Genomic DNA, 72,089 nt, shown 5'->3' on the forward strand with positions numbered 1-72,089 from the left:
GATAGCATTGTTGTTGTCCTTCTTCAAATATGTACAGATTATTTGGAGTTCTTTTGCCTTTGAGAACTGTTTTACCTGTATCAAGATCACGAACAAGACATCCATTCGATCTGAAAATAACCTCGGTTTTTTGATCACACATCTGGCTGACACTTAGTAGATTATGCTTCAATCCATCAACATACAAAACATTTCCAGCCTTGACCTTTTCTTTCAAAGGAGCAATACCTTTTCCTTTTATAGTTGCAGGAGTATCATTTCCAAAAGAAACTTTCTTTCCCTTTTCTAAAGTAGAATAAGATTCAAGTTTTTCTTTATCACCTGTCATATGTTTCGAACATCCACTGTCAATGTACCATAGATTTTCCTGTCCTTCTGCATAAAATGCTATCCCACATCTTTCTGTTTGAGGTTCCTTTATTCTCCATGTTTTGGTGCTTGTGGCTTGTTCCTTTTTCTCCTGAAACCTGCTCCTGCATTCAGAGTCTTCATGACCAAAATTATTGCAAATAGAACATTCAACTTCATTTTCAAGAACCGAAAAGTTGTTATAGGTCCTTTTTGTAATCCCTGTCATACTTCTTTGTTTTTGAGCTTCCCTAGTCATGATTGTTTTATATGCAACACATTGAGCTGCTTTGTGACCAGAGTTATGGCAAGAAAAGCATTGTCCATTGAAGAAGCTTCTGCGGTTATTGAATCTACCAGCCAACTGATTGTAATTTCTATTTTCATCTATTCTTGAGCCAAACTGAGAAGATTTTACCTGTGGTTGGTTGTAGCTTTTGTTCACCCTTAAGAAGGATTGTCCCTGATAGTTTCTGTTTGTAATTCGTCCCTGCTTTACCTGATTATCTTCATTGTTCTTCTGCTCATTTCTTCTTGCTGCATCAAGATAACTTTTTGAGGTGGATGCTTGAGAGGTTTCTCCATTATAGCCCAAACCTGTCTTGTTTAGAGGAGACCGCTGCACATTGATAATCTCATCCAAAGTCTCAGATCCTTTGACAAACTTAAGATTAATAGCTTTTGTTTTTTCAATTTCTTTTCTGAGACCAACAATTTCACCTTCTAGTTTTTCAAGATGTTTTTCCTTTTCATCAATTTGAAATTGCAAAGTATCAATGATCACATTCTTTTCTTCTATGCATCTCTTGAGTCTAGTAATTTCATCATAGAGATTATCCACATCTACAGCATCCTCATAATCATCATCTTCAAATGCCATTAACAGCTTATATTTATTACCTTGTTCATCTTCATCACTGTTTGATAAGCCATCACTATCTTCATGGGTGTGTAGCTTTTCTTATTTGCACTTTGTTTCTTGTTCCATCTAGCAGGTTCTTTTCCTTTATCCTTATAAGGACATTTTGCAGCATAATGACCTACTCTTCCACAAGCAAAGCATTTGAAAGGTAGCTTACCTCTGAACCTTCCAGAACCGCTTTGAAGATTTCTGACAAAATTTGATTCTTCTTCCTCTTCTTCTGGAACATGGCTTGCTTCATAGTAATCTTCTTTTCCTGATGCCTTAAAAGCAGCGTCCCTTCTGTCTGATGGACCTCCCTTTCTCATTTCATAAGCAGTTAGAATTCCATGTAGCTGAGACATAGTGAGAACACGGAGATTTTCTTTTTCTTCTATTGCAGATACTTTAGATTCAAACTTGGGGGATAATGATCTTAGAATCTTTTGAACTACTATAGTCTCTTTTATTTCTTCACCCAAATTTTTCATACAATTAACAATCTCATCTACCCGAAGAAAATAATTAGCCACACTTTCATCATTATACATCTTGAGAGTCTCATATTGAATCCTGAGAGTTTGAAGTTTAGCTTGTTTTACCTGTTCATCTCCTTCATAGCTAGTGATCATTTTGTCCCATATCTCTTTTGCTGATTTGAAGTGCATGACCTTCATGAATTCTGTTTGGGATATACTTCCTAATAGAGTACTGACTGCTTTTGCATTTGTTTCATACTGCTTTTTCTCAGCTGGATCTGTAGGAGTAGCTGAAGGAAAAGCATAGCCTGTTTCTACAATGTTCCAAACTTCTGTACCAAGAGATTGAAGATATGCAGTAACTCTTACCTTCCAATAATTGAAATTTGTCCCATCAAAAATCGGTGGCCTGATTGATGCTTCTTTCTCGTAGTTGCTCATGATGAATGATCTACCTTCAAGCGATCAAGCTTCTCTGAAGGACCTGCTCTGATACCAATTGTTGAAAATAATACTGAGAGGGGGGGTGAATCAGTATTATCAGATCAATCAAACTTTTTCAATGCTCAGAAACATATACGCTACTTCAGTTAAGTGAAACAGCGTGTACACGCTACTGTGACTAAATAAAACAGCGTATAAGAAGAAAACTCATAATTTTAGTTAGATTAATCTTCAGTTAAGTGCATCAGGACATTATTCACCACATTAACAGTAAAGAGGTGCAGTATAACAGAACAGATCAAAAGCCACACACATGAACACCAAGATATAAGGTGGAAACCCAATGTGGGTGAAAACCACCTGCTGCAAGTCGTCTCTATCTTTCTTTAATATAAAACTTCAGTTTACAATCTTTTTGTACTGGTGCAGCCTTATACCAGTACGCAGGCTACTACCTGCAGAAGGCTACAACCTTCTCTCGTTCTCCAAACTTCCTTGGAAGGGAGCTCCAACCCCCTTTGCTCTTGTACTAGCTAAGATACTAGTACGTAGGTGCTGGCCTACAGTCTTCTTTCCTTCAGGTACCACTTTTCATACATTTTCAGACTGGATATTCCTGAAGCACAACATTACAATCTGAAGACCACAATTCATTCACCTTTCACAACAGATCATTGAAGCATAAAACAACCAAACTTTGAATCACTAAACCACTGAACCCTGTCAATCACCAGTTACCAGAACACAGAGCAGATTACAGAACTCTGTAATAACAGTCAGACCCAACTGTAAACCCAAAATCAAGCTTCAAAAGATATACGCTACTTCAATGAGCAAAACCCGCGTATACACGCGCTTTTACCGAAGCCAACATGCGTACAGATCTAAAAATAAACTCTCTCAATTTGCAGCTGTACCAGACATCAGTTAGACCCAGAACATAACATTGCGACAGTATGCAGATCTAGAAATACGCATAATCAACCATATCATAATAGTGCATTTCAAACCATTAGATCCCGATCTATCCTTAGATCTAGTCTTCCATCAACCAATGTGATTTCTCCTTGGCTTAGATCAAGCAACCCAGAACCTGCATATCAGATCTCTTTCCTTTTCAGATATTCAAGCCTTTTCAAAAGATGATATTGCCTAATGATCTTCTTCTCCTTATATAGCCTTAGGCCTTGCTCAATACCAAGAGCCAAAACCATAGAAATCCAAAACCATCAACTGCAAAACTAGAGATCTACACGACTGTCGAGGTACTTTGGTCCAAAGACATGGGCACAAGTACCGAGGACTAACTACCATGGACCAAAAGGAAACTTCCCGACATATACGCACTTTTCTGTTCATGCATCTGCGTGTATACGCGCCTTATTATATAGCTCTCCTGCGTATACGCGACTTAGTATGCATATCACCAGCGTGTATACGCAACTTGGACTTAATTAACCTGCGTATATGAGATTTCTTCTTCATTCTGTAGACTGAACGGAGATCTGTCATCAAAGAGAGTTGCCATCAAGGACAACACCTGTATCATAGCACTATACCTGAGCCAGAATGCCAACAAACCCAATAAGTTTAAGTCCACCCTCTTTAACATAATTTTTCGTAATCATTTTCTCTAATTAACTAAGGCATCTAAAGCATTTTCAATCCACACCAAGAGCCTAGGATGTGTGGTGCACAAGATAACCTCAAACTCAAGAGAATTCATAACTATAAAAGAAAGAAACTATAAACACGCATAAAACTAGTTATATTTAGATTACATACACATTAGCATTTAAGATAGAGATATAATATCAAAGGTATTCCATCATCGAAAGACGAAAATACATGACAACACAACCAACAAGGATTGAGATAATGCAAAATCCCACACGCCAAAGTTTTAAAGATAATTATCAGCATAATCATGTTTGTTAGGTGAATTAAGATCTAAGAAAGTTATGAAGATGTATGTACAATTTTTGCAGAATATGGATAATATTAAAAATATTATTACATCAATATTTAAGGAGAAATTGTGGGGTGATAGAGAGTAGAGGGAAAAAAACACTAAGATATTATAAGGAGGTGATCAACTCAATCTTGAAAAACAAAAGTATTTATCTCTCTTTAATAGTGTAAAGAAGGAAATAAACATTGCCATAATAAGAACAAATTCTCATGAGTTCCATATTGAAATTAGGTGTGATGAACGCCAAAACACCATGGGATGAAAGAGTTAGTTACCTTTGTGACAATAAGAGGGTTGAAGATGAAAAGCACTTTGTCTAGCGTATACTCAAATTAGATATGACTTTCAAAATATTTTCTTACAATACCAAATTTCTTGACATTTTAACTCAATGAAACTATGATGATCTTGGAACACTTCTCTTAATGCTTTTCGAGCATACACATAAAATTCTAAAAGATTTTGAGTAATCTCTTACCTTCCTAAGGTCTGATAGGCCATATTTTATCTTAGTGAATGTTAATCATCATCATCATCATAATTATTTATACAAATGTGTTGATCTTAATTACAAAGATGAGTAGTCTTCCATAACAATATTTAGTTATAGTTAATGTTCATATAAGAACCACGTTAAGACTAGACAATAAAAATTTTGAAAAAAAAATTACAAAACAAATAAAACAATAATAAAATGTGATTTTTTTTAGTAAGTTACATTTTGTTTGTATTATTATTAAAAAAGAAGCATTACATATCCATTTCTTCTAGTCTTGCACCATGGAAACCAGACCAAAAGTATAAAAATATGTCTTCGGTCATGCAATTCACACCAAGGGTTTGAGAGTGCTTAACTAAGTATTGTAGTCGATGACTGTCTAGATATATATAATAAACATTAGAGCAATGCATGTCTATTAGGCTTTTAGACCTATATGTTCTTCCAAAAAACAAAAACAATCTAAAGCTATCACAATTAACCATGAGGGGTGTCGAGCTAGGTGAGAGCTAATGCCAGATCATCTTCATCGCTGTTGAGGAATTCCAAGTTGGGCAACTTCTTAGCCATCCCTAAGATTTGGTTATCCATCTTGTTAACTTGTTGTTGCGAAGCATCAATGCACATGAGAATTTCTTCTTGAGCTTCATTTCACTCAACCAAAACTTTGCCTATTATGGTCTTGATCTAACAATAAAAATATAGAGTCAACATATATTGAGATTATCGAGAACAATGTTGCTTGTGTCAAGCACCCATTTCCCTGCATTCTCCTCGACCTTGATGTCTAAGAGGAATCTGCTCTCGACCCTTGCTTCCTGTTTTACTCTATCAATTTCTTCACAAGTAGGTTGGTTCATGTGTTTCCAAAAATAAATGCTCAAGGCCTCCGCATTGGCTTGTGCATGTCAAGTACAAGGTGGAAAAACCTTACTTATTGTGACCTCTACTAAAAAATAAGTGACCTTGACAATACACAATAAGGCACCATAGAAGACCTAAAAAATAATTCAAGGAGTGAGATGGTTGGACTAACAAACACTAACCCCCCACTGATGCTGAGGGGGAGCTGAGAGCAGGTAGGTAATGGAGGCAATGGTGAACTAAAGGTTGAATAACAGAAGGGAGGTGGAAAGGTGGAGATAGGAGGCTAGAGAAAACAACAGAATGAAGAAAAGAGAAAACAAAGGGGAAAAACAATTAAGTAGGTGACGAAACCATCTCAAACAACATAATAAAAGATAAAAACAATGAGCAAGACTAATTAACTTAAGAAAACTTACTCAAAAAAAAAGTATGCAAAGAGAAATTAATAATAATAGTGATACTAAAATGCTATTACCATGATAGACATAAGATTCCCATCCTTAATGCAAGACTATTGCCCCTCTAACGAGCCTAATGTTCCACGACAAGGAAAGTAGTAACTAAAACTAAAGAGAAGATGATATGACTAACATATTTAACGGACATCATCCCTATAACATGTTTTACATTAAACCTCAACAAGTGTCCCAAACCATAAGTATAGGGAATGCCACATCGACATTAATATTTAATTTTTAAATTTAACAATAATTTCTTATTACAATTTATTATGTATAAATAAATATTACCATCCAAAAAATTAACAATAAGTTTAGATAGTTAAAGCTAAGTCCGATGGCATGTGCATTTGAAGTTTATATATACTTAATAGGGTTCAAACTTAACATTAATTCGATTTTGTTGTGGTTGGGATCATGATGGTGTCTTGATTTATTTTTTTGCATTTGTGTACCATTTTTATATTTAAAATTATATTTAAGATTTTATAATTGTTATGTTTTTATATTTTTATTTTATGATTTTATTTTAGTGATAGTGTCTATGTTGTACGTACATCATTGGGGGGCTTAGTTTGAGTCTTTGTTAAAATAATTTTAATTATTTTAGTGTAAAGACCATGTTCATTATAATCATTTTTCTATGGTTGAGAATATGTATGTATTAATTTTTAATTTTTATAAAATAAATTTAATTTAAGGTTGTTTAAGAAAGATATTTAGAATGAAATTTTAATACAGGAAATTCACGAGGTTGTCAAAATTATATTTTTATTTTATTTATATTGGCATGTTAATTGTTGTTTGGAAAAAATTTGGTGGATAGGGTAATAATTAGTTTTTGTTGTTGTTAATCTTGCACGCATGTTTAATTTTGTTAGTTCTTAACTCTTTGCTTTACTATTTCTAGTTTATTTTCCAAGGTGGCAAGCCAAAAATAATTATTTCAAATTGTCTAATGTAAATATTTTCTATTGCAATATAAGACAATTAAAAAAAAAATCACTCTCCCAACCCCAAAATAAAACTAATTAACAAATATTATATAATTTATGTGTATAAGAGAATAATTATTTGTAACTAAATTTGTGTATAATATATTTTAAATTAATATTTATAAAAAAATAAAATAATAAATTTTAGGTTGATAATTATGAAAAATGATAATTTATTAGTGAAATGTTTTTTATAAGATCCACTTAGATCATGAAAAAGATGATTTTTACCTATAGAGTATACTAAGAGATAGACCATTTAAATAATGTTTTTTCTAAATGCCAAGGTCTTACAAATGGAAAAAAAAGGCAATCAAAGAAAGTAATTTGATTAAAGACTAATTTATCTAGGGTATTTACAATTATGCAATAATGTTTATCAGGCAATCAACTTAGAAGTTGATATCAGATTAAGAAACTTCAGGGAAGAAAGTAATTTGATTAAAGACTAATTTATGTAGGGTATTTACAATTATGCAATAATGTTTAACATATCTCATGATAGTATATGATAGTATTTGTGTAAGTCAATATTTTTATTGTTGTAATAATGATAGTATAGGTTAATATTTTTAATGCTATACTAATGACAACTGACTAATTTATCTAGGGTATTTACAATTATGCAATAATGTTTAACATATCTCATGATAGTATATGATCGTATTTGTGTAAGTCAATATTTTTATTGTTGTAATAATGATAGTGTAGGTTAATATTTTTAATGCTATACTAATGATAACTAATAGTAACATTGATAATATGGGACTTTTTAATCAAAACATAAAATCTTTCGATTAGGTTAAATGAACTTCTCATTCCTATTTCTATTTAAACTACATTACCATGGTTGTAGAAAAATAATAACGTTTTGTAGAGTTAAAGCCACAAACATATTTGTAGATTTTGAATAATGTTGTTCATGATTTCTAAATTTATATATATATATATATATATATATATATATATATATATATATATAATTGTAAATATATTTTATGTTTTTATTATTTCAATTGCATTCTTTTTATGATAATGATAATGATGATGTTTAACATCTATTAAGACCAATGCGGTCTATCAGACTTCAATAAAAGAAAAAGAATCTAATTGTGATTCTTCAAAATCTTGTTTCTATGATCAAAAAAAAGGAAAGAAGGGCTCCAAGATTGCTATAGTTGAGTTGGCTTAATAAGTCAAGAAGATTGGAAGTGTGGCAGATGTTAGGGAATTGAGATCAGATGTGAGTAAGAGTCGGGCAGTATAAAATAAAGTGTTTTTCACCTTTAGCCTTCTTAGTATCGCAAATCTACATATTCTATGAGATTTATATATTTATTTATTTTAGAACGATGGCTAAACCAACAACATCTCAAGTAAATGACCTCTGGAGCAAATGCTTAATTCCCGAAGACTTTCTATTTCAACTTAAGGTGGATGAGTTTATTTTTTTTAATTCACGGTCTAGATCGATTCTCAAGGGAATATCCTCGGCATATTCTCAAGGGAATATCCTCGGCATATTCTCAAGGGAATATCCTCAGCATATGCTTTGTTTGAATGCTTATCAATGGTTGTAGTGTATTACAAAGCTTGTTAGGTTGCATTGACTTTTAATAAATAATAAAAAAAATAAAATTATAAAACTGATACTACACTGTCCTTGAACTCCAATCTCAAGTAACTCTCAGATCTGACATGCATGATTTATTTATGAGTGAATCATCAGTTAACTTGTTGAACACATGAAGCACCCCACTATTTAACCTCCTACTAGTTCCTCCATCAGTTGGAACTAGTTTAACTAACTTTAACTCAATTAAATTGAATTAATTAATTACAACTCAAAATAAACTCAACCAGGGCTCCTATAATGTAGGAGACACTCTACATGACTCAAGTTAGACCCTCAACTCAAATTAACTGAGCCAACTAAGTCAATTTAACTTAGTTAACTCGTACAAGTTGTCTTGTGATGTGGAATTACAATTTTATTCCTAATTTAATTCAAGGACAAAATTAAATTAGGATTTTCTTGTTGCATTTTCAACATGAGTTATGATAGATTTTCTCACTGTGAAAAAAAACAAAACAAAATAAATAAAAAAACATACAAAAACAAAACAATAAGTTTATATATAATTACAAATAAAAGGTAATATGTCATGTCTTTTAGAAAAGGGTAATCATATGGTTTAGCATAATAAGTTTACCTTAAGAAAAAAATTACTAAATTCCTCCAATTTATGTTGAATGAATATAATAATGTTAAAAGATATTATGATAAGGGGAATCTCTTTGGTATTTTTGTTAGTTACATTTTATCAACCTCAGTATCAAAGTAGAGTTTCCAAATACATACATTTACAAAAACAAACTAAGTCTCATTTCTTGTCATCCTCTTTTAAATATGAAGAGATTCTCATCTTTCTAAATGTATAATAGAGTTGAAATTAAAATGGATTATATATATACAACGCTTTATTAAATAAATAGTAAAAACCAACTCAAACTTTGCTACCAAGTATTGAGAGTGATCAAATCCTTGAAGTGTGAATCTTTTACACAATGTAAAATTTGATAAAATGTTTACACAAAGAATTTGATCCCTCTTAATGATTGATAAATTTAGAATTAAGATAACATTATCAATAAGTAAAATATAGAACACTTAAAATAGTTTTATAACTTTAACATCAAATATAATGTTAAATTTATAATAGAATCAATTTTTATAACCATAATTGAGAGTTAATATTAATAAAAAAATCTAATATTAGAGCATGTAGTTGAGGTACAGTGGAAAAAATGATACAAGGAATGCATACTTCAAAGGTTCTTAAAAAGAAGACATCAAAATAATGAAACAATCCTCCTCCCATCAAAATGATAAAGGGGAGATATCCAACATTAAACTTCTATAACTTGATCTTACTAGTTCCTAAGTACTATAATAAATTCTTGCAAATTGCTTGCACAACATGATGCAAAAACAAAAGATATATAATGTTTGAGCAAGAATGACCCCCTACTAAATCCAAGGGAGTCAAGACAATGTTGAGAACCAAATTTTGGAGATATCGTTATGTGACCTTTCCTACCTCTTGTTAATGAAGAGGAGGAATGCAGTTTTTTTTGTAAACATCTGCAAATGAAGGAGAAGAATGGGGAAGATTGACCTCCTCCTTTTTTCCCTTTCAACTTCTTAATCATCCTTATCTTCTAAAGATTCCAAATTTTCTCTAGATGGGATCTCTTCCTCATTGTGAAGATTGATGTTTTCTGTTAGCATTATCTTTGTTGACAGGTCATATTGGAGGACATGATGAAGCTCTGAGTTGTTCTTATGAGAATCTTTCTTGACGAAATCCTCATCATCTCCCCCCAAGGCTTGTGGTGCTTCAAATCTATTATTAGAGGGAATAAGAGAGTATGACTTTGGCTTAATGTCAGGTTGCATCCTTCTAGATTATTGCTTCTTTTGTTTTTTTGAAACTTGTTTGAATGATCCTTGCTTATCACTATGTTGAGAAGTTGGAGTTGGCTTAGAAAATGGTTGAGTTACTTGAGGATTATGACAAGTTTGGCAGTGTGTCTATACTTATGGCAAGAGTTACATATGAAATGACCCTACTCACAATAAAGGTTCTGAAAATTGCACCAACCCTCCAAGTTAAGTCGAATCACCTAAGAAGATCTTTTGCAAAATCCATTTTCCACACAAATTATGGCATGTGTGAAAATTTACCCGTATGCTCCGCAAGAGTAATATAATGACCCAACTTGTCTTAAATAGCTTTAAAAATACCATCACCCCAGAAAATAATCGATAGATGTGACAATTTGATCCAAACAAGGGCAAAATAATTTTTCATGATAGTATTATATTCTAGGGTGCAATGGGAAAGCAACATTCCCCTAGAGTTCATGAAGTAAAGGATAGATTTGAAGATCGAAACCCTATCCTCTTTGTTTTCAAAAATAAAAAATAAAAAATCATTTTCCATAATAAAGAGTAGCAATCAAATCTACACAATTTTTAGAAATCCATTATAGAACAAAGTTAGAATTAGGCCAAAGGCCTATAAACTTACCAACTAATCATATTTCCTTGAGGATAATGATGTTCTTGTTCGGCACAGAAGGCCCCAAATCAAGATTAGGGATTGCTTCCACCCTTTTTGCAAATATGCATTTCTTGCGACATTTCTAACCAACTAAAGAAGGACCATTGTGCAAAGAAGTGTGAGATACCTCATTGGAATGGGGAGGACCACCCATTCAGATGTTGACAAATAGAATTCACCAATAAATCAAAACCCATGTGCAAGCATAGAGGTCCCTACATCTAAAGAAGATATCTATTCACAAAGCATGAGTAATATAAGGTGCCCAATATCAAACTTGCAAACAAGAACAACCCTGGGAATAGACTAAAGAGATTAGCTCTCTACAGATCTTAACTCCTTCAAAATAAAATGACACGATGATGACAAGAAAAACCCTAACTGCTACAAAAAAAAAACCTTCAAATTTCTAAACTTAAACTTCAATGACACTTGATGTAATATTACTAAATATTTTGATCATAATTAAATTAATATAAAATTTTAACAAAATCTAAAAATAATTAAATTAATCCAAATTTCAATTATAATACTTTACTAAATTTCAACATAAAAACCAAACATTATGGTTTTTTAATACCAACTACCAAATACAACTCACAAAAAACAACTTAATAATAAATTATAAGATATCTCTTTTAATTAAATTATTCATTACTATATTTTTTTAAATATTTTAATTTAATTTAATATTATATATATATAATTATAATTTTCAAGATAGTTTCATTACTCCAACCATTTTGGAGTCATTTGAACTTTCTAAGGGTGGATTTAACGTGATGGCCACATGACAACTTTGGACTAATTATGCCCACATGTGCCTTTTGCATTTGTTTTGAGGTTTCAGAATAACATAAAAATATACGACAATCATTATTAAATATTTAATTTATTGAATATTTAATTAATTGAATGAGCGGTTGAATTACATAATTGATTAAGAAGATATGTTAAACCCACCTACCAAACAACTTGATTTTTCAAAATAATAGTACAATATTTGATGATTCTTCACTTGCAAGTACATTTAGTCATGAAACCCTTAATCATTCTATAATATAATATATTATTAATATTATTATATGTAGTTATACATATTAAATACTATATTACATATATGTGACTTAAAACCTAAACCTTGCCATTAGGTATTTCCCATTGTTAGATGATCTGTCCACCTCACCACTTTACTAAAACAGTGGATACATTTAGATAACCAATTTTATCCACTCAAACCAAAATGTCTATCATTCTTGTGACTATTGATGCCTTGCAAGGCACTTCAGAGTAAAAGAAAGTAGAATAATGCCATGTTCTCCTCCTAAAGCACCAAAAACAAAAGGTAAGACCCAAGAAAACTATATACCCACCAACAAGACTTGTAAGAGAAGATAAATATATGCTTGTCCCTACATACATGTCATCCACCTTTCACAACATAATATAAATAAAAACGAAAAAAAAAAATTGTAATTTCCAAAATGTTACATTTGGTTAAAAGAAAAAGTACAATATTTTGGCTATGTGGTGGAGTGAGCATAAATATGATTAGTGTTACATTGAAGGTGAACATAAATATGATTAGTGTTAATATTAATTATTTTATCATATGTTATATGGTTTCATTTCTTAATTTGCAGGGGATTTTGATTTTTTATTTATTTATTTAGATATTTTAGTGATATTATAATTTTAATAATTAATAGTTATTTGTATTTGCCAATTTAATTGAATATAATAATATTTATTTATATTAAATTGAATTTTTAAAAAATAAAATACTACAAATTATAAATCTAATAATATTTGTAGATTTCAATTATATAATTCACTAATCATAATGGATACAATGTCTATATGACATACAATCTATATTGATGTAATTTATATTACAATGTTTAAACCTTGTACATCTTTATAATATGTTAAATGATCTTTATCTTTTCTTCTATGTAGAGTACCTTTTAAGGGATATTTTTTTCAAAAGTTTACTTAGCTTGAAATTTCAAAGAAAATAAAATTAACATTGTATAGATATAATTTTGGTTATATGGTTTTATTTAACAATGTTGCAGTTAAGTTTAGAATCCATGTAACATAGTCACAAGACCTTTTGGGTAGACTTATAAGTAAACAAGACTACCTACCCGACCACCTTATATGGATTGATTTGACTTGTATTTAATGAGTACAACTCCAATCCACATTGATTTCCACCTAAAACCTCTAATCATCGAGTTTTAACAAGATTCACTTATTTTGAGCAAGACCTATTGATTCAACATAAAATCATTAAGTCAAAAGATTTTAGATTTAACTATTTTAATATCGACTCTTAATGATGAACACTTTACTATTTAAAAACCTTTATCCTTTTTGGTTCATGTGTGATAATTTCACACTATGGTTCGTGGTAATTTTCAATCTAGATAAATGAATGATGATGCGATGATTGGTTATGATCATATAATATACTTGTTTATGTTTGAACATGCTATTTTTAACATTATAATTCAAAGTGTTTGTATTATATTGTGTAATCTCTTAAATGTAATTATAAGGAAAAAAATCCTTGAAAACACTATATTTTTTTGTATTTTTATGGCTTCAATCGCTATCAAGTTAACTCACAAGTTTTTGTTTAATTCCAAATTGAATTTGATTCATTAACCCAAAATATTTTTGGTTTGAGTCCACTTTAGTGATTTAGTTGTGTAGTGGGTGTCCGTCTCCAATACTATGTTGAAGATATTGTTTTTGGAGGTCACACTTTAATGATTAGTCAATTCAAGGCAACTTTGGCAAACTTTGGATCGATTGATGAGGCATAATAATTTTCCATCTATGACCAATATTCAATTTTTATGGGGTAATCTAAACCCTTAAGTTTGCATGGGAGTGCCTAGAGGTAGTGATAAAATGCGCGAGGATTGCATTGCACTCCTTGTGTACATATAAGTGGATAAAAAACCATACTCTTATTATCTTCAAAATCATAAATTAACAACTATGGTTACAACCATAATCTTATTTGATTATGATGTTATCTAGTGGTAAATTGGTGGGAGTTTGGCATCACTGGACTAGGTTTGATTCTTAGAGGGAGGGTACCTTGGGCAAATAAACCTAAGAATCCTCAAAGCTATATTGTCTTGGAAGTGATAATCCATTAACTCTAAATCTTGAAGCATGATCTTGAAGGGATATGGAGAGATTTTGATAATGGGATAGATGGTTCCAGGGGGAATAAGTTTTGAACTCCAACCAAAAAATAAAGGGTGGCACTATTCATACAAAAAAAGTTGTATTCTTCGTTTGAGAAGAAATAAAATATTTAAGAATATGAAAAAGTATCAATATGCATTAATTTGCTCTTGTCAATCACTATCCAATTTAAGAAAGTGCAAATGGAGATGGAACATTTATGTTATTGATTATTGGATTAGGGTATCATGCACTATGGGAATGGAGACCATTGTTTATTACCCTATTCAGACCAAACATTGTCATTTCTTTAGTTGCACGTGCAAGAAGGTCTATTTGGGAATGCCTTGAGAGGTGTTATAGTTGGCCTCCTCCATGTCACCCTTAGAATGACAAGATCCCAATCCTGGACATTACCATTTCTAAAGGTGAGAAGTCTTTCAAGTGAGATTAAGTTAATCCTTAATGGGATCCTATTATTACTCATTCAAAGCATGTTGTTGTAGAAAGATGAGATTTGCCTCTCAAAGACAAAGATGCATGACCACCATGTGGAGACATGATCACATCTACAACATGACATGCTGTAAAATTTGGTTAAACTACTTAACCTTTTCCTTTGTTAGTCAATGTAGTGATATATATATATATATATATATATATATATATATATATATAAACACAAATGAGTAGGGTTTCTATTAAATTTGTGCACAAACATAGCAAACTACACGGGAAATCTGGTACATTACTTTTTCATGCATAAGATTCTCCAAGGGAGGAAGGGAGGATTGATAAGTGTTCCAAAAAGATCTAATTAAAAACCAACCGGTATAGGAGAACAGGATACAAAAAATTTACAAAATTGGCCAAGCAAAAAGACACATTTACAATAGGAGATCATCAACAAAAGGGAGAAATAGCTTTTTCCAGGGGCCTGTTTCGATCAAGTTGTATATTTCCTATAGGTCAGATGAGTGTTGTGCTTGTAGAGCGGTGATTTTCCTTTGTCTCCACATGCAACTACAAGTCATTCAACTACCTACATAGTGCATCAATTTCATCATCTTGACGAGTGATTTTATTTTTGTGTGACTGAATTTCATCCATAAGAAAGATGAATGTGTTCATATATTGAACTTTCCAATTCAGGTCCACGTGTTCTAGATGTAGGGCTTCAATTTGCTATGAATGCACTTTATATTCTCTACCGCCACCTCCTATTGCGAAATTTCCTTTATGAGTCGACATTGGATAGATGTGGAGAAAAGGGAGCCAATTTCTAGAGAGGACTGGATACAAAGAGGCCAGGGGTTCAATGAAAAGGTTGGAAGGAGTAATTGTAAGGTTAGCGATGGGCCAAAGGCATGTAATAACATTGAGGGAGTTTGAGAGAGGAAACTTCAAATCATAGGGAGGAGCAGGTGGGGAACCAAAGACCAATGGGCTCGAACCACATAGGAAATAAGGGAGAGGATGCTAAGGGGGTTTCCAATTAAGGGGTCAGAGCTTTAAAAAACTATAAGAAGTAAAAAAAAAATGGAATTCCTTGTTAATTACAAAGGAATACATTAGTGCATGAGGACCATGTTGAAGGAAGTCGAGATGCCTAAAGAAATTCCTGTGAAAGCGAACCAAGAAGCTAATTGCACTGCCACGAACATGATTGAAAAGAATTGTGGCTTCACAATCGAACAAGGAGACCTAAGATGCACCAAAAATAATGGGACTGCTCAATTCACCTTTGTCAACACAATATAAGCATTGTTCTCCACTCGCTATGCATATAACAAAACATTTAACCAAGATAATTCTTAATATAAGACAAATGACACGATCAACTTCCAAAACAACAACCCAGCTCATAGGAGTAGTTTCTAGACACCATTACGTATTGAACCACCATGAAGGGTTATGACGAGATGAACAGACACCACCTGTGGATTTAATCTCAGAGCTTGAGATCCCATATGCAACATGGATCTTGTTGCCATTAATTTCCATAATAAGCCACATCCTTTGAACCATTAATGCTCCAGGTGCGAGATTTATTTGAGAGTAGCAGTGTTGCATAGACGAAATTCTTAACGCATGCAAGGGTATTGGGAAGAATTCCCATGCAGGACATGCATGCTCACAACAAACCATGCCACCCCTTATAATATACCATCCATATAGCCATTGAGCTCTATAGTTGTTGTCAATGCACGGGAGGGGGGATTTTGGATAAGGGCTTTGTTATTATTATTATTATTATTCATAAAAGCTAGCATAGGGGCTCGTATAAAATTGGTTTAATCTAAGGGAGAAGGGGATATATTCATGGAATGATTCACCATCTAGACAAATCATTCATGTCAGTCTTACCTATTTTTAAAAGGCACTTGAGATTAGCTTGTTTATCGGCTTCTATATTTTGAGATCTTAGGATATGGAAAAAGTACTTAAGGTGTAAATGATCCAAAGCACCCATGATTCTTTAAAGGAGTTTAAGATGATTTTCGTTAGGAAAAGAGCCTCTATATAACTATTGTATGGTGAGAAGAGAATCCCCTAGAATTATAATCTTTCTGATTTCCATATCTTTGGCCAAGTTTAGCCCAAGCAAGAGGCCATACATTTCAACTTGGTTGTTTGTTCTCTTTCCTAGCCCCCCCCGAGTACTTAATTACTTGTTTTCCATTGTGATTAAGGATCACTACTATGCCTCGTGCCCCTACTTGATTTCAAAATATTAAAAAATTACTTACAAAATTTTTTTGAACATCTCTTATCATGATAGTTGTTTTGAATAACATTTCTTAATATAAATTTTATATTATATATTATAAATATTAAGATAAATACTAATATATATTTTTGCATTATAAATATATAATCTTTATATTTTCTTATTTATTAGAAGTTTCATATGATATTTGTAAAAAATAATTTTAAATAAAAAATTATATTTTGTATTCTTTCCCTATAATATATATATATATATATATATATATATATATATTTAATAATAATAATAATGATAATAATAATAATAGATTAAAAAAATACATATATCATAAAATTTTATAATTATAAAAAGATATTAATTTTTTTTTTAAGAAACGAGTAGCATTTTTATATTTCAAAATTGGAAACGGTCCAGATTTCTTACATTCAAATATTACTCTGATTCAAAGTTTTCCAAAGTTGATTCAGAGAAGTATCTATTGCTACCCTGGTTATTTATTACTATTATGCTTACATCATTTAAACTGTAACACCTCCAAAAAAAACCCCGCAAAGTTTGACAAAATGACATAACATATCATCTACATATAAAAAGAAACTATCTACCTGTTGCCTTCCAACTTCTTCGGTGGATCAAAAATTGAACTCCCCTTGTTCGTCTTGATAGACCTGCTACAAGCCATGGCATTCCCCATCTTGGAAACCCTGAGTCCTTGCCTTGATTACTTCGTTGGGAAGGGCGAGCTTGTCCAGATTCGATGGGGGTTTGAGCTCAGTCGAAATTCTTTCCGCGAATATGCCGTTGGTGAGGGAGCTTCGAAGATGAACCCTAGATGCTCAGCCGCCGCCTCCTCTCCTTCGGCCGCCGTCAAGCCCCTGCTCGGCCCTGTCGATGATGGAGAAGCGTGTCTCAGTCAGGGATTGCAGGTTTATGCTCTCATTTATGTTCCGCCTGTCTTCAAGCTTCTTTCGAGAGCTCCCCTCCCTCTGTTTTATTCTGCTCTGGACTTTGGGGCCGCCAGCTCTCAGCCCTCTGCCGCTGCATCTGGCTACAGCTGCCCCCATCAGATTGCAGATGCATTGGCCAAGAGCGAATTCGCAGAACATGCTCTCAGTTTTCCCCAGGCGGCGGCTCTTGGAAATAAATTCTTTACCCTGGAAGGTCGCTCATTTCTATTAGCTTCTTCTCTGTCCCCCCAGAACAGCCAATACTCTGTATTTGACCTTCAGAAATCTTTAACCTTCCTGGATCAGCCCGGACGGAGCATCTGGAAGCTCTTTTGGGCGGAACGCAATGTCAGACTCGGCGACCCTAGGACTCTCTCCTCTTCTCCTCACAATCCCCTGCGGCAAATACAGGAAAAGAAGGCCCTTCAAAGTTCCAGCCTCCTCTCGTCTCAGATCTGCAGAGGCAAGCAGAACTCTGGTCTCTCTGCCTCATTCCAGATCCTGATCAAGCTTATCTCTGGCAAAACTCTGCTACAATGGGTGAGAGCATCGGATCAAGTGCAAGACCTCAAGCAGGCTCTGGAACTCAAGCTGGGGATTCCCTCTGCAGCACAACGACTTCTCCACGAAGGTAAACAACTCGAGGATCTTTGCCCCCTGTCTTTTTACAGCATTAAGAGAAATGCCTCCATTGCTCTTACCCTTCGTTTGAGAGGGGGAGCTGTAGGACAGTCATCCTCAGCTGAGGCGTTTTCATACAAGGACGCTGTCCATGCTAAGCCGCCTAAGAGAACAACTCCACCTGCTCAGGCTCCCAAGCCTTTCCTGGTGGACAAACTGGAGGAAACCCCCTCCATTGAAATAAAGCATCCAACGCTGGATGAGCAAACCCAACATTTTGCGGAACATGGCATTATTTGCAGGTTTAATGGGCTATGGCCACGCACAACAGACCTCTATCAATGGATTCACTCTAACTGGACCAACAATTGCAAGGTTCTGTTATGCTCAAAGGGATTCTTCATTGTAGTGTTTGCTTTCGCTGAGGACTATCAAAAAACCTTAGTTGATGGCCCATGGTTCTGGGGTGCAGCTAGTTTATTCCTCACCCCTTGGTTCCCAGATTTCGATCCCTCTACAACAGTCATCACCAAACTCCCCATCTGGGTCAGACTTCCAAACCTCCCGGCGCATCTATGGCACTTTGTTGTATTCCAAGGGATTGGCAACTCTCTAGGCTGCTTTTTAGACACAGACATCTCTAGAGGGGAAAAGGGCTTATACACTTTTGCCAGGATTTGTGCAGAAATAGACATGAGCAAAGGTCTCCTGGACCAGATCAATCTCAAAATTGGAGATTTCCATTAGACTCAAACTTTGGATTACAAGAACACAGCCTTTCGCTGCTGACACTGCCATCATACACGTCACCTTCAGAGCTCTTGTCCCACGATGCCAGCCCAAAAGAAGAAAGCCAATCCTAAGCAGAAATCCAAAAGCTGGAAGCCTCATGATCCTCCCCCCATGGACGATTTTGATTTCAGCTCCAATGAAGAGGAAGAGAACAAGGAAGGTGTGGCAGCAGCGTCAGAACAGGATCCGCCCTCGACTGGTCCTGTGGATTCGTCCGTCCTACCAGTCTCACAGAAAAGGAATCATGAATCCTCTACCTCAGACTCAGATAAGGAGACCTCTCCGTCAGCTCATCTCAGTTTGCAAATCATGCCAGCTCAGCAAAGTCCTCTTGAGTGGGTCAAAGTTGGTAAAAAGAAAGGGAAAAAATGCCGAATAGTTGATTCTACACATGTTGGGTAGAATCCTCTGTTCTGTTCTTGCTCCTCTGTTCCTCTTGTTTCTTCTTGCTCAGCTCTGCTCTCTTCTCATTCTCTCTTAGGAGCCGAGGTGGATAGCCTATCCTTTCCGGCTGCCTGTGTTCTTGCTTCTCTTGTTTGTAATCTCTTATTGTACCATACGTTCTCTTAATAGAATTAGTTAAAAAAAAAAAAAAACTTCTTCGGTGGATTGTCCTCCTGAGCCACATCTTCGCTATATTATTCCAGACCCGTGGCACACCTGTCCTTCCTCCCCAACCGTCTAAGATCCGGATGGGGGCATTTCTCCAAGCCTAAAGACCTCCTTTAGCACACCAACTGATGCTGCTTCAAATTTAACCTCCATGCTATCAACCTTGAAATTTAAATTGAGTATTTTCGTGTTCAGGTGATCCACAAAATTTTGCAACAGTTCCAAATCCTTCCCAATTCCAGCGAGATGAGACATTACCACTGTGAATTGATCATGAATCTCTTGTGCTACCTGTTCCCCCATTTTTTCCACCATGGCCACTATGTCTCCTGTGGATGATGTTCCATGTTCCTCCATGTTATTATCACTTACGTTGATTTTGGTAGAGGCCATTTAGATAACAATCCTTCCCTATACACGTATAAACCTTAGATTTAACTGCTTCATATAGCTCCTTAAAATGGTGCTTTGTTCCTTGTCGAATGTTGCGCACGTCCTCTCACATTGAATGGTATTCCAAAACTGCTGATCAGACTCAGCACGAGCCTCCATCCCTGCAACCGCCAATTTAAGTTTAGATTGAATTGTTACTGCTCGACGCAACTGAAATGGTGTACTAATCCTACATTCCCTGATCTCAACATTTAATGTTATTCCATTCGTTTTCCACTTGGTCATTGTCATGGCACTTAATCCTTTGTGCCTCCATCTGGAATCATAATATCCTAGCTGCCTGCCTCGACTCCCAAGAGAGTCCTGCCATACCTCGAAGCAATAGATGGAAGATTGTGATCTATCATCTTTAATGCTCGATTTATTCCAATTATCACCTGAAGTCATATCTCGTAGATGTTCTGTCATGGGACGTGACATATTTGGGGTATGTTTGGTCTAATATAAAAATCCCTTGGTCTAAGGCAATGCCTCTATTGGCTTGAAAATCTACCTCCTGATTGTTCTCTCATTTTACATGAAAAAAATTATAATCTTCTAATTTATTTAGAAGAATCCCTATCCTTAGGAGCATAGGAGAAAGATTGAAGTTTTTTTTATGCCTAATCTTTGAACACCTTTGGATAACAATCATTGAATCTCCAACTATACTTAGTTGCCGCAGACCTTTGGATATAACAATCTTTAATCCTTGCCACAACGATAAGACTTCATAATCCTTGCCACAACGATAAGAATTCAACTTGATTATTTGTAGCACCTTTGGATAACAATCCTCCCAAAATCTTTAATCCTTGCCACAACGATAAGACTTCAACTTGATTATTCATAGCACCTTTGGATAACAATCCTCCCAATTGTTCTTTCGTTTTACATGAAAAAAATTATAATCTTCTAACTGATTTAGAAGAATCCCTATCCTTAGGAGCATAGGAGAAAGATCGAAGTCTTTTTTATGCCTAATCTTTAAACACCTTTAAATAGCAATCATTGAATCTCCAAATATACTTAGTTGCCTCATACCTTTGGATATAACATTCTTTAATCCTTGCCACACCTATAAAACTTCACTTAATTATTCGTACATTGTTTCTTTTTTTCCATTGTGGTTATAAAGCATCCCTCATTTAAACCTTAAGCATAATAGGTATATTTTCACAAATTAAATAATCAAATAACTGAAATTGAGATATATTCTAACCCATTTTAGTTAGAGTTGTTTTTATTGTGACTTTTTGAAAGCTTTTTAAGTGGGGTTTTAGAGTCTAATTTCTCTAAAATTCAGCAAGAATCTATTGAAACCACAAGCTGTGGTAGGGGTTTTTCACAGTGTTGAATCCATATATACAATCAAAAATGAGTTTAAATAACATAAATCAAAATTTCACCTCAAAATTTTCCACCAAAAAATCACACTAAAAACAACTCCATTTTAATTGCTTACAAATCCCAATCATCTCAAAAAAATATCCCATTAAATTGTGACCATAAAAATATATTTATTATTATTAAATTTATAACTACCATATCAATTTTTTTAGAACTACTCATTGGCTTACAATATGATTGGTGGTGGACCTAAAAAACAAATTAGCTTAAACCTTCCCTACCATTTAAATAACGAAACGCGATAATCATAATAAAAATAATTATACGCATTGTATTGTTGGAGGTCGGGGAAGCTCCAGAGGTTTTGGTGGAGTATGGACAGATCCATCGAACCACAGCACGGTGCAGCTCGAATTCATACCGTATAGGTCTATTTTGAACCGGAACTACAGTAAAATGGAAGTTCCAGGCTTCAATTTGACGTTAAAGTCTTAGAATGGCCTGATACAAAGCTTTAAACTCTTAGATTTGCGCATTGAGGTGACCTGTTCGAATTCTTGCAAGCTTTGTCCGAAACGCCCAGAATTTGTAGCTGCCGATGGCTGACGGCTGATCTGATGTCAGAATTCAGCGTAAAATTGACTTGGAATGATAAATTTGTTCGTTAGATCGTCGAATTTAATCAAAGAAGCTGAGAAATCGGTTCAAGATCGCCGTAAACGGTAAAGAAATCTGTCATTTGTGAGATCTGGGAGTTTTATTTATAGTAGATTGTTGTTTATAAGTGTGGAGGTGTACTGTAATCGTTTTCAGTTTCGGAAAACAAAATAAACGGTTTTTACTGTGCAGTTTAAATCAAGTTAGGAATCTGTTAGTTTCAAGCTTTAATATGGCGAATTGGGTTGGGAAAGAGGGAAAGCCGCTAAATATAGCTAAAAACTGTGAAGATTTAGTAATCTGCAAAGTTTTATCGGGTTTTCCAGTATATATAGCTTTGCTCTTTTGGAAATTAAAGTGCGTCGGCGCGTTGTCTAGTATAATCGCAATTATTTATGCTTAAATTTACAGATTGTAGCCAACTTTTGCCACTGCCGCATTGATAAATTTAGGCTTCTCGGGATATTGTATCAGATTTATCCCGAATGTGTATCTTTCAAAAATAATAAACTTCAAATTTATTAGAGGGACAGGCCGAAAGCTGCGAATAGAAACTCTGGTCTTGAATGTTAGTAGTCTTCTCTGGAAAGTTTGGGGGTGGGATCCCAGTGGAAATATCCAAATTCCGGCAATCAAATTAAAATTTAGCCCCAATATGATTTAAATAGCATTAATTAAATTAAAATTGATTAAATATCCACTGATGACTATAAATGGCGGAGTTCAAAACATAGAGAAGCAATATAAATGGCGGAGTTCAAAACATAGAGAAGCAGGATAATCGATGTAACATTAAACTTGGAGAGGTAAAGGGAAGAGAGAGATTAGAATATTTGTAAGGAATTTAAGGGTTGGGCGCAACATCAGTGGACTGTTCTCAAATGCAGGTGGTAAGAACTTGATAAATAGTTACAATGCATACAGTGCATACATTCTATCAACTGAATACTTGTAACTATGTTTTTGAACAATCTATCCTCCTTTTTTGTTTTATCCATAGGATGACAGAGATCCGATGCGATGCGTCTTATATGATCGATGGCATCTAATCGATCCATGTAATCATGTAATTATCAAATAGTTTATATGATCTCAATATAACATATACAGATTTTTTCTTCTGAAAAAAAAAAGAACTTGATAAATAGGGTGTGTGCAAATCTCTGTAAACATTGGTCGGATTCACTGCAGCGTCATTGGGCAATCAAAGTCTAAATGCGTGAAATCATCCAGAAATTAATTGTTTTCTTTTTTAATTGGTTTTTCTTAAAATAAGAGAAGAGTTATTTCAACGGTCGACGAGAAAAATCATTCACTTAATTACTCACATAATAATACTTATTTCTTTAAATAAAGTATGATTCATGCCGTATGAATTATTCAACTCTCCGAAAAAGTGTTTTCTATTTGACAGTTCTTTTTCTCTGATACATAATTGAAGAGTTTATCCAAACAAATGCACAGGGTATATTTGGACCTGATAGACTTCTTTTAAACCCCATCCTTTTAAGTGATCATTTTTCTATGGCTGTCCTGGATGTTTGTTTGAAACCCATTCACTTTAAACTTTAAAGTGATCAATGATCTATGGCTGCTGTAGATGTTTGTTTGGGTCTCTGGAATGCTCCCTTTTGATTTACAAATTAGATATATTATTTTATTTCTTTACTGCAGTTGACTCTGCATATTTCTCCTTCTCATTCCCATTAAAGGAATTTTTTTTTTTACATATAATTCTTGCACTGTCGTTTGTTTGCACCTTCTCGAGGATATGTGTTTTTAAGGCATCTCATTAAAAGGACAATTATATATTTTCAGTTATTTATAATTAATTATAATGGTTTACTGTTATTTATAATTAATTATATAATTTAAAGTTAAAAAAATAAAATTATATATTTCAGTTATTTATAATTAATTATATTTTATTTTAGGTTTCAATATTTTAAAATTAAGTTAATAAATATAATAAATTTAACTTTTAAAATGGTGTATTTTGATTTAATTAGTTATCATACTTCTAGTTTATTGATAATATAATTAATTTAATTTATATATTTTTATTTGAGAAAAAATATTTTTAATACAGTTTAGTTTTAAATAAAATAAAAAAATTATATTTAAAAAATAATTATATTTATTGAATTATTAAAAATAGTTAATATGGAGTTTTATTATATTAAATTTATATATAATTAATTTAATTTATATATTTTTATTTGGAAAAAAATAATTTTAACAAATTTTAGTTTTAAATAAAAATAAAAATTATATTAAAGTTTCATTTAAACATTAATTTAATTTTGTTAACAGTATTTTTCGGAAAAAATTACATAAAAGAGAATTTCATTACGCCTTTGGAACGAACCATTCAGTGTGGTTCATGTTCAAAACAAGGTTAATTTATTGAATTATTTTTAGTAATTAAGCTGAAGTTTTATTATATTAAACCCATAATTTAGCTATTAAAACATAATCTTATCATAGTAGTAACTTAAATTTAAATGATATTCATATAAATATGAAAATTAAAATATTATTTTTTTAAACATTCTCAAAATATATAATTAAAAAATTTATTAGAAATTTTATATAAGGTTTACACTTTGACTTATTAAACTATAGTTATTAGTTTAAATAGATGATTATCCTAGTCTTATTTCAGCCTAAGGCTAAATTTTAATTTAGATATTTTGGGTTACATATATAAAATTAAGATTGAATGTCTTTTGAAAATATATGATCATTAAAATTATTGATTTTCTTTATATATTATTTACATTTAAATGATTTTTTGGTTTTAAAATATTTAAACTATTTTTTAAATAGTGAATAACTTGTTTTTTCTAATTACAAAAGAAAATATAAATTCAAAATAAAAAATATTTAATCAAATAAAAATTTAACTTTATCTATTAATAAATTATTTAGATAACCCATTTATATTAAATAATATATATATATATATATATAATTTTACTCGTCATGAACTCTTATTTATATTGATTAAAAAAACTTATTATAATTCATATATATATAATTTTACTCGTCATGAACTCTTATTTATATTGATTAAAAAAACTTATTATAATTCAAATTCAAAACTCTACCGAACATAATTAAAAAAAATATTTAAAATAAAAAGCCTCAAAGTTTGACTGTCACTGAAAGAAAAAGCTTGCATGAACATTACTTAATTTCAAATTCAAGGCGCTACAAACATAATAAAAAACTTTGGAAGTAAAAGATCGGAAATGTAAAGCCTCAAAGTCGGTGTTACTGAACGAAAGCTTGCATAGGACATAGCATCAAGGTTTGCAAACTCTTCGAAATTGTAAAGCACAAATTATTTTCAATAGCCGAAAAGTTGCTTAGTAGTTGCATCAAGTTTGGTTGTTGTGAATTAAAGTTTCTTATTCTCCAGCATTTCGGTTGGGTTGACGTTAAAGCCCTTTATTTTTTTTAAAAGAAGAAAATAATAATTTTTTAAAAGGAGAAACCTATGCAGTAGCCCATAGCAGCTTAAACTTTATACAGGCTTTAAAAAACAGTTGAAGGTCTCTCTTGCAGTTTAAGGAGTGCGTATTACCGGTTGGAACTCTTAAGGCCCACAGCGTTTGGTATCGGTTGAATTTCATAATGTGGGGTTCTCTGAACGCTACACAGCGGCCCCACGTGCATTGCCATGGCTTGCCCGATCGTCGGGTAATACGCCCATAAAACAAAGCTCGTATAGTTTTATTATGGCGTGGTTTTGGTAAATGTATAGAAAACGCATAATATTGGCGTGGTTTTGGTAAATGTATAGAAAACGCATAAATGTTTGTAAGGCCACAGAGGAGAGCACACGCACGGTGCACCCCATCTCGGTTTTAACCAAGGGAAAAAACCGGGATTCGAGTTGCTCTCATCTCGGTGAGTTTTAGCAGCGGGATTCCCGTTCGTGGACCAGCGTTCAATGCACTCAACAGTCGTTGGATCTTAGACAAGTGTTTTGCGGATCTATTCCAACGGGAAACGGATCGTCCAAACTATACCCGCCTCCTTCGGTCAGACAGCTGCCGCAGCTCCCTCTGCCATAATAGTCCCGTGAGTGTCTTACTTTGCCCCTTTTCACAAACCCAAACCCAAACCCCCCCTTGGTTCTGCTTCGCCCAGGTTGTTCCCCATGTGCCCGGCCCCTTTTTACATCTAGGCTTCTTTATCCCTTTCGGTCTATCCTAACTGGTTTGCCATTCCATCAGAGATTTTCTTTACCCATTTAGCTGTCTTTAGTTCCAGCCCTAACGCTATCTCTGATCTTCGTTTTGGGAGCTAAAATTTGGGCCCATTGTAGTCCCCTTTGCCGATACCCGATACAACTGTTATTGAGCACGCTTGATTTTGGCATGAATCACAAACCGTGCAGGTTTCTCAGGTCCTGACGCATGGGTTTTTTAATTTGTAAGCTAATGGTTATAGATGCTTTTGAGACCAAATTTCAGATTTGGGTAGACAGGCTCAGTGGGTGGTTTTAACTAATATTTTTGAGGCCAAGTTTTAAGATTTGGGTTCCTGGGTGTCTCTGTTTTATGGTAGTGCAGGTTCATCATCGGCATTTGAGATCTTGAAGGGGCGACCTTCCGACTAGAAGGGCAAATCAGCTGAATTATTGAATTGCAGGAGCACTGTTAAGGGTTTGAAAATTTAGTAGGATGCGAGTGTCTACAGCTGCCCTATGGTGATGTGCGATGTGAGGGACACAAATGCGGGCAGATATGCAGGTTTAGCTGCTGCTGATCATGGTAGCGGCTTATCCCGCTGCGGCTTCTCTGCAGCAGGCACAACTCACAGAATCTCAGCAGCAGCAGCAACAGCAGCAGAAGAAATTAGAGGAGAATGGGCGAGCCCCCTTGGCACTCTCTGAGAAAAACAATGGCATTCCCCGCAAGCCTCGGAGCAGGGAAGTCACATCCAGGTATAAGACTGCCACTACGTCTTCTTCTGGGCCTCCGACGACTTCTGCCAGACGGTGCCCATCTCCCACTGTTGGTCGAATTCTCCCAACACCAGATGCCCTCACTCTTAAACGAGCACAGTCTGCCGAGAGGAGACGCCCATCTCCATCACCTACCCCGGTGGCAGATTCAAAGGTAGCTAATGGGTCGTTGGATGCTGGCAAACGCACTCCAGGACGCGGTCCGGAAGGCCTTTGGCCTTCAACGCGCAGCTTATCTGTTTCCATGCAGAGGGATTCTTTCTCATCCAGAGAGAAGTCCAACGGCCATACCGTTGATCATACGCTTAAGCCCGCAGCAAATATTGTGCAGAGAACGGGGGATTCAGCTTCAAATTTACAGCGGAAGGCGACCCCTGAGAGGAGGGCGACCCCCGAGAGGAAGGGGACCCCTGAGAGGAAGAGGACGCCCCGTAGACAAAGTACTGAATCTGAAAATGCAAGGCCTGTAGATAATTCACACTCAAAACCGGATCAACATCGTTGGCCAGGCAAAAGCAGTGCAAAGGTAATTGGAAATGCATTGACCAGGAGCGTGGATCTTACAGATAGACCAAGTAGGGTGGCCAGCCTTTTAATGCAAGGCCAGTCAGCATTGGGTCTGGCAGGTACCCCGAGGTCTGTTGCTGTAAATAGGGCTTTTCAGCGGTCCATTAACGAGGGTCCTGTCGGAAATGGGACATCTAATGCTGCAAGGCGTGCATCTTTTGATGGAAGAATAAGGGTTGCATCAAAATCGATCGATCCCTGTCCAACAGAAGCTTCTAATTCAGGGAAATCAAATGTAATAATAGATGAAAACAATCGGCCCGGACAATCACCTCAAGAGGTAGAACACCCTGCCTCAGACGCTTGCACTAGTGCCTGTGACCTTGCGTCCGAGGACTCCGAGAGTGTGTCCTCTGGTAGCAACTCTGTGGCACACGAAACTACAAGTATCAGTCAAAGAAGTAGTTCTGGAGGTCACATAAGCCGAAATACAACGGTTCCCCCTCGTTTTTGGCAGGAAACTAATAACAGATTGCATCGTTTGTCAGGGGTGCGGTCGTCTGCGCCGGAATCTGATATATCATCAGGGTTCCCTAGGTCAACGGCACGCTCAAAGGTTGTATCATCAGGAACTGGTCATATAATGAATGGGCCAGAACGAGCAATATCCTCTCCACGGTTTGCGAATCGGTTTCAGGCAACACCACTTTCAGGGCCGCAACATTCTGTTTCCCCAATCAAGGTGATGGCCTCATCTTCTCCCTCAAGAGGCCTACCAAGTCCAACAAGGACACGGCTACCACCGTCGGTGCCTCCAACGAATTCTTTACACGTACGTTCGCATAGTACATCGTCAGTGCTCGGTGGATCATCTCTGCTAAACTTTGGTGTTGATGTTCGAAAGGGGAAGAAGGGGACGAGCCAGGTAGAAGAGGCCCATCATCTGCGTATACTTCACAACAGATTATTGCAATGGCGATTTGTTAATGCCAGAGCAGAAGCTGCCATGAATGCTCAGAAAGTCACAGCTGAGGTCTGTTTTTTTACACCTTTGCAATTGCAAGATATTGTCAATTAGAACTTGTTTATTGGAACATCATCATCTGTTCTCATATGTAGTCTATCCAGAAACTTGCAATATCTTTCACTGTTTGTTTTAATTGCTAAAACACCTAAAATTTAGTCATGGCCAGATTGGAAAGTGATTCTTTGATTCAGTGGAGAATTGTGTTAACAGTTAAAATTGCCTGACTTCTGGGATAATTGATCTGTCAGAAAAAGTTTACATTTGTTCTCAAACTGATTCTGTGTTATGACATCTTTTTAGTTTGTGTTGTGGTCATATAATTGAAATGCATTGTGCAGTCCTCTCTCTCTTTATCAATTTTTTTAATTCTATTATTTTCCTGGAAAGATGTTTTGAAACTCTTCCTCCCTGTTTGGTAATGTGTAACATAGTTTAGGGTTTGTATCTGTTCTTTTATGACAAATTACAATGTTTAATGTATGCCCATTCAAATCTCTCTCTCTCTCTCTCCCTCTCTCTGTTGAATTCGTACTTAAATTTTTAAGATCAGAAATGGTCACTGCTCTATAGAATCCAAAGAGATTCTTTTCCATCTAACACGGTGCGTGTTTCATACTAGCCTATGATTGCTTTCCTTCGTTAGCTTTGTTGCTTAATTTTAACACATATGATGCCTTCTTTTACCATGGTTGCCCTGTGACCCAACACTCTGAAGGTCCAAAATTTCCTAGCTTTTTATACCTTTGGAATTTGGTTCCTAGTATATACTTTTACTTTTAGATGCCTTTTCTTCAGAGGTAATTGGAATAGTTACAAAAGAGTTATCTCTTGAGTTACTAGTGTGTGTAGTTTGATTCTATATAATAGAATGCTGTGAGTTACAAAATCTGCATAACTGCAGACTAATTTAAGGGCATATCTTTGGTTTAGAACAGGCCCATGTAATATGATTCACGTTGTCTGTTTTCAGACAGTCCTACTAAAACCCAGTCTAATTAGTTTATAACTTTATTCTAATGGTTCTGTTTTGAATTTCATGTTGCTTTAAAATTTCCTTTCCTGCTATTATGTTTTTTCTTTTTTACATGATGTAATTCAAAGGCAAAACTTTTGTATATGAGGTGAACATAGCAAGTGAGCACATAACTCTTAAGGGGAACATTGTAATGGTGAAAGTAGAAAATTTTGTTCTCTCCGGGAAAAAAATGTTGAAGCCATGAATATAGGTTATGTGAAAACAAGAACTAGCCATGTAATCATACCAAAGAAGGAAGAAAGTTAAAACTTAGCATGGATCATCCTTAATTTGAATATTGTCAGACCACATGGAATTTGCTCTCTTTATCGTGCTGTATGATATAAATTGCTCAATTTGATTTTGGTTATCATGAGTATCACTGCATGCACAAGTGCATATATGTATAAATTGTTGACCAGATTGTAATGTATATTGATCTATTAACCAGCCATAGCATGGCATGCTTATTATTACAATATCTTGAATCACGAGGATCTGAAGTTTTGATGTTTGGCCCAGAAACTGCTTTACAATGTCTGGGTTACAACTTCAGAACTGCGAAATTCTGTAACAATGAAGCGAATCAAGCTGCAACAAGTGAGGCAAGAAAACAAGCTTAGTTCCATTCTCAGAGGACAGGTCAGATTTCCAACTTTTTCCAGTGTCAGATTTCAAACCTTTCTTCATAGTATTTTGTAATTACTAATAACTATTACAAGGCATGCCGTTAGATCTTTGGATGAAGCCTCTTTAACTCTGTTTTCTCATTGTTGATACTATCCTGTTAGTTAGGTTTTCAACTTTGAAGTTTGAAGTATTCACAAAACATGTATGTAGATTTTTTTGTAGAGCCATGTCAAATTATATTTTGCATATATTTGATAACTTTTTGAATTGTGGCATGCCTCATACTTTTTATATACAGTCCTCTCCACTTCAACTTTGTTTTGCTCAAGGTTTTAATGAGAAGTCTAAAAGATCCCAATGCTTTTCTGTTTATTGAATTGCTTCTTGGAATAATTCTTTAAAACTTTGATCAGAAGCCTGATATTCAACGAGGTTACAAATTTTGCTGCTTTATTCTGGTTGTGATAAGAAATAAATAGTATGAATGTAAAGCTATGCCTGCAGTTTCTGATTTGATCATTTTAGCCTTATTGACCATCTACAATGCCACACTTGTATTAACAGTATATTCACACAACTTATGGAGCTTGTGCTGACCATCTTAATTCTTTTGTAGTACATCATTTGCGCCTCTGTTCTGAACAATTCAACAAATCTTTTGTCCACTAATGGTACTTCAGTTATTCCTGTATGACATCCCTTATTCAGCTAACTATCCAGTTTAGAATAGACATTAGTTTATCACACTATTATAGACTGTTCTATAATACATTCATGTATACTGAATCTACTGTTAAAGGACTCAAGAAATAATTGTATTACTCGTGAAGTAAGTTCAGGCTTGAAATGATCCGTAATGACTCACTGCTTAAAGATTAGGCAAACAAAGTGAGATTTGTTGGGTAACCGATGATTGAAAGCTACTCACACAATTTTTCCTGAATTCAATTTTACTTCAGTATTTTTGTTTGTTTAGATTTTTGCTATGTTTCTCCCTTGTTCAAGTCATACTCATGTTCTTTTGCTTTGTCAAGCCATTCCTGAGTTAATTGTGTGTCTATGAATTACTTGTTTCTTAATTTATCAAATAATTGTCATTGATACTAGACTATTAATTTTTGAAGCATGTGAAATAGATGATATTGAAAAGCAGTGTTGAAAATATCGGTATCGGCAAAATATCGGCGAGGGTCCAGAAAATATCTTATCGGCAATATCGGCAAAAATATCGGCAAAATATCGGCAAATATCGGCAAGCATAAAAAATAATTTTTTCAAATTTTTAAATATAGCCGATATTTTGCCGATATTTTCAAAATATTGCGATATTTTGCCGATATTTTCCGATATTTGCCGATATTTTGAAAATATCGCGATATTTTCTCGGCGATATATCGTTTTGCCGAAAATATCGCGATATTTCCGAATATCGCCGATATTATCAACAGTGTTGAAAAGTACTGCTGAGGACAGATATAGAGTATGTGTCTTGTGTTAAAATGAAATAGTCACCTTCGTTGATTGAATATTTTTGTGGAGAAAGATGAGTGCTTTGCCATTTTCCTCTTTACTTGGACTAGGAGGTTAGAACATATAAGACAGTTTTCAGGTTTTTTTCCTTATTTGTTATTACTTATTCCTTATAGTTGATTGTATCTCAAGTTACAAGGAAAAATTAAAATAATTCTCTCAACATGTCAATAAGGATTTCTAAATTCTTCTGTCTCTTTTATGTTTATCAATTAAAAATTTCCTTTATTAATGAAATAGACAATAAATATCTAGCTATATTCAATTAAAAAAAATAAAAACGTTGTAGAAGACGGGCTGCTGGATATCTGTCTTGGCCAAGCATGGAGTAAAAGAACAATCAACACTGCTACAAGCTATGAATAGAAAAAATGGTGCGTTTATTAACATTAATAGCAAAATAGTGCAGTAATATCTTACAGTACTCTGTGTATAACCATTATTTAAACATATTACAAAAATTAGCAACCAACTTGCTGGAGTTAATGACCACAGAAATAAAACAGAGCATAGAGAAAGCAGGTAGTAAATTAATAATTAAGGTGTAGTCCTTGGCAATCACCCATTACTAGATTGTGGCATACCTTGAACATGGTGACCATGTCCATCCAAACCATCCTATAGAGGCATATAGATGAGTGGTAGCTGGTCGCACTGTAGCCATCTACCTTGATCATCCTCTAGTCAGGTTGTATAGATCACTCAAATGGCAAAATTCATGGTTTGGTCGTTGTTGTACGACTATGATTGCCAGTGCAAATACCTTGACTAATTTACCTTGTCCATTAGAATCACTGGCGTTGTTGCATGAACCTCATCACATCTTTTGCCTTGCAAGTGATCTACTCTCCCTCCTGTCACGCTTCTCTGTTAAACTGTCGTTGAGTGACTTTTCAAGTTTTCTGACTATAGGAGGAGCATTGTTTTAATAACCTATTAGTTTGTGTAGGTGGTCTAGCTCAATAGACACATCTAACATCATTTTTAATCTCAAGCCATGGTTTGAAGAAATGTAGAAGTATAAGAATTTATGACGCACACATTTATACAGACAAATGGTGGAGAGAGGAAATAAAGAATATACTTTATTATTAATCTGAGTTGCTAAGGTACTTGGGTGGATTAGGGGTACACTGTGTACATATATATTTTATAATATATACAAGAAAAATTAAAAAAAAAATTAAATTTTAAAAACATGCACATTGGATAATGCCATAATATTTTTTTGGCAACGAACAACAAAAGCATGAACATTGCTTCATCGAACTTTTGAACAATCATACAATCACTAGAAAAACACTGGACAACATTGAACAATCAACTTGATCATCATCTTTTGAAAATTGAAATTGACATCAATAGGTATTGACTCTTGAACCTTAAAAAGTCAAACAAGATGGCAAGAATATATGTCATGCTACATTTCAGTTGCCTAATGGCATTTCCAAAGATAAAATAGAATATAGAAAATTTGAAAAACATGAATAACATGGCCGATTCAGCTAGTTTCGTTGGTTCCTCTCATCATTGGCATCACAAAGATCCTCGGTGAACAAGCTTTTTAGGTAATTATCACTCTTAAATATATGGTGCTCTTCGTGGATGGTAATTCGAGATAGCTTCACACGTTTTTCTGGTTAGGTCTTCTTGTCCACATATATGGCATCCACTGTGTATTTTTCATGTCTCTTTAAAGGACACTCCTTGTACCCTAGGACTTTCCAAAATACGAGATGGAGTGTGCTATGAATGTAGACTAAGTTCTTTGTCTTCTTTGATCCTAACTAGTTTCTCTTCAGTGAACGGATGAAAGCATAACTGCTCCAATTCCTTTCAAAAGAGAAGACACTGACTACCTGCCCAAGTAATCACATGGAAAATTGTTGCAAGTTGCAACCTATAAGCATCAACATCACAAAGCCACCAACGATTAGTCAGATCCATTTTCTTACACCTATTGCTCAAAGAACAATGTGAACCGAAGACCTCTCACCCATGTGAAGATTAGGCAAACTGAGATCGTGTTTCAAAGGCCTCTTTTGTAGAAACATAAATTTTTATAACAACATTAATAAACCCTTTCACCATCGCTCTATCTTGGGAAGGAGGCCTCCTTCCTGTCATAGGATCATACATTTTAGATTAATTACATAGGTTACTGTATGAAGTGAGGTGTTGAATTTATTCCACCACCTATGCATAATCATTTCAACTATGGCCATAAGCTGTGATCTCTCCTATCTGTTATGTATCCCTTTAGCTTCATAACTAGGCTTTCCACTTCTACTATCATTGGAATGAACAAAGTTCGTTCTTCAAGTTAAATACTCCAAAAAACTTGGAATATAAAGATCTCCATTGAAATACAAGAATATATATTATGTATGAATAAGAATGATGATATAATGAGAGTGAGAGGCTTGCTTGTATACCAAGCAGGTGTCTCTTTTTGCCTTATTTTTTCTAGTTTCTACCTCTAATTTGAGCTTGTGCATATGATTTTCTTCATTTTATTCACCTCCTTTAGTTCAATGACTAGGGTCTGAGAGTTTAGCTGCATTTGAATTGATCAAAGAGGTTCTTTGTATGGTTAATTTTATGAGTGCTGAGATCTCAGACTTCCCAGTACTCCTTTTATGGTATTCTATGTGATTGCGATAAGAGCTCATAGGTTGATCTTCTGGGCACTGTTGTTCGTACATAATATTTTGCTTGAAGGTGTGTATGCAATTGTGTTCAACAACTTTTAGAAAGCTTCCATGTTCATCAAATCAATGTTCCCAACCAAAATTTTGTCAAGATCAAGACTTAAGGCTAGTCAGTATACCCATTCAGGCCATTATGTGAAGACATAGAAGCATGGGCAGTGTGATGATGGATCATATTTGGCAAGCAGTCAATTCAATTTGCCCTCTTACCTGATGTGCGTTGTAAAGTGTACAATATTGTAGTAATGCACAGTGAGTGAAGTGGCACTTGGCAGGAACCAAGTGACACGGTTTGGGTTCAAATTCAGGTTCGGCAAGGATAAAGTTCAGTTTGAGTTCAAATTTTCCAATAAAATTCGAATAAGGTTTGCCATTAAGTTCAACAGAATATGTTTTTTAAATATAAATATTTTATTAGTAACATTCAAATATATTTATATTTTTAATATATAAAATATATTTATATAAATTACGTTATAACACTATATACCATATAGTTTATAGTTAATATATAATATTTAACGTGTGGATCTAATAAAAATATCATATAAACTGCACCTTAGGCTTATACCTGTCCAAACAATTGCATTTTAAAATTGAGAGCACTGTCCAACAGACACGACTCACTAGAATATTAACCAGTACAATCACACAATCAAAGGAGTACTTGTCGGTTGGCACCATTTCAGTCACAATCCGACCATGGTTTGCTCATTGCAGTTGAGATGGAAAGGAATACGTTTAATCTGACACTGGTTCTATTTGAAGGATCAGTTTTCTGGCTTCGGAAGTCGTTCATATGTATTATTTAATCAATCTTTCAGTGTGTCTACAGAATGAGATTGATTAGGTGAGTGTCGGATTTGTTCGACGTCTTTTTCCTTTTGCCATATGTCTTATTCGAGCTAATATTGATGGTCCATAGAAATGGTGGTATTCTCTTCGTTTGTTTAATAACTGGAAAAAAATAGAATTTGAAAAAAAGGATTTTGACCTTTTAAACCACGTTTTATGGCTGAACAGACGAGTTTCAGGGTTTAACCCCAACAAATTATATTATTTTCTTGAGATTCGGTGAATTTTGAACCTCAAGGTTCAAATTTGACAAACCCTGTGACATTCGACAAACCCTGTGTCACATTGGGCACATGAGTGCATGCTGAGCATTTCAGAGAACCTGTCGATTCCTCTGCTGGGTTATGTATCACTGTTGTGTTAAGCAAGTTGTTCAAGCCTATGAGGTTATTTTATGGCAGTGATGTTGTTTGTGAAGCATGGAGATTAACATATTTCCCTAAATTTTTAGATTAAACTTGCAAGGTTTAAGGCTTTATTTTGTTTGAATCATGTTTTGTGATGTTTTGAATTTACCCTTTTGAAAGTGGTGAAGTCATACATGGTGAGGTAATGGTGCTTATAATAGGAGATAAAAAAATAGTTGAAAGGGTTGTGGGTTTAACCATGTGAAGCCTATTTTTTATATATAATATATGAAGGCAATTTTTGTTCCATTTTGCACTTGATGCATTTTGCATGTTTTCCCATATTGTTTCTTGGTCACATTCATCCAAGGGGATGGTATTTTGAAGGGATTTGGATTATTTGCCTTTGACTAAGGTTATTAGTATTTTTTATAGGAATTTAATGTATTTAACAAGAGTTAAATGTGTTGAGATTTTTTTAACCATATGAAGCCATTTTTTTATATTTAGCATACGAAGGCATATTTTTCATTTTGCACTTGAGGGGCTTTGCATGTATTCCCATATATTTCTTGGTCACTCGCAGTTAAGGGGATGATGTTTAACGGGATCTGAATTATCTGCTCTTTAATGGGATTATTAGTATTTTTTTGAGGATTTTAATGTAAAGGTCATTTCCAAATGTTTTATTTGAGCCTGGTTTTTACAACACAGATAGAAACTTGTTAAAGTCATTTATTATTTTGTGAGGACATAAAGTATACGTATTGTTTTTGTTTGGATGAAGATCTATTTGTCTCAAGTTACCCTGTCATAAGTCATGGGCCCCATGTATTTTTCAGGGGGGCATAAAGAAGAGTGAGAAGGGTCTATTAGCCTGTGTATATCTGAAGAGACTGGAGGTAGGGTGATGAAGTGATTCACCAAAATTAAAGGAGATTGCATGACAACAACTTGGAGCCTGGAGGTACTGTTATAGGACCTAGACAGTAACAAGATAGGGTGGAGGGCAGTGTGGAACCTAGGCAGTGAAGCTAGGGTGGTGAACAGTCTGGTGTGCATTTGCTATTGCCCACAGGAAATGACATTGAATGTTTTGTGAAGCTCATGTTTATGAGAAGGTGTCAAGTTGATACAGTACAAATGAGAAAAGATGAAAAGACAGTGTGAAGGTTGTCAAGGCTGACGTTGATCTTAGGAAGCATACACCCTATGAGGTATGGTGATTACTGATTGAAACATTGCGGAGAGGTTGATGGATGATGAGCAGGTGGTGCGATATGAGAAGACACAAAGGGTGGTGGAGGGAAACTAGTTTCTGCAGGGTAAATGTCTTGTGGGGTAGGGTGATATTGTTCAGTTTCTATTACATGTGTTGTGTAATGTTACAGGACTGTGACAGCATTCACATGGCACATATTTTATTATATAGGGCTCCACAAGAGGTTGATGGATGCAGAGCAGGTGGTGGGATATGAGAGGACAAAGAAGGTGGTGTAGGGGACTAGTTTCTGCTGGGTAAATGTATGGTGGAAATTGGAATAGGGTGATGTTGTTCAGATGTGGGTACAGGAAATTGTGCAACCAATGCATGGTTCCGTTGCATGTGTTGTGGAAAGGTACAGAACAGTTGCAGCATGCATGCACATGGTATATATTTTAGTGTATACCAGTGTTGCAAACATCATGCACATGGCATATATTTTAGTGTATAGTATATACAGATCCACATAATTTTTGCAGCATATGTGGGGCACAAGGGTAGTAAAATTGAAGTACTTGCAACACACAGCTTCGCTTAGTTTGTTTGTAGCAATCGAAAGCAAACTCAACATCTATGTTTTTGTACTCTAGTCTTTGGGTGGGATTTTAGTGTACATAAAATCGGGGGAGTGTTGGAATATTGTAATGGTCCCAACATTAGTATAGGTTAGGTGAGGTACATAGTCACCAGAAACATGATGGTAGGAGGGCAGTTTTGGGAAAAACTTACAAAAAAATGGAAATGCTTGAGAAACACCTTTTCTAGCATGTGTTTCCCAATTCTTGATGGGCAAAATGTTTTGTAAGAAGTGTCTCAAAGAAACGGCATGCAAAAATGCCCATGAAAATAGTGAGGCCCATTTGCCAGCATACCCTAATGGGTTTTTGTTTGTGCATTTTTATGTGTAGGGTGTGCTTTCTTAGTGAATATCTGAGACTGCCTCAATTAACTCGTTTTTCTTCCTTGAAGATTTGGAGATAGTGAGAATTTTGCAGCCTAAGGTTCTCCAAAATACCCAATGAGAATAGTCAGGTTCAATTGCCAGCATACCCTAATGGGTTTTTGTTTGTGCATTTTTCTGTGTAGGGTGTGTTTTCACAGTGCAAATTTGAGCTTGCCTCTATTAACTCATTTTACTTGCTTGAAGATTTGTGAGATACTGAGTATTTTGCAGCCTATTCTAGAGAAAAATCTTTATGGCATTGTTTATGGACAGTTAAGATCTTACCTCATTCTCCCTTCAACAAAATTTGTTCCATTCCTAACACCTTTTTCCACTCCACCATTTACTAATCCCAGTCCCTTGTGCTGCACTTGTTTCAGAAATTTTTTGTTGTAACATGTTATTGCTATTGCTGACAAACAGAAATGCTAGTGAAAGATTTGGTGGTGCTTCCCTGGTGTTTCCTGTCCACATCCAATTCTGAAATGCTGAACAATGTTTTGGGGCCTCTCCTCCAAGGGTTTCCAGCAACACGTACACACGCATGGATGTCACTTGAGTAAGATAGATGCTTGACACATTGGTAGCAAGTATAGGCTACAAGTAAGGAAATGAAATGACATCACTTGTGACCTATAAAATTGGATTAGCCCCTTTGAGGAATTCTAATGTCTTCCTTTATCGATTTCAATTTACATTTTTGTATCTGTAACTCTCTACCTTTGTTTTTTTATATATTAGTCGATTTGTCTGTAACAGGCAAGTTGGAATAAAATATAATAAAGATCTTATGCAGTTCAACAATGAAATTGAGACAATTTTCTTTTCACTTCTACTCTAGAATGTCATGATGTTGCAACTTTCCTATTGGATGTTTGTTCTCCACCTTAATTTTCTAGCATTCCAAGCACTGGACCAAGTATTCAACCACTTCTTTCTTTGTTCTTGATCAAAAATAGACTCTGCTCAATTTTGCAAGTGTTTTCCTATAGCTTGGATGGCTTTCTTGGGGTAGAATATGAGCTTTGTACAAAATGCACTTCTTCAATTCTTCAATCCCTGGAAGACAAATGCAATTTTGGAGCCGCAAGAAACTCATTATTTTCCCACTTGTATCCTTAGATCTCTTGGCAATTTTTTCATCCATCTCTTGAATCAATGCTTGTTTCCTTAACCTGCTGGTAGAACTTTTGACCCAAATGCTTCAGTATTCAACTTCTTTCTTTGTTCTTGATCAAAAACAAACTCTGCTCAATTTTGCAAGTGTTTTCCTATAGCTTGGATGTCTTTCTGGGGGTACATTATGAGATTTGTCTTAAAGCAACTACTCCCTAGATATATGAATAAAAAATTGAAAGATTTTGATTCCTCAATTCTTTGAAGACAAATCCAATTTTGGAGCCACAAGAAACCCATTATTTTCTAACTTGTATCCTTCATAACTCTTGGCAGTTTCTTCATCCACATGTTGCATCAATGCTTGTTTCTTCAATATTGCCAAAATGCATGTTGCCAAAATGCTTCAATATTTAACCACTTCTTTCTTGGTTCTTGATAAAAAATAATCTCTCCTTTATTTTAAGAGTGTTTTCCTATAGCTTGGATGTCTTGCTTGTAGTACATTATGAGCTTTGTACAAAATAAACTTCTTCAATTCTTGAATCTATGAAAGACAAATGCAATTTTGGAGTCACACGAGACCCATTATTTTCCAACTTGTATTTTTCATATCTCTTTGCAATTTTTTCATCCACGTCTTGCATGAATGCTTGTTTCCTTTCTCTGCTGGTTGAATTCTTGACCCAAATGCTTGAATATTGCATCCCTTAGGTTTATTCACACAAACTAATGCTTGAGTGCCTTGCCTAATCATGCCATGCTAATGGTTGATAGGTGTCTTCTCCTACTAGAGGCATTCTCTTCAAGGTTTAACTTTAAAGCCTTGATTGGAGGAGCAGATCTTGAGCTTTATTTTTACTTCCACATGTCACATAAAAAACGTACGAGTTCTTAATGTTTCTAACAATGTCCTTTGTCATGCATTGAGATGAGACCATGTGAAGATATATGCTAAACCTTGACAATCTGTCTTCAACTAAAATTTTTGCCAATATAAGAGTATCTCAACTTTCCCAAAGCATGGACAACTATTGTTTCTCAATCTGTCTTCAACTAAAATTTTTGCCAATATAAGAGTATCTCAACTTTCCCAACGCATCTCTGTGAATTCCCTTACATACAGAAGCATCTTCTCATAAATTGTTTGGTGATAACCATGGTGACACTGTTGCTTTGAGCATAGCCAAAACTGATGAAAGACAAAGGACAGTAAGGTTGGTTGGTTGTCTCATGGTCAAATTTATTGCACTTTTAATGTAAACAGAATTCATTAACCTGAATTTGTGCAAAACCGAAAAAGAAAAGTCTAAATTTCCTATAATTTAGCAGACTTTGTAATGGTCCTTATATAGCTTTCTTTGAAGTAATTGATGCTGTGATGTGATTTATGTCTAAGTAGATATACAATGCTTACTACAAGAATGAATATTTTGATGCTTATTTCTTTAAAATAAGCATCAAGTGTTGAAAATAGTAGTGAGAAAGGTCCTCCTTTGATTTGTGCCTTAGTCAAAGAGACCAAGAAGCAGTTTTCCTTAGCATGCATGAGTTCCTAAAAGTTAGGACGAGTTCCTAAAATTTAAGACGGATTCCCATAAGTTAGGACAGTTCATGAAGCAGTTTGACAGATAAGCACGAGTGGAAGGCTCAGTTTGTTGTCTTCTAGTGTGAGTTATCCTTGGAAAAGACAAGCGAGTGAGTCTCAAGTTCTAAATTGAGGAAGGCCGAGTTGCATGAGTCAGTTAGACTCAGTTAACTCATCAATCACTAGTTTGAGTTTCAAAAATATAACTTGCCAGATTTAGCCTATTCGAAAAGCATATGAGGAGGACCAAGGCACAGAATTATTCATTGTTTTGTGAGCACAAGGTTGTGAGACAAGACAATAGAGCTCACGGGTTTGTGAGTGATTGCACCAGTTTTGGTGTGTGAGCTATCAGAGCTAGGAAGAGCGTGAAGGAGAGACCTATACTCGGTTTTGGCAGAGAAAATTCTTGCTGCTGTGCGCTAGGAAATAGGAGGAAATTTCCGGGCCAGCGCAAGGATTTAGGAGTTGAGACCGGGGTTTCTTGCAAGCAGGTTTCAGCTAAGTTTTAGCAGTGAGAACAGTGAGTTCTCTGGTGAAACGATTTGCCTTGTAATTAATTCTATTGCTCAACTTTGTCAATAAAATTTCTACAGCTAGGAGAGGGTTTTCCCAGTTGTGTTCCCTGGAAATTTTTTGTGTCTTGATTACTGTGTGACTGTGATTTATTTCTGTTCTATTCCGCTGCAAATTTAGTAGAGAAAATTGTGTCTTGGGTCGCAAGTTAGTTTCAGATTTGTTCATTCAAGCAGATCAGAATTTTCATGGATTTTCTACATCGAGCTCATGGGATGTATCATTTCAGGGATTCTTAGGTAGCGCCAAATGGAATGCACTGAAAATTAAACCTATGCTAGTTCTTGTGAACTCACACCAGTCTACGACTGTGTCAGAGCCAATGTTTCTAAAACCGGAACTGGTGACCGGACCGGTCCACCTAATGAACCGGTTTACCGATCGGAACCGGTCTAACCGGGACTGGTTTGGTCTAAACGAACCGGTTTTAAAAAAAGACATTAAATAATTAATTTTTAATGAAACAAAACTACTTTTAAGATGATTCCAAGCCAATAGAGACAAAATATGCAAAGTTTGCTCATTTATATACCATGTAAAGGTGAATATATCAAAATGGCACTGAGTGCAATACATATCATCGACAAAATAGGAAAATACATAAGAAATGAGGCTCTAAATGGCCTATAAAGTCCAAAAACAATGTTGTAAGCTATGAGGCCATTGGCCTACTACAAGTCTACAGTGTACACATGATTAATCATCAAGTTCATCACCACTACTAGACACAGGATCATCATCAGGAGCTACATAGACATCATTTGGTTCAGAGTTTGAGGATGCCTCAGCCTGATTTGCAACCTCAGTATCAATGGCACCAATGACAATAGAAGTGGACCTAATGGAAGCACAAGTTTGGCGACCTGCATGACTAGTGCCTTCCATTGGTTCTTTGCCTTTTCTTGATGCTGCTACTGATCCTGGTTCTGATGCCACCACATAATCTGCTTCATCCCCCACTAAAGCCATGTCGATATCAAAATCAGCCTCAAACACAGTCTTAGTCTCCTCCACCCATTCTGATGTTGGATCAATATCGTCCAACACAATGGGATCTAGATCAAGAGTTTTGCTCATCATTTGGAGCTCCGATTGCATTTATTGTTTACCCCCAAACCATGAATTAAGTCTGCTGAATTTTGAGTGAAATCTAAAATTCTAGTTTCTCCATATGAAATCCAAAGAGGTCGAAACCACTCTCAAACATCATGAGTCATTTCATGGTAATGTTAAAAATTTAAGTAAAAGGATGAAATTTAACATTACCATTAATTGCCAACATTGTTAGGGTTGAAACACCTTTAGTTTCCCCCCAAAACCCCTAAAACACAGTCAGAAATATGCTTTTTTAACTTTACGGTGGGCGTGCCTAAAACCGGCCGGTTTAGGACAGAACCAGCCAGTTTGATGCAAACCGGCCCGTTTTGTCCTAAACTGGCCGGTTTTCATCGGTTAGGGCAAAAAATGGAGAAATGGGCATTCAAACCGGGTTTTTTGGCCGGTTTAGACCGACGGGCTTGCTAATCGGCCGGTTAGACCAGTAACCGGTTTTTAAAACTATGGTCAGAGCCCAACGAACTTGTTGATTTGTTATATTGCATGCTGATGATTAACCCTGACCCTGAGCTCTGTTTTCTACATTATGTTGAAGATTGGAAAATGCACATTACAGATACAAAGAAACATGCTACTTGCACCTCAGTTGTTTGGAGTCGAGATAGTGATAGGAAGATAACATATCATGGTCCTTGGTGTGTATTAAGCTGGAGATAAAACTGAACATAAATAAGATTGAAAATATCCCGCTGCTAACTCATAGCAAGAGACAGTCGTTGATTTTCTAGGGCTTGCTTTTAGATCTCCAGTATTTTGTTATTTCTGTTTAGAGCCCAGTAAAAAATGTATGTAATTGTGAGAGGAATGGGATCGATTTTCAAGCAAAGTATTAGGGCAGGGATACTAATTTTAAGATCTTTGTTGTCTGTGTCAGTGATCTGCTTGCTCCTTACAATGTTCCTGTGAATGGATTGACATGGATGAATACTTTGAATGAATTGTGAAAGTAAACGTTCTTTTAAAATTCCACTGCTGCATCTCACATGCATGAGATTTCTCAAGACACACTCACCCCCCTGCAATTCAATGCCATGACACAAGTTGGGAGCAAACTGTCGTGTGCCAATTGCTCAACAACAAGAAGGTGAATCGAGAACACTGTAATGTCCTCTATGAATTGAGGATGAACGAGACGAAATAGCCTATACATGCCTGTAGGCTATAGTCCTCTATAAGGAGAAAAACCCAAAAATTCCCACTGTTGGGCAAGTTTTGGGGCAGCTGGTCGAAGAAACCTGAAGTTGGGGCTTGGAGTAAAGTTTACTCAATCACTTTAGAAGAAGAAACCCCTCTAGGAAATCTATAAATATGAGAGGGATGAATTCATTTTGGATCGTCAAGTGTGGATCATCTCATTTTGTTTTTTGAGCATTAGCTCTGAAGGTTTTAAGATCCTTCTATCTTGTCAATTTCGGTGGTGAAAGATTCCACCCTAGTTGACATCCCTATTTCTTTTATCCGTTTTGGCACAAGGGCTTTGGCTGGGCAGTGAATTCTGTGGGTATGAATTTGGTTAATGAACATGGAAGCAACAAGGATTTTTTGTCATGGCTGCTCGCGTGTTTTCTTGGTTTGTTGCGGCTTGATTATTTATGAATTGAGGAAGCAACGATCGATGACTCCTTCTATTGGCTTCGCTAGTTTTAGAAGGACTAGACATAGACCCAAGGGACAACTTAATTTTGATCTAATATACAAGGTGAGTAAACTTTCCCTTCCCTCATTTGATGGATCATCTAAATGTACAACAAGAGCTTGGGTGCAAAAATTGGACACTAGGTTGCACGAAACGGGGAAACGGGTACGAGTTTCTGAAACGGGGAAACGGGTACGAGTTTCCGAAACAGGAACCGATACGATACGCTTCCTCCCAAAATTTTGGAAACGGGGAAACGCGAATATATATATATATATATATATATATATATATATTAGGACATTTAAGAAATATGTTCAATCATAAAGCATATATGATACATTCTAATTTATTACATTATGATAAAATTGTCAATTGTCAATGCATAAACTATAAGTCTCTAAATTTACATCACATTTACTCATGAATGATCACATAATGAAAATAGAAATATCCAAAATCAGCCACGAGAAATTTCTAATTTCTTGTCTCGTGCTTGATTGGGAGTCTCCTCTTACATAGTTGAACGACCTTAGTGCTCTTGATTAAATACAAGTTTCATACCCTAGTACCCTACATGCTCTTCATTATTGGGAGTCTCCCCTGCATAGAGGGCTTGGTTCTCTTGATTAAATACAAGTTCCATACCCTAGTACATGATAAAATCCAATGGAAACATTGCAATCCCCCCAATCCTGAAATCTTGAAAAACAGATAAGTCTGTTGGATTTTGATGGAGATGATGATTGCATTGGATTCCTTTTGTCGAGAGGTCCAAGATAGATCATCTCATTCGGGCAAGCAGAAGTGTGATTTTGAATTTATGCCCACACATGTGCAAATTGTACAGGTCAGACTCATCATCATGCACGCTTAAGGAGCCTAATGGATGTGTCCCTTGACCCACAACGAATTGTATAAATACAAGAGACCTCATATCTCATTTGGCACATTCATTCTTCTCTCTCTTCATCAGATTGGCTTGCACATCTATGGGGCAGTGTCTCTCTCTCACGTGTGGCAAGGACATATTTTCTGGGTAGAATTATAGGCCGAAATTTCAGACTTCAGACACGTTTGACCAACATTGATTGAGGGGTTTCTAAGCAAGTTTGATTGTGTTTCTGAGGTCAAAGGTTCGATTTTTCTAGGCTGCATTGCTAGGCACAAAAATCGAGAAATTCTGGCATTTGACTTGGGTTGAGTACTGTTTGACCACAAAAAATTATAGCAGTTTCCTCACTCCTTTCACTGAATTTGACCGAGTTGTTTTGGGTTGAATTTATCCTCTTGATCAGGCTGAGTTTGACCAAGGAAGACCGAGTTGCTTGGAGGATGATTTGTTGTTGTTTTGACCAACATTGACTTTTTGGTTAGCGCTCAAGTTTGACTACATAAATTTACAGGGTTGTTTTGACTTTGTATTGGGCAAGTCAATTTGACTTTTGTACTCTCTCTGCTAAACTTTTGATTTAATAATAAGAAGAATTGATCAAAGGGTTTTCCCCACATTGGGGTTTTTCCTTAGCATCCACCAAATCTGGTGTCCTCTTGTTTTGGCTTGTCTTCTGCATTTAATTTTATGTTCTATCTGCTTTTACTATCAATGTGATAATTGTGGTTGCTATTGAAATTGGAAATTGCTATTGTGCTAAGCATAGAACATACCATTGTTATCTAAAATTAACAACCTTTGACAGATTTAACCAAGAAAGGAGCATTTAGGTGGACAGATGAATCCGACAAGTCGTTTAAAAAGCTCAAAGAAGTAATGAGCTCATGTCCAGTTTTGGCTCTCCTCGAATTTAGTAAGCCCTTTGTATACGAATATGATGCATCAGGAGAAGGGATCGGGGTTGTCTTAATGCAAAAGGGCCACCCCATTGCATTAGAAAGTTGGAAGCTCTAGGATACCGGGAAACTTTACTCCATATACGATACGATAAAGAGACACTCACTATCATGCACGCTTTGGCTAAATTCAGACAGTATTTGGTGGGAAACAGGTTCATACTCTAGACAAACCACAAAAATTTACGCCATTTTTTGGAGCAAAAAGACTTGAACGAATGACAACAGAAGTGGGTAAGAAAAGTTCAAGCCTATGATTTTGATATTGAGTATGTAAAGGGGAAAATGAATGTTGTCGCTGATGCACTTTCCAGGAAACTGACAACATGTTCCCTCATAGAACTTATATAAGATTGGAAGGCTCATCCCTCAGCGGAATACGCTGACTACTAGTTTGCATGTGTGCTAACCAACAGACTCATCCAAGATGACAGGTACAAAATAGTCGACGATATTATTTATTACAAATACAAGATATACGAGGTTCTTGAATCCACCCACAAGGAGAAGATTTTGAAGTTTATGCATGACGTTGGGAGTATTCAGTAGTTTATGCCTCTTCATATGGTCCTGATGATGAACCACACTTGTTGGTTCAAAACGCGTCGGCCAAAAATTTCTCTTATGTGATTTCTACCAAAAGACTTTGCTTAATTAAGTATGAATCACAGAAGATTGAATACAAAAATGAAGAAATTTGTTATATATCGGTATCAACTCTAAGATACAAGAATAAATAGTTTTTAGTTTTAACTTTTATTGGAGCGACTGTTGGTAGCTTTTTGCATAGTGCCAAATACTTTGGTGGGTTACAACAAACAATCTTAGGCAATTAAATATTGGAGGTCATATAATTATGCCTTCAACATGTTTCAAATATTATGAATACGTCTACATCCTAACATTTGAATATACTGTCCATCTTGTACTTGTGGCTTCTGAGTGCTTCTTTGTTTCTCTTTCTAGGCATTTTACTTTTCCTCTCTATTGCTCTTTCTGTTTCTAGGCATGAAGGGGCACGTTGGGAGTATTCAGAAAGCGTAGTTCCTCAGATAACAATTTGAAATTTCCAAAAAAAAAACAAAAAAAGCATTGCGGAACCGCGTGAACCATCCACCACCTCTTGGATCTGCTCGCAATCTGCAGTCTCCACAGATCTGCAACCAATCCTTTCTAGATCCACGGATCTGATTTTCCAGGAATTGCCAAAAAATGGCGGAACCGTGGATCTGATTTTTGGATCTGCGGTTCTGCTGGAGGATTAGTGGTGGATCCGTACCGGATGCAGTTCTGCCTCCTGATCGTGGGGGCGGGGGGGGGGGGGCGGTGGGGGACGGATCCTACAAACCTTGTTGAGGCATTTTCTTTAGTGGCCAAAGGATTTGAGATACATGGATGAGATTCCCATGTTTGAAAGGTCATAGGTGCCCTTGTAAGGGGTTTATGGTTCAATGGTTGGAGTGATTTGTCTGGTGCATGGAGGAGTTCATTTTCTTGTAAGGGCAAACTATTATCTAATAATTTTTTGGGTGGGATGCTGAGGAAGCTCCCGAGGTTGGTGCAGATCTATGCTTATGATACACACCAAAACCTGTGAGAGGGCCGTGGGTGTGATGCCTAAGAAAGCTCTAGTGATTGGAGTTCTGTTTATTGAACTATGATAGGTTCAGGACTTGTGAGAAGTGGGTTGCTCCAATGATTGGAGTGCATTTCTTGCCTAAGATAGGCACATTGAACCCGTGAGAGGTTTCTTGTGGGCAGTGATTGGAGCGGATTTGTTCTCTAAGATAATCACAATGGACTTGTGGTTGGTTGGTGATTTTTGATTGATCTGCTTTGAGGTGGGATGCCATGACGGAGGAGTATCATTCTAGCTTTGAGTTGGCACATGCAGGATGCTATTTGGGGGAGTGTTTCAAAACTGTTTGAGGAATCAGTGATTGATTCAAAGCTTGGAGCTCATGGGAGTATTGAAGAGTACCATGACAGGCTTAGAGGGAGTTGACCTTGTTGAGTCATATTCTATAGTGGCCAAAGGATTTGAGATACATGGGTGAGATACCTATGTTTATAAGGTGATAAGTTCCCTTTCCTTATGGGCTAATGAACACACCACGATCTTGGTATTTCAAGATGGATGAATGTTACCCATGTTGGGATTTTCCAAGATCTGTGGAGATCTTTATCTTTGCTTTCTAGATAAATCTGATTCTTGTCTTGTTATTGTATCAATATGAGTTTTCATCGTTACAAGAAGTTTTGAACAACTCATGATGTGGTATGAGAATAAATTTTCCTATAAAGTTCACATGAAGGATATTGGACTTTGGTAGGCCAATGATGAAGTCTTCCTTGAACAAGGGAAGTATTCCTTGAATATTCAGAAGAAATTTCGAAGTACAGAAGGGGGCAATGGTTGTGGTTTACATTCCTTCAAATTCTTAAGTAGTTAACATTTTTTTGAAGCTCCAATTAAATGGGATATTTGAGATGTTGTGATAGTATCTTGATTTGTTGGAGAACTCATTCTATGGAAAGAGGGAGTCTTAGCTTCCCTGGTTGCTCTGATTGTGTTTTCCATTTCCTTTCGTTTTCATGAATTCAATTTGTTGCTTGCTAACCTTTTGCTGGAGGAAGGGCACACTTGTGTGAGAGGGAGATCTTCATGCAAGGATGGTATGTTGCTTATGAATATGTGATGGAGTAGAACACGTATTACCTCATGAGTAAGGCATGTGCATGCGTGTTCTATTCTACAAGGGTGTAGATCCTGATGCATGCAAGGCACATGTAGACCGTGGGAGTTTCATGCATGCATGTTGCATTACTCTAGGAGAGATTCTTGCATGTAAGGTATAATTATTTTGGAAAGATTCCCTCATGCATTGTTCACTATTCTAGGAGGTTTTCTTTTGGATGTGGCACACTATTCAAAGAGAGATTGCCACATGCAAGGCACAGTTACTCTAGGAGTTACATGTTAATTTTTAGAGCTATATTGTTATCTTCTGTAGATAATTGCATTTTTCAAAATTTTCATCATTTACATATTACATTCACCCCATAACATCACATCATTAGAAATTCTGTAGAGAGAACAATAACATTAACAATGCAGCGGAACAGAAGATGACAATAGAAGAAAAGCATGCACAATAGAGACACCAGGATTTAGGAGGTTTTCTTTTGGATGTGGCACACTATTCAAAGAGAGATTGCCACATGCAAGGCACAGTTACTCTAGGAGTTACATGTTAATTTTTAGAGCTATATTGTTATCTTCTGTAGATAATTGCATTTTTTCAAAATTTTCATCATTTACATATTACATTCACCCCATAACATCACATCATTAGAAATTATGTAGAGAGAACAATAACATTAACAATGCAGCGGAACAGAAGAGAACAATAGAAGAAAAGCATGCACAATAGAGACACCAGGATTTAGGTCAGAGACTAGGGCAAAACCCCACAATGGGGGAAAACCCAACCAGATTCTTCTTCAAATATTCATCAAATGTTCAGCTGAGATACAAAGTACAATAAGAATGAGATACATTGATCACATCAGGCCTCATGTCATTCATCAGGGCCACTGCCATATCCTTCATCAAGGCTACTGCTATGTCATTCATCAGAGTCACTACCATGTCATTCATCGGGGTCACTGTCATGTATCAAAGTCACTTCCATATTAGGGTTGCTGTCATGTTAAGGATATATCAAAGGATGCTGCCTTTTACATATGTATCAAGATCATAGCCATAGGAGCGAATCACTGTTATCACTGTTGTCAAGATTACTACTATCCATTATTGTCATGAGGATTGTTGTACATTGCCATAAGTCTCTAAATCACTGTTATACAATATAATTGCAAATCACATAAGAAAGCAAGCCATTGCAATATAATTGCGAGCCACATAGATAAGAAGGTGAACCACTGTGTTATGTGATTCAAAGTGATACCAAATGTGAGCTACAGAATAACAATGTGTCTATAGAGAAGAGTATACGAGCACCTGTAATGAATGTGCTCTACAGAGAAGGTAATACTAGTCACTGTCATGCAAGCTACTATTAATACAATTTGAGCCACAAACAGAAATACAATACAATCCGCAGATAGATACTAGTCACTGTGAATACAAATCGAACCATCACAGAAATACTAATGTGTGCCACAAAGATGCGATCCACAGTTAGATACAATTCGAGCCATAGAGAAGTATGAATACAAGCCATGCCACAGAGTAATATAATGAGCTCTTTCATCCAATGTTTTAAAACTCCGACTTCGACTCCGACTCGGCCGAGGGTCGACTCCGACTCCGACTCCGACTCAGTATCGACTCGGCCGACTAGATTTCAATGACTCGGTCGTTGTAAAAAATACATTAAATATTTATTTTTTAGAAAAACACATAATTTTAAAGATTTTCATTCATGTTTCCAAACACACAACATTAGAATATAGATAGAAGACAACATATTATCAAAGTAGGCTCATGAATATATCCATTATATCAAAATGGCACCCAGTGCATTGTCCAATACATACACGATGATGATATAGAGATCAAAACAAAAACAAATAACCAAGGAGGCTATAAATGGCCTCTACAACAAAACTCTGTGACCAGTACTACTGGCTACTGCTAGAGTTGCCAACATCATCTGGCTCAGTGTTACTTGGGAGCGGGAGCGAAAACGGGAGCTGGAGCGACATTTTCAGAAGCTCCTGGTTTGGGAGCGAATCCTGGAGAAGTTCGACAACCAATGTCACTAACATCAAGGTACAAAGAGGGATTGGTGCTCTTGGTTAAATACGAGTTCCATACCCTACTACAGGACAAAATTCAATGGAAACATTGCAATCCTCCAATCCTGAAATCCTGAAATCCTGAAAATCTGATAAGTCTGCTGAATTTTGAATGAAATCTAAAATTCTACTTTCTCCATATGAAATCCAATGAAGCCGGAACCACTCTCAAACATCCTGAGTCATTTCATGGTAATGTTAAAAATTTAAGTAAAAGGATGAAAATGAAGATTAAGGAGAATGTCACTTTTACTTTAAGAATTTAACATTACCATGAAATTTGAGTAGCATATCAATACTAGGAGAGGTGAATGGACCCCAAATAGCACTTAACCAATTTAGAAAACACCTTGGAGTCCCCAACAATCAGCTAAATGTTAAAAAGTTAAAAAATTTTAGAAAAATCGCTGTTTTTTGTGGGGACTCGCTAGATTTAATGACTCGGCCGAGTAGATGTGGAAACGGCCGGGTTGACCGAGTCATGATTGACTCGGCCGAGTCATGCAATAACTCGGCCGAGTCAGTCATGACTCCGCCTCCCGAACTGGTTTTTCTGCCGAGTCATAAAATCCTCCAATGACTCGGATCAACTCGACCGTTTCGGATTCGATTCGGCCGAATTTTAAAACTATGCTTTCATCACTGTAATGCAAGCCATAGAGCGAGCCATACATCACTGTAATGCAAGCCATGGAGCGAGCCATTGAGAAATGCGTATCACTGTAAATTTGGGCCAGAGTATAGAGAGATCCATGTCACAGAGCAGTGCGAGATTCACGTTACAAAACATAGAGTGAGATCATGCCACAAGACATAGAGCGAGCCTGCGACAGAGATAGAGCGAGCCCGTGAGATAAGATATGAGCCTTGAACAGAGATAATCAGACCTTAGAGACATACAGAGCACAGATCCTCATAACCATACGAATCTCAGAGATACACGAGCCTCAGATTGCGAGATTGATGTCCCAAAATGAGCCACAAAGATTGGCAATTTATAGTTGTTGCCACCTGTGAAGGGTTATGACCCTTGGGCAAGCTGACATGTCAGTTTGGATGGCCGAATTGAAATCTAGGAGGGAAAACTCATTCAATTTTCTTCTTAAATATATTTTCCAAATGATTTCTTTCCCAAAATTGTTATCAAATTAATAATAATTTTTCTCCCTTTTATGCAAATGAATTTTCCTTTTGACCAATATAAATCTTTTTTAGGGCTCGATGAGCCTTCCTTTGTGGCAGTTGGGTTTTCCTTGGGGCAGTAGGGTTTCTCATAGGAAATTTGTCCCATAGCTGCCCCAAATTTCAACATTACACTGTATGCATGGCATAGTTGTTTTGGGAGTCGCACATGCATCACACATGTATTCCATGCATGTGGGGTGCACCACTCTTGAGGCTGTTGGTAACCTGTTTTGTAACTTCCTCTTATTTGTCTTATAAACAGGCGAGGAGGATCCACTGGTTAGATAGGGCAGAGGAGAGGAGTCAATATGATTTACAACAAGTATTAGCAACAAATATTGTTTTTCCATGGCTGTTCTTTTCAGTGTGTTTTAAATGAATTTCAGAGAATGGAGTTTTGTTTTTCGATGGGCAAGGTGTGTGTTACTTTAGCATCTGTTGTAGTTCATTCATTTTAGTGGAGGGATTCTGCTAGAGAGGTAGCTAGGTTAGTACAGTGATTTTGCGTGGCTTGTGCGTGATACCAAATTGTGTAAATTCTTTTTTCCATGGATAATAGCAAGAGATGTAATTGCTGCTACTGATTTCTTGTATGCTGTTGTGATTTTCCAGATCACTGTTTATGTAGATTTAATCTTAAGTTTTCCATCAGTTTGGTCTAACCTCGTGATATGCAATGTCTACACTCTTGAGTATTCCTTACAGCACTTTGTTTAAGCAGAGCTGCTTTTTGGATAGGTGTTTTCTAAACTTCAATTGTTAACTGTAGGAATTGATTCTATGAGTGCAGATTTGCTTTTCTTGTCATGAAAGTTTAACACCTATCCTTTTGTTGTATTGCTTTCAGTGATGCTTTAGCATTCCCTGTGCTCACTTTATCTGATATTTGTACTTTTTACAGTCCCATTGGCTGAGTTTGGCTGCTAGTGGACATTCATATTTAATAAAATTAAATTAAATTAATGCAGATGTTATATCTGGAAGAATGGGCATTGCTGGAAAGAGATCATTCAAATTCTTTATCAGGAGCTGTTGAAGCTCTGGAAGCTGCAACTCTTCGGCTTCCAGTCACTGGTGGTGCAAGGGTATGGTTCGTTTATTAAAATGGGAATAGTGCTTGCAGTCAATTTACGCGTTCTATCTTATTATGCAAAAAAATGCCAAATTGTTGATTGAGGAGTTATTGAAATGGTCAGGAAGAAATCCTAACTAGACCCAAATGCAGGCTGATATTCAAGCAGTGAAGGAAGCTGTTAGTTCTGCGGTTGATGTGATGCAAGCAATGGGTTCCTCCATTTGCTCGTTGTTGCCAAAGGTAAATCAAGCTATGTTGTTCTTCAAGTTTAAAATGACAACGTTATATTATGGTATCTTGAATATTTTCTGTTGATGTCATAGCTTGATTCTTCAAGTTTAAAATGACAACGTTATATTATGATATGGTATCTTGAATATTTTCTGTTGATGTCACACTATTTGTTTCTCCATTTATTGCTATTATCCTATTTGTTTGCGATACTTCATAAGGTATATATTTTTTTTAATTTTATTCTTTTTAACTGCAGGTAGAGGGGATGAATCATCTAGTTTCTGAGCTTGCAGAGGTTGCTGCTCAAGAGAAAGCCTTATTGGATGAATGTGTAGATTTTTTAGCTACAACAGCAGCAATGGAGGTAAAGATCAGGTTTTAATTTTTAAACATTGGAAGCTAGAGCTTTACTTGAGTATTAAGTGCCAAAGTTGGACACTAACATTACTCTTATTCCCCCAGGTAGAGGAATCCAGTTTGAGGGCACATTCAATTCAACTAAAACAAGGGAGATGTTGGGGTTCAGAAAAGTCAATGGACAATAGTGCAGTTGCTGTAGATTTTGGACGACGAAATCCGACATAAGGAGATTTTTTAGTTTGTATGATGTATCATTTTTATTGTGAGACTAATAGTTGATCAAACTGCTTTTGCACTGACGTGGAAAAGTTGGAGGTGGAGGCCACTTTGCTTCTTGCTGCAGGAATGGCATCTTGCGTCTCAAGCCAAAGGTAGTAAAAGAAATGTAAAATAGTTAGTTGATTTGTCTGGATCTGCTGCATTTGTTTCTTGTGCATGAAGATTCTCTCTAATGTCTATATTAACATGGTCTAATGCTCACCTTTCAAGAAAATCTTGATACACATTGCAGTGATTTGTATACACATTTTCATCAAATCTGAGTTCCAAAATCAGTTTGATGGGATATTTTACATGTAAGCGGTGTACTTCAGAAGATTGCATGCCCTGTTCCCACTTTTTGACTGGGGACCTGTTATAAACCTTCGGGATTAGTGCCGTTTTGCACACTATCTCTATTTTTTAGCAGTTATTGAACATGTACTTTGACAAAAGAAAGCCAAATGAATTGTATCTCTAATTCTTGGCTTTACGATTACAAGCATTTTGAAACCAGCTAGCAAAGGCTGTTACTCAGTTACTTGTCTCTACTATATGGCTGGGTTACATGTCAAATCCAACTGTATTTCATATAATGAATCTCTCTTATTTTTGAAAGATTTACACGGCTATATGACTGGTTTATGTATAGTTAGTGCTATACAAGCTTCATTAAGCCAATATGAACAGAAACCCATTGTATAATGAAGGGGCATCGCAAAAGCGTGCCTTCAGTCCCTTGGAAGTTCAATTGTTATATCTACGTTTTGCTACTTTCCTTTGGGACTATAAGACAGATTCGGGATATGTAGTGCCTATTTTGCACAAAATCAGGCATAGAACACATTTTATGCCCATTTGGATTGTATGATGCCAAGACAAACATCATTTATGACAGCAAGCTCAGTGAGTCTCTTATCAATGAACTTTGGAAGGTCACCATGATTGTCTCAGGCATCAAATATGTTGGATTGTAAATATTTGTTTTGCTCATTATTAACTCCTCATACATCATAGGTCTCATTTTAGTCTCAATGCTGTTCATTTTTTCCTTTCAAAATTATCACTTTCTGGTGAGTAGTAGGGATGTAATATTACACGTTCTATGGATTGTATCTAGATACATTCGAAAACATATGAAATGATATCATTCTGATCTGATAATCAGTAACTAGATATACTTAACAATTGATACACAGTATCAGCGATACAGATGATCACTACACCATTTTTAAGCCCGCTAAAATAGTGCCAATTATTCTTGGATTCAATAATTAAATGCCGTCTTTTCTAGACTTGGGTGCTGGTTCTATTTGTACATAACCTGGACTTTGGTTTGGTTTTACAGACTTAATTGGGGTTCGGAAGATTATGTCTTTCCCATGCTTGAATTTGTTTCCTTTATCTGTGGATTTAGGTGAGCTGTTTTTCTTTCATGGACTAATTTCTATCAAATTAACCATGCTTCGTTTTATCAGAACAATCATGGCAAGTAAATGGTGCTCTGGGACGTATTTTAATTCAACATAAAAAACAGTTGTTTTTGTCCTATTTTTTCCATCACATGGATGTTTAGTAAGCCGCGTGGCAGAAGATTTTTATTGCGAGCATGTTGCAGTTCAGTGTAGTTTGAGAGCCTTTTGCCGAGTCCATTTTCATAATTCTTGCTTTGTTTCAGGGCATGAACAAAAATGCAGATGAATATTAAACTAGTCTATTTTAACTGGTGTGCGCTGTGCTATTAACTCTTTGTTATTGTACGCTCAAGAAAATAAACTACACCACACAATATTATTGAAGTTCTGTTAAAAGAATCATGCAGCGATAAAACCAAATTTAACCTCAATCATAAAGTCAATGGTAAATTGTTCATACAATGTAATATCAAAGGGTAGAAGCTAAGTAGAGCAAAAGTGACCATGGCAGGAGGTTGATGGTCATGGTCATCCAAACAGATTGTGGGATTGGCATCAACAGGTGAACATGCTCCCACTCATTTGCATCAGGCTTTTTGAAGGCTTAGGCTCATTTGAGATGTCAGAAAACTCCCTGTCATTACACTGCGAGGTTGGGAGTTGGTTCCTCCCATGCTCACGTATCTTGTGCATGTATCTGTTGGCGGGGTGACAGGGCCTACCATCTCCTTAGTGGGAACCTGTTAAAGTGGGTCAAGCATGGGGCCAGGTGGCTCTCTGTTCATGGGCCCTATGCCAGTGTTCCAAAAGTTATTGGAGGTGCTTTGTCTCAAGTTGTGCTTTGCAAGCTATTACTTCAATGACACACTGGTACATGTCAAGCTCTTATCTTCAATGACACACTGGTACATGTCAGGGTACCATCATAACAAGAAAAATATGTTCATGGGATCATTGAATTAATTATAACATCATTTTGTTTCTTCCAAACGCCAATTAATGTTTGTACCCTAAAAGACAACCATACACTTTGGAAGCATGGGGCCAGGTGGCTATCTGTTCCAAAAGTTATTGGGAGGTGCTCCATCTCAAGTTGTGCTTTGCAAGCTGTTATCTTCAGCGACAAAGCGGTAGATATCAGGGTACCATCATAACAAAAAAAACATGTTTTCATGGATCAAGTTGTGCTTTGCAAGCTGTTATCTTCAATGACAAAGCGGTAGATGTCAGGGTACCATCATAACAAGAAAAACATATGTTCATGGATCAAGTTGTGCTTTGCAAGCTGTTATCTTCAATGACAAAGTGGTACATCTCAGGGTACCATCATAACAAAAAAATATGTTCATGGGATCATTGAATTAATTATAGCATCATTTTGTTTCTTCCAAAGCGAAATAATGTTTCCACCCTAAAAAGCGACCATTCATATTGGAATGGTATAGCCTAACGTATGGGATTACCTCTAGCACACTAAAGTGATAGAGGTAGGAAAATATTTTTGGCATAATGAATTGGGCCTAAGCCAGGGTTGATTTGGCGAGGAGACATTACAAGAAGCACGCCCACACTGTGGACAACATGAGGTTTGTAGAGCCAGGTATGGGGATAGATTATCACTTTGGAGACCTTTCGTAGTTAAACACCAAGGAAATCATGCTTTCTTGGGCTCTAACATAGGCTTCCAAATACCATGAATCGTGGACATACATGTGTTTTTCTTTGACTTTAACAACTGCCATTTATTTAGTCAACCTTCAACGAATGACGTGGACCAAAGCCACTTATATAGTTGACATATTGTTAGCATAATGACTTTGCCCTAGCCTAGTTTGATTTGGAAAGCTGACATAACTAGAAGCACACCCACATTGTGGATAATGTGAGGTTTGCACACCCTAGGTATGCACACCCACACAGTGGACAATGTGAGGTTTGCACACCCTAGGTGTGCCCATCTCTTATCATCTTGGAGGCCTCCCATAATTAAGCCCCAAGGAAATAATGATTTTGAGTTCTAACATAGGTTTCCATATACCGAGAACCTTGAACAACTTTGTTTTTTGCTTTGATTTCAACAACCACAATTTATTTAGTTGATTTTCTCAAGAATGACATGGAAAAAAGCCACTTATACTTTGGTCAATGTTGTGGCCTTGCCTTATTTTCCTTCACCCTCCGTGCCCAAGGCACAAGGAGGTGAAACTCAAGCACAAAGTCATTAGGAATGAGACCTTCCCCAAGCCAAATTACACCTAAACTTAAACTCTAAATAATGAAAACTAGGTTGTTAATCAATCCCTGGGTTGACATTTACCCCCTTTTATAACTCTTAAGGTTGAGAACTAAGTGGCCTCAACCAAAGGCTTACCTTCACTATGTGCAAGGGGTAAACCCCCAGAGGAACTAAGGACTAAATGATACATTGATCTAAGGGAAGGGTCCTTCCATGAAGGAAAGTGTTAAACAGCAATCTAGGTTTATCAAATGCTTTGTAAAATAGAAGTGGCAAGAGCTTTACAAGATCCAATAAGGAATCTCTTGCCACAAACAATTTTCAAACCCAAGGCTTCATTGACCTAATGTTTGAGGTTGACCTTTCAACGCTTGTTCCTCTCAATAGTGCTAATCACCCATTTGGTAGAGAAGGCTTGTCCTTATACAGGAGTTTTAATGATACCAAGATCACAAAGTTCCCATAGAGTGTAACAAAGCTCCCAATAAACCCTCTGAAAAAAGAAAGACGAGAAAAATGAGGAAAAAGGAAATAGGCTATGTTGCACGGGGACTCATCCCAACCAAAATTGATGGCGTTTCTTGGGTCTTGACGATTAAGGTACTTTGGAACTCATCGAAAACTTCCCCAATTGGTTGGGGACTCCATCGGGGACTTGGGGACTTCCAGTCCATCCTTGAGCCATCCCTTGAAAAATCAGGGACTTTGACGTCCCCCAATATCATGCACATTAAACTTATAAAAAAATTAAATTTGAAAACCTAAGTTATAAACTTTAGAGTAAAAAAATAAAAAAAAAACAAATTTTGAAACCTAAACCTTATCGCAACCTAAACCTATCGACTAAACTAAACTTATTGCATACACACTAAATTAAACCTACCGCATACTACACATTACACGACATGGCGGCAGAGAAGGTAAACAATGCTACAGAGACACGTTAGCGAAGGTAAACACTGAAATTGAGTGAAGGTTGTAGGTAAACACTAAAATTGAGTGAAGGTTGGGGGAAATACAGGTTGTGAGGGTTCCAAGTAATAGTTGAGTGAAGTTTAAGACGACGGGGGAAGGTAAACGTTGAACAAAGAACTACATTCACGATGACAAAGGTAAACAAAGCTGAGAGAACTCGAGTGAAGGTTGCAGGTGAGGTAAGAGTCCGACGACAGGGCAAACTCAGAGACTCTTAATTTGGAATTTATAATTAAATTTTAATGACTTATTCATGTTTACAGTTTACAGTCACTATACTCCATGAATTAATTTGCCTTCAATTTGAACTTTTTTTCTACATGTCTGCGACAAACTTTTTCTTGGCTTGAATCTTTGAAATTTCCTTATGCCACAATCAGTGTGACTTTAATACCATGTTAAATATATGCAAGAGACAAGCACGAGAGCTTGGATGAGAGATAATATGATATATCAATGTGCTACTAAATTACTAGTTTTGTTTATATACATAGCAAGTTCCATTATTCATTTTAGGAACCAATAAACTAATTCCCTAAATATATTACCATAAATATTATTTATTATATATAATTTATTTCACTTGATGACATTATTACTTTTGTACATAACATTTGTTACCCCTAAAATAAACATTACAACCGCTAACTCATCTTTAAAGCTTAATGTCACAAGGTAAATATATGAGATGGTAATACTCTTCGTGCTTTGTAAATATTACAATGGCTAACTCATCTTTAACGCTTAATGTTATAGGTAAATATATGAGATGGTAATACTCTTCGTGCTCTGTAAATAATAATGATTCTGAATGATTATGATATACATTACACTAATTACAGGTCCCACAAGGTTCTTAATTTCTAGACTCTTTAACTTGAGATTTATAGTTAAATTTTAATGACTTGTTCATGTTTACAATTTTATTAAATTTTACTTTTAGTCTTTAAAGTTTAGCTACTATCTAAATTTAGAAATGATCCACCATGCATCATAGAATGATTATGTAGACAATAGTAGATTGTAGGTTGTAACAGAGTAATAGTACTTGACAATGGGCAATGATGACGCGATTTGTTTTTGTGATGCACAATGCTGATTAGATAGTATTAGACTTAGGTATTTTATTTTGTAATTTGAATTCCAAATTTAGTAATAGTTCTAATTTTTATATTTTAATTTATCATTCATGTTTATGCTGAATTACAAAATTTTATTTTAATTTTAATTTTTAAATAAATATAAAAATTAGTTGCCGCACTTGCCATCCCCAACTTCTTGTCCCTTCAAAATTTGAAGGTGTGCTTTCGACGTCTCAAAAACTCATCCCCTTGTACCCCCATCCCCTTGTCCCCACAATAAGTGGAACATAGAAAATAGATAATAAAAAGGAAGTAAGTAAAATATAAATTTAGAGATTAGTAGGAATATTATAAAACATGTTAAATTCTTAGGGAGATAATGGAAAAGGGTGGGAATTAAAGAAAGTTAGAGGACATAGAAAAGGGAGGCGAAATACATAAACTTGAAAATATCATAAAATTATTAAAAGAAGATAAAAACATGAAATAAAGGTAAACCCAAGAGGGGAGAGGAAGGTAACCAAATAAATCAACACTTAGAAGGCAATGAAAGAGACTAGGTTGGGGAGGGTGATAGGAACAAAATGACCATTAAGAGGATATTTCATGTTGTAGAAGTCATCCCTCCATGGGTTGACTCTCGAGTGTCTTCAAAATCTTTGTGGACTAATTTTGTTGTTTCTTGTTCTAACTATTCAAATTCTAAATATTAAGTGTATCTTAATCTTACTAAATGCTCTCATCAATTGCCATTCATTAATGGTAGATGGGTTTTATTCTTTGTTTATCTTTAACAATTTGTCACTTCACTTTGAAGTCTGTCTATGACAAGGTGAACAAGGGAGAAATTGGTGGTTACAAGATCATCATATCCTTACGATGGTGAGTGGATTTCTTCCTTAAGAAGTTTTTTAGATACTACTACCCAAAGTAAAAGTAAATATATTTTAAATCTTTTCAAGGATGATTAAAATTATCATAAAATTGAGTTTATACTCTTATATATATATATATATATATATATATTAAAATTTTAATTATTAGATAAAAACTTCAAAATTACTCTAAATTGGAAAGTAAAATCACTCATAATATTAACCTTTTTTATATAACTTAATTACAACTTTAATGAATCTATATCATCATCTATGAAAATTTAAAATCAATTTTTGAATGGTTACATGTAAATTTATTTATTAATAACTTTTTATTTTCTTTTAAATTTACACTCCAACAATAAATGAATTAAACACAAAATTCGATATTTTTTTTAGAAAAATATACTTGCATCTTTTTCAAATTTCTAACTAAATAAAAATCTAAAAGAATTAAATATAAAACCAAAAAACACAAGATTAAGAAAAAAATCTAAATTTCACAAATTCTATTATTTATTTTTCATCGCAACTAGAGACTTCAATGATAGTATTAATCTCCATATTTTGGTATTCAATTTATTCTTGAGATTCTTAGTAGATTTTCCTATTATTTTTATTTTTCTCTTTGAATGGGTAGAAACAATATGAGAACTCTCAATTAATTTTCTTGGAGGGTATTCACCTCCTCCACCACTAGCATTTTTTGTAACAATCCTTTTCTCCTCATATGTATTTACTTCTTGTTGGCTCTTAGAAATTGAAGGGATTAATAAGAATTAGGGGGGGGACCATGATCAATGTTGGTTGTAGATTGACCCCTTTACTTTTTATTTTTCATATGTATTGACCAAGGTATTAATACCATCACGAAGATGGTTATTTTCATGTTTTTTTTCTTCTAAACTTTGATTACACCCCACTTCTTCTTCTAATTACTTATTAAAATTTGAAGAACATACAATAGAACACATTTGAGCAAAGAACATTCCATCTGGTTCAAAACCTTTGTAAAGGTGGACTTGTGTTGATTTTTTTTCCTATTATAGAAAAGCGTCAACCTCCTAAGGCATGTTTTTAGGTTCTCTTTGCGTTTTTATAGAGACACTCATCTTTTTCGCACACACTCAAATATTCAAAATAACTTGAATATTAAAATGTAAACTTTTAGCACGTGCACCTGAAAGTGGGTCGGGTTTTCTCAAAACATAAAAATAAATGTATTATTAAAGATTCATTTCACTAAAACATCCATTCACACATCATGAGGGACACATTTGAAGTAAATTCAATAGAAAAAATAAAAGGGATTATGGTCCAAATATTAGAGAGCTATAAAATGATTTCAACCACTTAAATTCACAAGAGCATAGGAAAACATTCATGAGATTTCTTTTGCTTGTTTAAAAGTATCAAAACCACAAATGAGATGTTCTCATGAAAAAAATTCTCCTTGCAAGAGTTAAAGCTTATGTTTACAAGGCTTAATAAAGTTTGAGTGCCAAAAGCACTTTGACAAAATCTTGATATTTAATGCAGGAGTAAAGGTGTTCATCCCTAAGGGACTAGACTTGGGCTCCTATGGATTAATTGATGTAATGATACTTGGAAGAGAAAAATAAATTACAATCAGGGATCAACTATAGAAACATATAAGATAATTCATAAAGCTAGATGATCAAGGACTAGGAAGAAAGGGGGGAATTGCTTCAAAATAAATGAAGAACACTCACAAAATTGCAAAAGGATGATTTGTGATTTGAACGGATGATACTCTTTGCAGTTTTTGTAGAATAATGCATATATGTGGATGTTGGAAGCTTGTTAATCTAACCGCTTAGGTCACTATTCAAGTTTAATGAATTCATTTAGGGACTTTCTAAGCCACTCTTCAATGTATTCCTTCATTGGGAGCACTGTGATGTCTTTCTTAGCCCCTAATGCAAAGATTTCTTCCTCCAGGTCTTGTGCATTTGACCGTTGTTGCTCCACTATAACTAGTTGGTCCTTGTTATCATTAATGAAAGTGTGCAACCATTTCTTGCTTTGTGCTTTGAGAAACTTGGCTAAGTTGTCGAAGTCAACATCCAATTAGACTTTGATAATATTCAATTCTTCTTTCAATACATCTTTAAGGATCGCCATAAAGTCCCTAATCATATGTGGAATGTGCAAGTCTTCGACAACTTTAATGGCTTTGAGGAAGGAATTACTCCTATGGTCAATCAATACTCGAATGGTTCATGATAAAATCTTGTAACATTTTTATTCTCACAAACCAACTTGCCTTAAATAAATTTGGTTATTTTTCCTTCAAGGAGGCCTTGTTGATTTCTTTGGAAATATGTCAGAGTATTGATTTTAATAATGAGGCTCAACAAAATGCAAATCCTGTTCAAGGTCTTTCTTCAAATATTTAGTGAACAGATGAATTGTTTGAGACATGTTTATCAAATGTAGAGAAACCTCCTACGTTTCTTCAATAATTTATAGTTGCTTATTTATATTCGATGCAACATAGGATCTAATACTTGTCAATAACTATGCTGCTTTCTTCACCTTCTAGGGTGTGTTGAGTGTACTTTCTACAACTTCAGGGCCTTGGATAGCTAGAGGGGTCATGAATAGGGGAGTGGGGCTAAGAGCATCTTCAAATTCATTTATTATTCTTTTCAACCTCAAATTCTCTGCATCAACAAGGGAATCCCTTGTAGTTTGGTGTAATTTCAAGTCTTGTAGGTCCAACTCCTCAAATGTCCACTTCAAACTTCCATTGATTGGTAATCTTCTTATTTCACAGGTGTACCTTCTCAAATTGCATCTTCTTGGTAGTTTTGTCATGGTGGGTGTTGTGCATGGTTAAGGATTGGTCCTCAAAGGTGACCGACTCTTTAGCAAAAAAATTATCAACTAATTTTTAAGTCTCTCCCATCCGTGATGCCACCTAGTCTAGAACAATAGTACTATCCACTTCCATATCTATGAGTTCTTCTTTTTGTTGGGACCGCTTTTTGCTCGAGCTTTAAATATTTGATGAAGTAACAACATGGGACTAGGGTGACTTAGGGGTGTTTCTTCTCCATCTCCTCCATCAAAATGCTGATCATTAATCTCTTCTCAAATTGTTATAGTATCTTTTCTTCTTTGAGACGAGGAGAAACATTGACAAGCCTATAGAGTTTAAGTCAGTTGAGTACTAGTTGGCTTCTTCCCTCTTTCCTTAGTTTTTCCTTCAGTACTGATGCTTATTTTTGTAACTTTATCATCAATAGGTGTGGGTTTCTTGTTTTCCTTAGATGGGTTGGTGTGACTTTCGCCACTTATTAACCAACTCTGGTAATTTTTTTTTGATATATGACCAATGCTAAGTGTTTTGAAATATCCCTTTAGGGTTGAATCCTTGGGTGGATTCAACCTTGCCCAAATTAAAGGGGTTCAATAGGTTATAGCATTCCGCAAGATGAGAAAAATCATTAACAATAATGTCTCCAATAGTAAATGGGAGTGTTATAAATTGCTTATTTTTATTTCTCTCAAATAAGATAAGCCAAGGGTGATACTATCTGCAAACCTCTATAATAAAATATTTGTCCAAAACAAACTTGGATAGTAATAAAGGTTTATCTTGATACCTATATAGTCTAATGCGAGCATGATATTCTTTTTCCTCATGTATACCCTTTCCCCATAAGAAATTTTGGGTCTCTAAGGATATTCTCCTGGGTTCTTGCCTTGTTACTAGATAGTTGAATTCTTTGACAAACAAGTCCCAAACTTGACAAAAATGGAAGGGGACCTTATGCCTCCACAAGATGGGGTACCAGAAGTGCATTAGATCTATGTTAGGATTCAAATTACTTTTGTGGGGTAGTCAATGAAATGACTTGCAAGAAATAATCTTTGTTACTAGGTAGGCTATCATAAAGAATCACTGGCTCTTGAAGAAATTGACTAACTCGAAGGAAATGTCATTTGAAACGACTTTGGCCCAATCAAATATGACATATTTTTTGAAAGGAAAATAAAGTATGTATAGAACTAACCTCGTTACATTGGCATCAGTTTCACATTCCATGACATATGAGAAAACAACCAAGAAAAATATCTATAAGGCTCAACAATTATACATATATTGATAAAATAAAGGTTGGATGGAACTTATGCATAATTTAGCATGAAGTCTTAAATGATATTCATTTTTCCACCTTGAGAGTCTAGAAAAGCATCAACTTCAAAAAACTTCAGTTACTTAGGGGCCTACAACAACTTTAATATCTTCCTAAAAACCTTAGGAGTTAATGGAATTGGGTTCTTATTTAGACCAAGCTTAACAATTTTGGTCTTGGCATCAAATTGACTGAGACACCAACTAAAAAATTCTCTAAAGTCGAAGATTTATAGGAAACATGCAGTGTTTGCCAATCCCATGCTCAAAATATTGTTATTTTTCCTCTCCTCTGGGGCCAAAATTAAATACCTCTAATATACAACTGACCAATGGAAGTTCTTGTCCTGATGAGCCAGTGAGTTGTTTGTATCTCCACAAACTGGCTCCTTCTTCCTTTTCATTGTCATATTGCATATTTCCTCAATGTACTTAGGAATGCGTGATAGATAAATGAGGATTTGTTGGAACTCTTAGTTGTTAAATCCTTGTTTAATGGTGGCATTTAGTAAGATATTATTATGTTAGATCTTAGGCTTTTGTGATCCATAGTGTAAATGATAGTGCCTTTCAGATTAATCAAATTATTAAGATTTGGTCGACGTTTCGAACCAACTAATGTGGTTCATCCTTAGGACAGAGGTGAAAAAATCCATAGATCCTAAAGAATAAATAACATGGATACATCAGGGTCTAGAGTTAGCCGTTAGGAATTAACGTACTTCATCGAGCCATGCGAGAATGATAATGGGAAGTTGATAACTTGAGGAAACCTTTAAGAGGTGTGATGGTAGGTAATTCATGTAGTACAATATTAAGCACCTCTTTTACTTCGAGGGTTAGAGTTTATTAATGAGCTTTCAATTATCCTCAAAAGGAGAAAACGACATGATTTCCACTAAGTATGGATTAAAGGCGGGGAAGTGACAATTATGGCACATCATGTATGGAGATTTGATATGTGCAGGAGATTTCTTATGCATAAAAAAGGGTATGCAAAAAGTTGAAATGTGCGGGTGATGCATTGTGCCGGGGAAGAGGTGTGAAAAGAGTCAGGTTATGTAGTTTTTTTGCACACACAAAAATGATAGTGTATAAGGGTGCATGAAGTAGTGTGCGGAAGGAAGTATGTGCAAAGTGTAGAGCAATGGGATGTTTCTACACATGATGTATGTGGAAAAAATGACGAAGTTCAAAATATTTGTGGATTATGGTATATGATATAGAGTGTGTTGGAGTAATTTTCACACTCATTGGGAATTGATCACGTGGACTAACCACCACCATGGGAACATGGGATTAATTCCAATTGAAGGCAATGATGATGGTTTGTAAGTTTACTAATGCATGTAGGTTTTGGCATAACGAAAAACCTCAATATAGTATCAAAACTTTGTCCTAGGTATGATTCCTCGAGTTTCATTTGAGGGGGGGGTGTTGGGGTCATTGTAACACTCACCTCATTTGGAATCGATCATGTGGACTAACCACCATCCTGTGATCCACCATGAGAAAATGGGATTAATTTCCCATTTAAGGTAATGGTAATCGCTTGGAAGTTTACTAATGCCTGCAGGTTTTGGTGCAACAAAAAATGTCAATAGAGTGATGGTGGTGGGGCACAAAATTATGTCAACAACTTTCCCCTGTTTGAATGTGTCAAAATATGAAACAATTTTGTCTATATGGATAATACTACAAACCAAATGAAAGAATATTACAACTATAAGATAATGTTTGGATAGGTTCCTCAAATACATTTATAAAGGATATGAAAACATAAGAACTTAAATGGATTTATAGTTGACGAAAAATATTTATCAAGCAGCCTATAAATCCTAATAATCTCCACAAACTTTTAGTGTTTTAAGATTGGGCGAATCTTGCAGAGTTTCCACTTTCTTGGGATTAACATGTATGCCCTATGATTGATAATGTGACCCAAATATTCAACCTTAGGAGCCCCAAAAGAACTTTAGAAGTTCTTCACTAATAATTGGTTGTCACTCAAGAGTTTCAAGGACTTATCAACATGTTTTGTGTGATTCCCATGTTTTATTGTAGATAAAGATATCATCGAAGAAGACCAAAACAAGCTTGCATGGAGAGGGTTTCAAAGCCTTGTTTATGAGGCTCTATAGGGCAGAAGGAGCATTACAAAGATCAATTGGAATCCATAGAAACTCATAATGACCTTCATTTGTAATGACAGTTGTCTCAAGGATGCTTGGTATTTCATCCTAATTTTGTGGTATCCTAAACATTGGTCAACCTTAGTGAAATTTTTTTCTCCATGAAGTTCACCCAAGAGACCATAAATAATTAGGATGGTAAATTTGTCCTTGATCATCAATTTATTAAGAACCCGAAAATTATGACAGATGCACCAAGTGCTTTCCTTCTTTAACACCATGACTACTGATGACGTGTGAGCGCTAGTATTGAGATATATGACTCCCACCTCCAACAGTTCATGAATGATGTTTCCTATTTCATTATTTTGTGCATAAGGGTGCTAATAAAGGCATGTATTTGGTGCTTGAATTCCTAGAATTCTTCACTAATAATTGGTTGTCACTCAAGAGTTTCAAGGACTTATCAACATGTTCTGTGTGATTCCCATGTTTTATTGTAGATAAAGATATCATCTAAGAAGACCAAAACAAGCTTGCATGGAGAGGGTTTCAAAGTCTTGTTTATGAGGCTCTATAGGGCGGAAGGAGCATTACAAAGATCAAATGGAATCCATAGAAACTCATAATGACCTTCATGTGTAATGATGGTTGTCTCAAGGATGCTTGGTATTTCATCCTAATTTCGTGGTATCCTAAACATTGGTCAACCTTAGTGAATTTTTTTTCTCCATGAAGTTCACCCAAGAGACCATAAATAATTAGGATGGTAAATTTGTCCTTGATCATCAATTTATTAAGAACCCAAAAATTATGACAGATGCACCAAGTGCTTTCATTCTTTAACACCATGACTACTGATGATGTGTGAGGGCTAGTATTGAGATATATGACTCCCACCTCCAACAGTTCATGAATGATGTTTCCTATTTCATTATTTTGTGCATAAGGGTGTTAATAAAGGCATGTATTTGGTGTTTTAATTCCTAGAAGTTCTTCACTAATAATTGGTTGTCACTCAAGAGTTTCAAGGACTTATCAACATGTTCTGTGTGATTCCCATGTTTTATTGTAGATAAAGATATCATCGAAGAAGACCAAAACAAGCTTGCATGGAGAGGGTTTCAAATTCTTGTTTATGGGGCTCTATAGGGCGGAAGGAGCATTACAAAGATCAAATGGAATCCATCGAAACTCATAATGACCTTCATGTGTAATGATGGTTGTCTTAAGGATGCTTGGTATTTCATCCTAATTTCGTGAAATCCTAAACATTGATCAACCTTAGTGAATTTTTTTTCTCCATGAAGTTCACCCAAGAGACCATAAATAATTAGGATGGTAAATTTGTCCTTGATCATCATTTTATTAACAACCCTAAAATTATGACAGATGCACCAAGTGCTTTCCTTCTTTAACATCATGACTACTGATGATTTGTGAGGGCTAATATTGAGATATATGACTCCCACCTCCAACAGTTCATGAATGATGTTTCCTATTTCATTATTTTGTGAATAAGGGTGTTAATAAAGGCATATATTTGGTGTTTGAATTCCTAGAATAGGGGAATTCCATGCTCATGATCTCCTTAAGAAGGGGGTAAACCCTTTGGTGTCTCAATGACCTCATGATGTTTGTCAATGACTAGCTACAAATCTAGGTGGATTTCTTTTCTTCAGATTATACAAAACTTGTATGGAATTAAATTGAGAAATACCAACATACTAAAATTTCTTCAATAACTTCTCCATACAATGAGAGTTGGCTATTTCAGGAGAGCCTTCCTGAATCCCTCGAAGTGTGTGTACATGTCCCTATTTAGTGAAACTCGTAGGATTATTTTAAATCCATTCTAATTGATTCCAACATATGTAGCCATTTTGCTCCATGACATATAGATGGGTTTTAAGTTGATAGTCTCCCATCTAAAGTTTGACATTTTTACATTTGCCCCAACATTTCATCATACCTCCATTAGAGGTCATGATTTCAAAGTTGTGTGCAGCATGTACAAAATAATGGAACTCTAATTCCACTCTCTTGTGAATGAAATTGTGAGTACTACCATTGTCAATTAGGACTATAGATTTTCAATGCTTGATGTAGCCTAAGATTTTTAAGGTTTGTGGATTTGACATGCCTGATCATGCATGCAGGGAGATTAAGGGTTCTTCATGAGGAAATAGATATACAATATATATCTAAGTCTCAGTGTTGTTGTCTTCAACCTATAACTCTAATTTATATTCGGAGTTATAACTTCAGTCAAGGCCTAAGTTGTCATATCAATTTAGAACAATTTATGTTCTTTACACCTATGACTTGAAACATATTTTTCCTCACAATTATACTAAATTCCAAGTCTTTGACAATATGTCATTTTTGTTGGAGATAACCTTTTTACTTTTGACGGATGAGTATGATTTATGCTTGGGTAATTATCTTGAGGACAAGTGCAGGGAATGAATGCTTATTTTTGATTTGTACATTAGTCATCATCTCTTCTTATAGGGGCCTCTCGATTGCTTCTAACCACGCAGTGAGACATCACATTGTGACTTGTGCTCAAATATCCTCCTTGGGGAAATTAATGTAACATTTTTTTATAGAATAAATATGTTAACTTCTACATACATATGGCTAATTTCTCAAAGCCCACCCTAAAGTTTATGACTTAGCTTGTTTGGTGTAACTTGGTAAGCCACCTCAAATAATGAGTATCTCTCTCGAAATGGGCATGGATAGCTTTAACAAACTCACTCTAAATGATGTATTCTAGATAGGCTTTTCCATGCCATCTCCACCATTTCCATGGTTTCATATCTAAATATAAAACCCATGCCATAAGTTTCATCATGTCAAAAGTAATGCCTTGGAGGGAAAGTGGCATGTGCTAATCATCTAGAACCATCAAACTTTTTCAAGTCCACCTTAGGGCAAAAATTTCATATGTTATCATTCATTAGTCTATTGATGTGTGGATCTAAAGAGTGTTCTGATGCCTATGTAGTCTTGAATTAAAAGCTTCTTCCTAGTGTGGCTCAATTGTTGTGCAATCCAAATTTGTTCTTCTAGTGTGCCTTGAGTTGGCATACATGATTGTAGATATTTCTGTTTTCCCACCCCAGTTTTCAGTTTCACCTTATTTCTCCTATGTAGTTAAATGCCCTTTCCCATAACCATACATTTAACAAGCTGAAAAAATAAATATTGCTGAAAACACAAATTTTGGAAATTTTACAGAACGCTGGAAATTGCAGAAATAAAAATCAGCAGTAATAAACAGCCATTAAAACACATTTAAACACTGAGATTTTTGGTCAACTTGACCCTGGAAAAACCCCCTACAACTCTTGGGGAAAACCGGTTTGAGAGTTCTTCTTTATTTCTGGAAAATGCCTTTTACAGTGAGAAAATTTTCAGCAAATAAATTTCAGCAAAACAGAAATTTCCAGCAAGCAAAACTTATATGTTTTCAGCCTAACAGACAATCTGGAAAATGCTGTACAAACTGTACGGACTGTACGGACGACTGTACGGACATACCTCGGTTTCCGTGCAGAAAATCACCTCCTCGAAATTCGTGCCTGAAAATCAATTTTTCCCTGTTTGCTCACAAAAATCTACCTTTTACTGCTTGCTCTTTAAGCTGTACGGATTTGCAGAAGTGCTGCCTTGGAATGTGTGCCAAGCTGCTGCCTCCTTCTCCTTCTTGTCCAGAAATCTCCCTTGCTCTCTTGCTCTCCTCCTCCCAATCTGCTCATGAAAGAATTAATGATCTTTTCCTCCTTTTCCTCCCTTAACCCAACCCTAAGTGACTTTTGGGTGATCCCTAAATCCAATGGCTGAAATAGATTTAGGTCAATGGCTAAGATTAAATGCTCATTTAAATCTCACTTTCTATTTTTTAATTCATCCCACTTTAATAAAGACCCACTTAGTCATTTATTTCCAAAGTCACTTTTCCTTTCTAATTTTTCATTGACTTTATAAAAGTCACTTTAAAATTAGACTTAGTAACTTTATCACTTAAAGTCACTTTTAAATTAAATTTAACTTTATAAAAATTATAAAGTTACTTTAGGAGAAAAATTAAATTCTTTTGGACACTTTTCCCTAGGCCAAAGATCAAAGCCTAAGGGAACCACCTGTCCTCCGGTACCAAATTTCAAGACTCTCTCTTACCGAGGAAGGTGTTCCTCACCACACGCATCTTGTTTCTGAAGTAGACATGCTTGCCCCATGGTAAGGCTTTGGTAAGAATATCTGCAACCTGCTTATCAGTGGAAATATACTCAAGCTTCACAGCTCCCTTTTGAACATAGTCTCTGATGAAATGATATTTGATCCCAATATGCTTTGACATGTCATGAAATACTGGATTCTCCGTGAGTTTAATGCAACTCTGATTATCATAGTAAATCACTAAAGGTCTCAACGACTGACCAAATAAGCCAAACAACATCTTGTGAAGCCAGATAGCCTCACAACTAGCTAGACTAGCTGCCATATACTCTGCTTCCGCTGAACTCAGTGCTACTGACTGCTGCTTCCGGCTGAACCATGACACTACTGCTGAACCCAACCCAAAACAACACCCGAAGTGCTCTTCCTATCAGAAACATAACCTGCCCAATCAGAATCAGTGTATCCTGCCTATCTCACTCCATCTCCCTGCCTGTAGTCCAGACCATAATCCACTGTCCCCTGCAAGTACCACAAAATGTGTTTTGCAGCCACCCAGTGAACCTTCCTAGGCTCACACATAAACTGACTCATCGTGTTGACTGCAAAACAGATATCTGGTCTAGTGTTGACCAAATACATCAAGGAACCAATCAGCTGCCTGTACAATGTGGGATCCACCAACTCAGAATCCGAAGCATGAAGCTTCTTTCAGTTAGTGATGATCGGTGTCGACATGGGTCTACAATCCTCCATGTGGAATCTACTAAGGATGTCCACAATATACTTCCCCTGCCCCAGGAAGAAATGCCCCTCCTCCTGCCACACCTCCAAACCCAAAAAGTAATGCATCAAGCCGATGTCCTTCATCTCAAACTCCGTCACAAGATCTCTCTTGCAGTGCTCTATGAGTCTCTCTACACCTGTAATGACCAAGTCATCCACATACAGCACCA

The 72,089-nt window shown here is 35.7% G+C and overlaps 1 protein-coding gene across 3 annotated transcripts; it reads left to right on the top strand.

Annotated features, from left to right (window-relative positions):
• The first annotated feature begins 22,106 nt into the window (after nucleotides 1-22,106).
• LOC149224886 (AUGMIN subunit 8-like) lies at nucleotides 22,107-54,962 on the top strand. 3 transcript variants are annotated; one of them, XM_089386316.1, is made up of 7 exons: nucleotides 22,107-22,504; nucleotides 27,023-28,957; nucleotides 30,489-30,608; nucleotides 53,107-53,223; nucleotides 53,364-53,453; nucleotides 53,704-53,811; nucleotides 53,910-54,602. In XM_089386316.1, exons 2-7 carry the CDS (start codon nucleotides 27,221-27,223, stop codon nucleotides 54,030-54,032), a joined length of 2,295 nt encoding a protein of 764 aa, XP_089242442.1. In that variant the 5' UTR covers nucleotides 22,107-22,504; nucleotides 27,023-27,220; the 3' UTR covers nucleotides 54,033-54,602. The 3 variants fall into 3 exon arrangements, 2 of the variants coding, with proteins under 2 accessions (XP_089242442.1, XP_089242441.1); XR_016249551.1 differs by lacking the exon at nucleotides 22,107-22,504 and having other exon boundaries at nucleotides 26,215-28,957; nucleotides 53,910-54,178; nucleotides 54,319-54,962; XM_089386315.1 differs by lacking the exon at nucleotides 22,107-22,504 and adding an exon at nucleotides 26,215-26,856.
• Nucleotides 54,963-72,089: the final 17,127 nt, after the last annotated feature.

The sequence above is a fragment of the Pinus tabuliformis genome, chromosome Q, assembly GCF_031772625.1.
Source record: "Pinus tabuliformis cultivar Carrire ecotype Pingquan chromosome Q, CPIR1, whole genome shotgun sequence".
Classification (NCBI taxonomy): domain Eukaryota; kingdom Viridiplantae; phylum Streptophyta; class Pinopsida; order Pinales; family Pinaceae; genus Pinus; species Pinus tabuliformis.

What these genes read in the sequence shown, in the direction of transcription:
- LOC149224886 (XM_089386316.1), top strand. Translation starts at nt 27,221, where the DNA reads ATGGTAGCGGCTTATCCCGCTGCGGCTTCTCTGCAGCAGGCACAACTC. An exon ending in CTCAGAAAGTCACAGCTGAG is followed by an intron (nt 28,958 to 30,488) that starts GTCTGTTTTTTT and finishes TGTTTGGCCCAG; the next exon opens with AAACTGCTTTACAATGTCTG. An exon ending in CAGTCACTGGTGGTGCAAGG is followed by an intron (nt 53,224 to 53,363) that starts GTATGGTTCGTT and finishes ACCCAAATGCAG; the next exon opens with GCTGATATTCAAGCAGTGAA.